General features: G+C 39.5%; 2 protein-coding genes across 2 annotated transcripts; both read left to right on the top strand.

Annotated features, from left to right (window-relative positions):
* Positions 1-14,314: 14,314 nt before the first annotated feature.
* On the top strand, positions 14,315-26,321 carry LOC149007360 (arginine/serine-rich-like splicing factor). The gene is made up of 2 exons (XM_089165599.1): positions 14,315-14,677; positions 25,743-26,321. Exons 1-2 carry the CDS (start codon positions 14,435-14,437, stop codon positions 25,926-25,928), a joined length of 429 nt encoding a protein of 142 aa, XP_089021725.1. The 5' UTR covers positions 14,315-14,434; the 3' UTR covers positions 25,929-26,321.
* Positions 26,322-50,169: 23,848 nt separating this feature from the next.
* LOC149007359 (uncharacterized) lies at positions 50,170-56,744 on the top strand. The gene is made up of 6 exons (XM_089166022.1): positions 50,170-50,418; positions 50,506-50,638; positions 53,019-53,122; positions 54,028-54,172; positions 54,272-54,412; positions 54,688-56,744. Exons 1-6 carry the CDS (start codon positions 50,378-50,380, stop codon positions 56,632-56,634), a joined length of 2,511 nt encoding a protein of 836 aa, XP_089022148.1. The 5' UTR covers positions 50,170-50,377; the 3' UTR covers positions 56,635-56,744.
* Positions 56,745-72,089: the final 15,345 nt, after the last annotated feature.

Below are 72,089 nucleotides of genomic sequence, written 5' to 3'. Positions count from 1 at the left end.
AAACCCAGCCTAGTGCCCCATTCCCCCGGTGTATTTGTGGAACCTTGGATATTGTAATTAACTTGTCTTTGAATTATTCCGGTGATATTCGGATATGTAACTAACTTGATTTACTTCTTTTCCGCGCTCGAGAGGGTGACTACCACACCTCTCACCCTTTATGATTTTGATCACACTTTATTATTATCTATATTCCGCACTCGATTTAGTTACCTTATCTTATTCATGATACTTGGTATTATCTGTTTTACCATTGATTATTCGTTCATGATTGTGTTACCGTGTATGTGGGAGGCATGGACCTCGGATCATTGACCTGTGTGGATCACATCCCGGGTATTCCAAATGGGGTACCGGCTGGGTGGATGTGACAAAAAGTCCCCGAGAGAAGCCAGAAACAAAAGCAGCCTGTTCACGATCGAGATTGGGCCAGAAAGCCATGTTCGACTTGGAGAAGGCAATCCCTTGATCAAGACGAGTATACTCCACTGAATGCTCCTCGCTCGGAGATATTGATGCAGATCAAGAATCAGGATATTTTGAAATGGCCGTCCAAGATAGTAACAAAAACAGGAGAAAAGAATATGGAGAGATACTGCCGTTTTCATAAAGATTATGGGCACTACACTAATGACTGTAGACACCTTAAGGCAGATATCGAAAGATTAATTAATCAGGGGCATCTCTCAAATTTTGTGAAAGTTTGGGAGGATGAGAAGAGAATGACCAATGAAAAAAGGGATCGTTCGGCAAGCAGGGAGCGTCAGGTCGAAGCCCCAAAGACTAAAAAAGGGAAGGAATTGGTGGGACCTAGCAGATCCCCAATTGTCACTATATTTGGAGGCCACGGACCTGAGTCCCTGCGAAAGCTGAAAGCTAAATCAAAATTCGTGGGATCAGGAGAATCCCAAAAAAGAAAGAAAGTGGAAGAAATTTCTATCACTTTCGGTGAAGAAGACGAGTGAGGCGTGTGCATGCCTCATGACGATGCAATTGTTATCAAAGTAGGGATCGGGGGAAGGGAGATACACAAGGTCCTAGTCGACACGAGATCTTCTTTCTTATGAAGCTTTTCATAAGCTGAATGTCGAGGAAGGGATGAAGCCATCTTCAACACACCTCTATGGATTTGCTAGTTCATCTGCCATTGCCGATGGATCAATTCAGTTGGATCTTTCAGTAGGAAATTTCCCAAAGGAATCTACCATCCGGGGTAAATTTTCTAGTAGTTCGGGACCTTTCTGCTTACAACATGATCCTCGGTAGGCCTTCGTTGACAAAGCTAGGCGCCATAGTCTCACCAAAACATATGAAGATAAAGTTTTCCACCGACACTGGAATCGGGCAAGTAGTTTTAGATCAAAAGCTATCTCGACAGTGTTATATGGCTTATCTCAAAGAAAAGGTAGGACTAGAAAAAGCCACGGCATTACCGATCGAGATAAGGGATGATCGAGACGAAGACAACATGCAGAGGCCTGAACCCGTGGAAAATTATAATGAATTTGCTTGCACCTAGGAGATGAGACAAAGTCCACTTATATTGGATTCGAACAATCAAAATCTATCAAAGAATAATTGAAAACTTTCCTTCAGAAAAACATAGATGTGTTTGCTTGATCAGCAAACGATATGCCAGGAATTGATCGAGCCATGGCCGAACACAGGCTATGGATTAATTCAGATGTCAAGCTCGTAATCCAGAGAAGACGAAATTTCTCGATTGAAAAACACAAGGCTATCAGATGAGAGGTAGAGAAACTGAAAAAGTCTGGTTTTATTAAAACTATCAAATGTCCAACATGGTTGGCCAATGTTGTAATGGTAAAGAAGTCGAAAGGAAAGTGGAGGATGTGTACACATTACACAGACCTCAACAAAGCATGCCCGAAGGACTGTTATCCTTTACCACATATAGATCTTCTGATCGATGCGACTGCTGGTTACTAAACGTTAAGTTTTAGGGACGCTTATTCCGGGTACAATCAAATCCTGATGAATTAGGAAGATGAGAAATTCACAGCTTTCAAGACCAATTGGGAGAGTTATTTTTACAAAGTTATGTTGTTCGGCTTAAAGAATGCAGGAGCTACACATTAGAGAGCAGTAAACAAGATTTTTAGTGATCTGATTGGCAAAAACATGGAGCCATACGTAGATGATATGCTAATAAAAAGTCTCCGGAGGACAGGACATATCATAGATCTTAAGGAAGTATTTTCCGTTTTAAGGAAAGACCAAGATGAGCTGAATCCGGAGAAGTGTGCCTTCGGGGTATCTTTGGGAAAATTCCTGGGGTTTATGGTTTCACAAGGGGAATCGAGGCAAACCCTGTCATGATTCAAGCTTTGATCAACATGGATCCCCCAATGACTGTTAGAGATGTACAATGTCTGACTGGACAGATAGCAGCTCTGACCCAATTCATCTCACAGTCGGGAGAGAAGTGCTTACCTTTCTTCAAAGCCCTGAAGGATTTAAGGGGAAGTAAAGAGGCATGATGGACGGATGAATGTCAGAAGGCTTTCGAGGAGTTGAAAAGAAGGCTCGGGCAACCACCACTACTTTCTCGGCCTGAGAAGGGCGAAACATCACAGTCGGCCGTGAGTGCTGTCCTCATTCGGGAAAAAGAAAGGAAATAATGGCCCATTTACTATGTTAGCCATGTACTTCTAAATCCCAAGACAAGATATTCAATGATCGAGAAACAAGCGCTAGCACTTATGATATCAGCCTGAAAGCTAAGACCGTATTTCCAGGCTCATCCGATCGAGGTGCTAACCAATTTCCCTTTAAAAAAGGTTCTATTTAAACCTGATTTATAGGGAAGAATGGTTGCATGGTCGGTCGAGCTAAGGGAATTCCAGGTGGATTTCAAGCCCGAACAGCTATAAAAGCACAGGCCCTGGCCGATTTTATAGTGGAGTCTGTAACCCCGATCGAGGAAGAAGGAGAACCTACCCTGCCAAGTATGTGGCACATATATGTTGATAGTTTTAGCAATAAAACTGGTTCGGGAGTGGGCGTTTTGTTAAAAAGTCCAGGAGATCTTCTGATCTGATATGCTTTGAGATTCGGGTTCGGGGCAAGTAATAACGAGGCAAAATATGAGGCTTTCATCGCAGGGCTTCGGCTCGCTAAAGCTTTGGCAGTAGCTGAAGCAACAATATACAATGATTCCCAACTTATCGTCAACCAAGTAGAAGGAGAATACAGAATAAAAGAGCCTCGCTTACAGAAGTATCAAGACCTGATCCGAACTATAAGGAAGCAATTCAAAGATATAAGGGTATGTCAAATACCCCGAAAGGAGAACTCTGTAGGAGATGAACTCTCAAGGTTAGCAAATGCTAGAGAAAAAACCTTAGAACCATCTGTATACATTGAGGAATTAAGTTTCCCGAGCGCAAAGGTCGACCTCGTTTTGTATATAGAAAGCAAAAAATGCTGGATGGATCCCATCATTGAGTATATATGGAATGACAAACTCCCCAAAGATTTAAAGGAAGCCAGATCAATAAGAGTTCGTGCGGCAAGATTTACTATCCAACACGGGAGTCTATATCGAAAGTCCTTTGCGGGACCCTTACTTAGGTGCGTTGGTCCAAAAGGAGCTCAAACCACATTGGCTGAAGTTCATGAAGGTATTTGCGGTGCACACATGGGTGGACGAGCCATAGCGCATAAAATCCTTCGGCTTGGGTTATATTGGCCCAAATTACAAGAAGATTCCATGAAGTATGTTCGGTCTTGCAACCAGTGCCAGATACATTCGACCGTGCCAAAATAGCTAGCCACAATTCTGAATAGAGTTGATGAGAAAATTTCCAAAAGCAACGAGGAGAAAGGAATACTTGATCGTAGAGATCGATTATTCCACTAAATGGGTAGAGGCAGCTCCTCTGGCATCAATCATAGAAAAACAAATGGAAAAATTTGTGCTGGAGTCAATCATCCATAGATTTGGGATTCCAAAAATACTAGTGACCGATCATGGAACTCAGTTCGATAACCCTCAATTCAAGATCTTCTACAACACTTATATGATGGACCACCGAATGTCATTAGTAGCATATCCTCAAAGTAATGGTCAAGTGGAAGTGACGAACCGAACGTTGTTAGACGGAATCAAGAAACTACTTGAAGACAATAAAGCCTTGTGGACGGAGGAATTACAAAATGTCCTATGGGCATACCAAACCACCGTCCGAACTCCCACTGGAGAAACTCCATTCAGATTAACATATGGTTTGGAGGTGCTAGCACCGGTCAAGGTAATGGCGGGAACTATTTGGGAATGAATCGAACAAGCAAATGAAAAAGGTTTGTTAGATAGCCTTGAATTATTGGAAGAAATTCGTGCAAGAGCAATAGCTCGAAATCAACAATATCATCGAAAGATAGTTGCTCACTACAATGCTCGAGTAAAACACTAGCAGTTCCGTGTAGGAGATTTGGTTCTAAGGAACACTCTTGCTTCGGATCCACGTCATTGGAGGAAGCTGGACCCAACATGGGAAGGGTCGTATATGGTTATAAAGCAAGTAGGTTCAAGAGCTTACAAGCTAAAGGATTTGGCGTCCAACCACCAATTAGACCGATCGTGGAATGCAAAGCATTTGAAGAAATATTTCTCTTGAAGTTATGCCAACTTTTTCCTTGAAGTTATTACCAATCTTGATCTAGTTGATCTACAATTACTCAATGCAAATACTGGCTTTTACTACCGAATCTTTTGACTGGGGGCCCCTCTATAGCAAAGCACATTTTGAATCAAAAGGCTTCGGGTAGCACCGTATGAGACCTTCGAACATCCCGAAATATTCTCAGGAACTTTTGGGTAAAGGCATCGGGTAGCACTGAGTGGGACCTTCGAAAGCCTAGAAAAAAATTCTAAAAAACTTTTTCAGGTCTAAGGCATCGGGTAAAACCGAGTGGGACCTTCGAAAGCCTCAATGAAAATTCTAAAGTCAAGGGCATCGGACTAATTCCGAACGGAACCTTAAAAGCCTAGGAAGTTCAAACACTTTCTAAGGTAAAGGCATCAGGTAGCATCGAGTGGGACCTTCAAACGCCTAGAAAGAATTCTAAGGAACTCTCAAGGTCAAAGGCATCGGGTAAAACCGAGTGAGACCTTCAAAAACCATGAAAGTGGGTGAAGAATTTTTTGGGGGTTAGGTATGTTGGATGTACACCAAGTGTAACCATCGAACTCTTAGAAAAAAATTCTTCAGAATTCTCGTGGATCTAAGGCTTCGGATAAAACCGAACGCCACCTTTAAGCGCTTGTTAATAAGGACGAATTAGATATGGTTCAGTTCGATCAAGTTATTCCCCGAAGGATGAACGTGTTACAATCACAATGATTAATACAAAAATTTTCTTTGTATTCATTTAAAGGCTAGTAGGTGCCATCCATTACAACGTTTGGGATATACTGAGTATTCTAACATTTTGGACAAGGAATATTTCCATAGAAAAAACTACATTCGGGCGAAGATATAATATTTTGGACTAGGAACATTTCTCTAAAAAGAACAAGAGCTTGACCAACGACTGGGAGGAACATCCCGAATCCCTCATCTAGCTTTTCCAGGATCCTTCCCCTCTATCTGTTGAAAAGACTCCATCTTTAGTCGTTGAGGTAAGAAGGAAAAGAAAATCGACGAGGAATCTTAGAGTTGGTCTCCCGCAGTCTGTTGGATCATTGTGGAAGAAGGATTGACGCCATCGGGATTGACATTTGGAGCGTCCTCTTCTTCCTTGTTTTCTGCAATCTCTTCTATAGTTGGAGCTACAGGAGGAGAGTCGTTGAGATACATCGTAATATCCGGATCAAGAGTAGGCAGGTCTTCAACATCTTCGGCCCAATCGGGAGGAGGAAGCTGTAATTTCGAGAAGACTTCGAGATGATAAAGGAATTGATGAGGAGCCGTATCAAAATTCGGGTTTCTCCTCAAAATAGATTCGAACACCTCATTCTGACCATCCTGATAGGTCTGGTCATTCAAAATGTCCAACAACTTATTAAAAGGCTTATTGCCTAAATACTTAAGGATACAAGCCTTCTGGGTTTTGGCAGGGATATAATCGAGATCGGGAGGAACTATTTGCTTCCGTAGCTCCTCAACTTTTGCTTTGGAATCATTCAGTTTTCCAGAAAGTCTCACTACCCTTCGCTCAAAACCACGGATGCGTCCATCGACAACATCAAGATCTTGGGACAAACGTTCCATCTCAATGTTTCTTACCTTGACCTCCTCCCAAAGTAGGTCCCGAAGACGTGCAATCTCCCGATCCTTAGCTGAAGATTCTGCCCGAAGCTTGGAAAGATCAGAATGCATCCTCCCAATCCTGTATGCTGCCTCCACCTGTTTGTGGAAGTTATCCACAATACTCCTACAATGAGAGATTCATTCGGGAATCATAAATATATAAAAAGAAAGAAGAAAGTGATTTAAGTATTGAAGACTTACATCACTAGTGACTTCATGAAGGCATCGTTAGGAACAGAATCGAAAGCTTTGCTTTCGGCCGACGTTTGGGCAAGAGTGCACCATTCCAACGCTCTGTCAAAATTGCCCGTCACATGATCAAACCTTTTCAACTTCCACGAAGGTTTGTAAATTTCTTTAGCAGATTGTGAGGGCCTCTTTGGTGTAGAACAGGCGGGGATTTTAGTGGGAGGTTGTTTTGAGGACACTGCAACAAAGAAACAGTATTAGCCAATTTAAAATCAGGAAGAGACAAACAGGCGTAAAGATACCTAAATTCTAAAGAACTCAAGAAAGGCTAAGGCAATCCAAAACCCTATCTACAAAAATCAGGAAAATAGAAGTTCAAAAGCATGAAGGCTAACTCCTTCAACAATGTCTCCTTCAAGATTCTAGACGGTGAAGCAGAAGACTTAAAGAGATTCTTCTAAAAAAGCGTTCATATTTCCAATATCAAAGGAAGACGTCTGCAAAGATGAATGGTGGTGATTGAGCGACTTTTCAAAATTCGAAACAAGGGTTTAAACTTGTCACATCCATACACATGGTGATTACGATGCCGGTTACGAAGACGGCTACCTTGGGTAATGAACCATTAGTTGAAATATTTAAAGCTAGGTGACGGTTGCATTTCCCAATGAAGATTATGGTGCTCAAGGAAGGACAAAAGCTATGATCGGGATCAACCGCAAAATTGATGCGAATTTCCCGATCGCGGAGCAGGGTTACATTGATGCAGGTTTCCCGATCACCAAAGCCTATATTTTTTGAATGGGGGACCATATGAAGAAATAAAGGGTGCAAATTCAAAAGACTTTGGCTTGGACCAATCGAGTCTCAAAAAGGTACGCCCGAACGGGAATCTTAGAAATCTACGGTTAAGGCAAGTACAACAAGCAACATCAAGAACAAAGAAGATTGTCATTTAGATCAAAGACTCAAAAAGGAGGGTCTACCCTTACAAAAAAGAAAAAAGAAAAAAAAAAAAGAGAGGCATCTACAAATCCGTAGAAGAGTGAGGAACTTGGTCAGTGGTAGCTTCAAGAGTCTGTTCTTCAAGGTTTTGGACATGGGGTTGAGCATTTTCTAGCACAACTTCTTGTTCAACAGGCATTGGAGGCTCGTCATCCAAATACTCGTTAATGATCGGGCTGGTCGGATTAGCAGGCGGCAAATTGTTCTTCTCAGCAACCCAACTGGGAGTGGGCTGCTGCATCTCCTCAAAAGTTTCCTCATAAATTATGTCCCTATGCTCTTTGATCGGAAAGGAAGGATCGGCGGTCAGAATACTCTTCCGTACGTCATTGACGCCCGCCCTATAAGCAACCAAATTGTATAGGTTGAGCAACTCACAGAACGGAACGTTGTTCAAGTATCTCTAGACACAGGCTTTCCGAACCTTCGGCTTCAAATCTTCGGGACCCTGAGGAGAAGCAGCAGCTTCTAGCTTCTCTTCCAACTCTTCCTTCTCCCCAATGAGATTTTCAATTTTGGACTCGGAGACCATGGCATTGCTTTTCAGCTCTCCTAGCTCCTTTCTCATATCCTCCATTTGGGCCTTGGCAACGACCAGTTCCCCCACCAAAGTGCGAAGTCGGTCTCTCTCCTCCTCCAGTTGGGAAATTTTCCGTAGCATTTTTTCCGCAATATCATCACTATGCTTAGCTTTTGCTCGAACACAGCCAACCCTCATATTTGCCTCCATTTCACGATGGAAACTCTCAATAAGAACCCTGTATCAGCTATACGAAGATAAGTCAGCAAACTACAGGAGGTTCGGCCAAAAGGAAAAGAATCAGGACATACCTAATGTTAGAGTTCACCAGCTCATCGTTGGACATCTTGCTCAAGGCTTTCCGATTGGATGGAGTTCGAGCATTAATGGCCCAGTCAATGAAAGCGTCGGTATCCAAAAGAACCGGGCCCGAAGATTCACTTTCCATTTGGGAACATAGATTTCCCCTTGATCAACTTTGCTCCTCTTAGAGGCAGCATCATCGGTCAGCTCCCTTCTCCTCTTTACAAGAACAGTATCATCATGGGTGGACTCTTTCTACCACTACTAGCTCTTTCCCTTTGGCAGCATGATCCTGCCTTGTCCTTAGAAGCCCCTTTGGGGGAGTTACCCCTTTCAAGACAACAACGGATGAAGCCCCCTTCAAGGAAGGAACCCCCTCAGGAACATCTTTTCTCCCCTTTCGGGGAACTCTCCTCGCGGCCAAACTCTTTTGAACCATCGATCTGACAGCATTACGGTTAAACTTGGGAGGCATTGCAAGTCAACAAAAGATCAAGGTCATTATAAGGACGATAAGTACATGTACAAATAAAAAGAAATTAAAGCTTTCGGGCGCTCACCATGGCTCAAACCCCAGTAGCGCAGAACAGCTTCGTACTCCATAGCATATCCATGGATTTCTGAGCTCCAGGAGATGGCCTTGATGGTCCGAACCGCTTCATTACCGCGGTTGGAAAGAAAGGAAGGACGATTTATTTGGGTAAAGGAATCCCGAGTGCTCCATCTCATCGGGAATTCAAGAGTGGATTCGGGAACCATACAGAAAACAAACTTTTCCCACCATCCTTTGGTATTAGAAGGGTAGGTACCTTCGGCGAGGATTCCCCCTTGCCAGTTCAAGTCGCTCTTCGGGCGCTTGGAAAGGAATACCTACCCGGAAGGATTCGACTTACTTAGGGTATAAAAATGACAAAAAACACTCAGGGAAGGGGTTAACCCTAGCTCATGACAAAGCCCCAGGTAACCAATTATATGCCTCCAGCTGTTCGGGAGGAGCATACCAGGGCAAAAACTCTAGTGGTTGAGAATTTCGGCAATTACGAGAGAAAAGAAAGGAAGTCGAACCCTGCTCTTGAAAGAATGAAGGTAAAGAGAGAACTCCCCCGGAGGATTGGAGTTGACCCTTTCATCTGAGTTCGGGGCACGAAGAACACATGAACGTGGAATTGAATATTTGGAATAACTATTTTCGAGGTGTGCTGAACGAACCTCAGAAATGATGTCTAAGGGACTGATGGAAGTTCTTTTCGATGGACAGGAACTCTCTGCTGTCGTCTTCTTAGGAGCTTTCCTCTTCTTTGAGGAAGACCTTTTTGAGATAAGGGCGTTGCTAGGTGGGTCTCTAGGGTTGGCCGAGGCAGATTGCAACTAGTGTTCAGTCACCCTATGGGTCCCGATCACCGGAGAATTCAACAGAAGCCGTAGGAGTTCCCTTTTCGGCATATTCCTCACCCTCTACCAAATGGTCTACAAAATCGCTCTCCTCTGAAGTCTTACCACTACCCATTTTTTGACAGAAGGGGATGGACAAAATAACAGAGAATAAACTATGCGAATGCAAAAAAGAGAACAAAAAGATGTGACAAAAGAAAGGGAAGTAAAACTTACTTGTGATCTTGAGGAAATTAGAAGGACAGGACTTGAATCGCACAGGTTGAAATTGTAGACTTGCAAGAATGCAAGTTGGAGAACTTAATGGCAAAGGTTTTTTGACACAGGAAAGCAGAGAAGTGAAAAGAGGAAATGAGGCGTGAGGAACCTTTTATAGATTCAAAATACGAATGAACAAGCGAGATTGAATTCAATCGACGGATAGGGGCACGCACCGATTCGAGGGAAAAGATAGAACGATTGGCAAAACATCAATGGTTTGTAATCATTGATGGGTCAAAAACCTTCGCCATGATGATAAAAACTTAAGACATGATGGTTTAAACGACAGGATGTGATGTTTGCACCTCCCTGACAGCCACTTGGCACACACACACAAGCAATGAAGCGTCAGAGTGGCTCAACGACACCTCGCTGGAAAGAGATGTCAGGAGCATTAAATACAAAGATATCTTGTATTCACTCATGATAGGTGAAGATACCAAACCAAACCAAGCATTCCACGATGTTGCTCGAACGCTTGGCCTGTGGGGCAAATGACATGAGGAAAATTGCACCGAACCCATTGGATTGGATTCACAATCTTCATCCTGGTTAGACCATAACCAGGTCCCACCAAAACCTAATTTAAATAATCATAAGGGCGTTGCACTTCAGTTACCAGTTCGATACGACCTCCCTAACTTTACTGAAGATGAAGTTGATTTGTAAGAGGTGAGGGAATTGTGCTGAGATTGGTAACTACTTGCGTCCCCGAATATCTAAGGAGAAACCCTATGTTCGGACGGCCACCGAAAGAGACCGAGAACTTACTCAACGATTGAGAATTGAAGGTAAAGTCTAAACCAATGACACACTACCTCTCAGGTATCTAAATCGTTTCCTAATTAAGTATTCATTCTTAGGCTCTGCAATTAGCCAGAGCCTTCGTGATACAATCCAGTTATTGACTTAAGCTTCGGAGGTGGCCTCCCGAGCCCCACGGTCGGACCACGTCTAACTCTTTTTTTGCAGGCCATAACCAAGAGAATCGGAGGCTTAACGTTTTTTGGACGCATCAGGCACATTCCCACAAATATTGCCTTTTTGAACCATTCAGTTCCTGAACAAACAAAAGAACCACCTATAGTGGTTAGAGTTAACAAATACATACTAGAAGCTTTTGGCAAACGTGCAATCTCTAAAAATATGCAAAGTATGTTCAATGTGAGTCATGCATAAACTACATTATCATTGTCTTGGATCTGTAAATATTTCTTTCTCTCGATAGTATTAGGCAATTCTTGGAGGCAAACCAAATAAAACTACTACATCTGCTGGGAAGATTTAGATTCCAAACCTTCTCCCAATTTTTTCTCCAAACCCATCCATCAATGGTACCTGTTTTCTCAATGCCACACCTTTATAGGCAATTGAAAGAATAATATTTGGGGTAGGCTTCCATTTCATGAGATCCTACCCTTAGTAGGAGAGGGTAGAGGCTGAGCTCTAATTCTTTCACTTACCCTTGGTAGAACGAATTCTTCAAAATTATGTGAACATCTATTGCCATCCTCACTGAGATAGTAGCTCACTTTACAATCAAGCATGTGAAGTGGAAATGGTTTTTGATGCATCCAAAAATTGTTTAGCCTTCAGATTCTTGCAAAACAGACGTCAAACGTGGGCTAACTGTCAGCCCATGCGGTTGCGTAGCCACCTCCGAAGGTTAAATAAGCAATTGGAACACCACAAAACTTTGGCTTGATGCAGAGCTTTAATTGAATGAATTAATGGAGGGAAACGATTCAATTACCTTCCCTGTGTGCAATCATTTAGTTTATATAGATTTTACCTGTTATTATGGACCTTTAGATGCATTCACCTTCCTCCCTAATGGTTGTTCTATCCTAGGGTTTCCCCCCTCTTTTGGACTTAGTAGTAGTTACCTTTGGTGGCACGATCATGTATCTCGAATTTGATGGGAGCACGTTTCTTCCTATAACTGTCGGGTTTCTTCGTGCTTACGCTACTCACTAGTTCGACCCTTGAACCGGTCCCGACCAACATCCTTAACCCGACTGTGGCTGAACTTGGTTTGATGTAAATTTTTCCTTATTATGAGCCCTTCCAGTCAGGCGATTGGGATGAAACAACCGATGGCTTGGAAGGTATGGGTTAGTAAAGCGGTTAAAAGCCCAACCTCCCTAGGGGAGGTCTTGGGTTCGCATCCATTCGGCGGCATTAATTATATAAAAGCTCCCTTGAGGATGTAATCGTGGTGCACGTAAGGTGGCCCGAATGAACCTCATAAAAAAAAATTATTAAATGTGGCTAGGTAGGAGAATTTAAATGGAAGAATTTATAGGAAATAATTCAAATTTACCACATATTGACATTAAATTAGGGTAAGCATCAAAGTTGGGCTCAAAATGACAAAAAATACTCCTGAAATGGTAGTCGAAATCTGGCTGATTTCATCAGTTCGGCGAACTGTAGCTATTTTTTTGGGTACAAAGGCGCTTTTTATATATAGGGATAGGGATATTACATATGGGGATAGGAGTTGAACCCATGACCTCTCCACTGAGAAGTCAGGTTCCTAACCATCTTACTACGGATTTTGCTTGGAAGTGCTCCGAGGCTTCCTAAAACAGTGAACGTCCAAGATTTAAAGTTAAGAGTTAGATTAAATCTATACTGTTTATTATTAACATGTGCATTAAATATTAACTTAAGTCACAATAAACCGTTTTTGCTTCAAACGAAACGAACCATATGGGTTTCAACTGGACCAAACCAACATTAGTTTTCATTCAAGGGTGGTACGACCTTAGCCGGTGGTGGTGGAACTTATCCGGCAATGTCGCCGTGTCGGGACCAAGCGGTGATGGTGTTGGTGGGACTGGAAAATCCGGTACACCTGCAAGATTTAAAAAATTCAAGACCTCTTTTCAACCAAAACAAACCCCAAATCATTTTTTCGCTAGAAGCAACAGGAGGAGAAGAAGAACATGGTTTTTTTTTCTCTAAAACAAAAGCAACAGCAAAAAAAGAAGATGAAGAAGAACATGGTTTTTTTTTTTCCTATAAGCAGAAGCAGCAGTAGAAGAAGAATAACAGGAGAAACCCACAACACAACACAAAAATATTGCACTCTTTTTAGAAGGGAAAAAAAATAAAAAAAGAGGAGATCCATAGAAAATCCAGTTCAGAAAAACTCCAAATGGCCATGAGATCATAAATTATCATATCCTAAAGAAAACGATGGGAAAAAAGTTTGATTGCTAATTGAAATCCAACTCACCCACTTCGTCAAAGGATAATAGATTTCAAAGACATCAAATAGAAAATTTCCCACTTGAAAATTTTAACCCAAATCGATCCCACTTATTTTCTGTGGATCCCAGTGTAGAACTGCAATAGCAACAAGAACACCTCATACCCAACAGATTTCACAGGAATCACCTGAGAATTCCCACCTCTCAGTGAAGAAGACAGCGATGCCGAGTTCATCCTTGAACCGGCCGGATCAAGCCCTGCCTAAGCTGACCTTGCATCAGGAAAACTCTTAGTTCTACCAAAATCAAATGCTATTAGTTCTACATGATCTTCGCCAACAGACTAATTAAATGTAAACAAATTACTGTTGCAGCAGAAATGCCTCTGGTTTCATTAGAATCAAGGGCATATGAGTTCCTGATCCTTCCTTCATAAAAGAGTTTGAGATATTATCTCAAGCTTTCCCTTGAAAACCAAAAGAAGACAAGATCCGGTCATCTTTATCATTTAAACCCATAACTGGTAAGCCTACAGGTAGATGCTCCGGTATTTTGAGAACATCGAGTGAAGGAGCTTCAATCTGAAGGAGATTTGTTGACCCACTATTCTCATCTTTCCCTCAAGCTGTTAGCATACCCTTGACCACATGTCCAAGAGTACTAAAAGGGTGAGTCAATTTCTTATTCACATTTCCAAGAGGCTCTTCAAGGATTCCTCTAAGCTCGTGAGGGATGATGTCAGGGGAAAGTTTGGCGGTGGAGGCAGAATTTCAGGCGCTTTGGTGCTTGAATGAAAACTAACTTTGGTTTGGTCCAGTTGAACCCATATGGTTCGTTTTGTTTGAAGTAAAAACAGTTTATTGTCACTGAAGTTAGTGTTTAATGCACATGTAAATAATAAACAGTATAGATTTAATCTAACTCTTAACTTTAAATCTTGGATGTTCACTGCTTGGAACAGTGCCACGTAAGCATTGCTCCCAAGCAAAATCCTCCTACTACTCCTCCATTTCACGGTAAATCGGTAATTCGGAGGCCGTGGTGCAAGTGCTTCACCTCAGCGAGGGCATCTTCGTAATTGCAAATGCAGATACGGCCATGCGGGTAATCTATCAGCTAGATGAGAAGGCGGTTGGTGATTGTTTGGGATTCGAGGGGTTTAGAAAAGGCTGCTGCTGTGCTGGAAGAAGAGAACGCAGCAGTTCCTCCTGAGGGATTGAGAGGCAGCGGTAGGTAGAGAACCAGAGAGAAGGAGGGAGAGAGTGGAGCGTATGGCATCGTTGTGTCTTTCGGTGCCTATTGCTTCAAATTCGAGAGCAGTTTCTTCATCGGGGAAATCGATGTCGTCGGTGAATTGTTGCGTCGTCTCGCCGATGCTAGGTGGACGCAGTCTTGTTTCTATGCCATTGTTGGTGTCTAAAAGGAGAGTTATGAGCTCTAATAGGAACCAGGTTGTATGCATGGCTCCCGAAGAAGAGAAGATGACCCGCCGTTCCCCTCTCGATTTCCCCATCGTGAGTTATCCCCCTAGTTCTCCTGTTTGTTGCTCATTGTTGTTTAAGGTTTAGTTTTTTTTTTTTTTTTTTTTTCTTCCTTTCTGTTTTGATCAATTCAGCGGATATAAGTGAACGAATATATATTCGGTTGCCCCATGAAGTTGCTAAGAATTTTAATGTGGTTGACTAAATGTTGCGGTAGCATAAGTTTCATTTTAACGCTGCAGACAGTGTAGTTGATTTATGTCATTTGGATCCAAATAGGACAGTAAAGCAGTAACTCGAGCTTAATTCTTCCCTTTTTACCTTGATTGTATGCTCTCTGCTCGAAATCAAGATAAAACCCTATGTATTGAATGCTCATTAAGACTAATGAGACCACAAAAAATTAGGAAGTGCTGTGGGGGAAATTCGTCCTAACAAAAAAGCAAAAACAAAATATTTGCGTGCTGCTGCGTGGTTTGGCACCACGGGGCAATCTCATGGAATTAGTTTACTAATTAGGGAGAAATTACAATGTTCACACTTCACTTGTGGACCCACTCAACACAAGAATTCTTACTCGACAGTATTATCCTTACCACTCTACCCACAATGATAAAAACAAAAATACCAGAAGATGATATACTAAGGAATTCCTTCTACTGATAACGCACCCCACTTAGAAAATACACTCAATATAGAACCCATTCTCTAACACCCACTCCTTTACAGTCAAATATATTGAGTGTTTTGTAATGTTTTGAAGGCAAAACTCAACCTCTATTTATAGGTGAAGGAAGTGAGGTTTTACACTTTTTTATACAAGATGAATAGTGTTTCTAATTAATGTTATCCATTTCCTTGGTTCCCCTCTCCTGCTTCACCTATGAATAGAGATTGAGTTTTGCCTTCAAAGCATCACAAAACACTATGTAATTTGAGTGTAAGGGTGTGAAGGGTGTCAGAGGAGGGGTTCTCTATTGAGTGCATTTTCTAAGTGGGTTGGGTTATCACTAGTAGGGTTTCTTTGGCGTATTGCCTTTTGGTATTTTTCCTATCATTGTGGGTAGAGTTGTGAGGGTAATATTGTCAGAGTGAGATTCTTTTTGATTAGGTCCCACATACAGTGTGAGTGAGGTGTGTGGCATTGTAATTTTTGTTTGATTAGTGAATTGGTTCCTTGAGATTACCCTGTGGACGTTGCAACCATGTCGAACCATGTAAATATTGTCTTTGCTTTGTTGTTATTTTCGTTTTCTGTCTTCATTACTATATTAGTTTCATCCATATCGATCAGTGCAAGACAAATTTCCACGACCTAAGTGCTTTTTTTTTTTTTGTGGGGGGGGGGGGAGGGGTTAAATTCCTGGTTGCCTGCTGTCTTAGAATGAACTCTTTTTCTGTTTCTGTTTTTTCATTTTTGTGGATACAGACTGTTGGCAGTATCTAGATGCCTGTTCCACTATGAACAACCCAAAAATTAGAATTTGGCCATATGGAGATCCCTGTTCTTGTTGCACCATTTTATTAGCCCATCTTCCACTGGCTGCCAGAAATAAACCATTAAAGTACTTTCTGATATGGATTTTTTTTTTTTTGGGGGAATGAAAGCTATGGAATCTAATATTTGCATGGTTTGGATGCTTGGTTGTCCTAAGGGAAGAAAAGAAGATGGGTATTACATAGTTGTTAGAGAATGGAATTTCGTAACTGGGAGTTTGCCGGGCATCTCTCCCAATAGACAGTTTTAGAGGACTCGATACTTACCTTTGTCATTTATTAGCAAATAAATAGGGGTGGCTGTATAGTTGTTACACATACCACTCCTACTTGATTACAACCATTACTTCAATGACTCCTTCCTTATCTAAATAACTAAATCACAAAAACTGATAACTGATGCAGCCCTGGATTGAAGAGGATCAATTAGGGGCGGGAAATTTAAAATCTTAATTTGGAAGGATAGGTTTTAAAGATTAGCATTTTGGGGTATTTGGTTGGGTCATATAAAAACATGGTTATAGTGTTTGGATAGTTTTGGAGAGATTTAGAGTAATGAGGTGTATAGATGGATGGGTATAATCTTGAGATATAGGATGAAAGGTTATTGGGTTGGAGTGGAACTTGGAGAAAGCTCAGGTAATGGTATATAGGGATGATCTTGGGACCATTCTAATGGTTAGATTGGTGTAGATTTAAGTTTGAACCATGGGTTTTTTTGGCAAGTACGAAAATCAAGAAGGATGGTTATAAGTTTGGATTTTGGATGATTAGAAGAAGAGTATGATAGGTGTGGTCTATAGGGTGGATTTGTATTAGATTCTAATGGTTAGTTTGAGATGGAAATAGGTTTTAATGGCTAGCGTTTAAGGAAAACAAAAATTTATATAAAGGAAAAAAAATAAGAAGAAACTTAGGGTTGGAAAAATTTTATAGGACCGTTGTTTGACCAACTGATGTATGGTGTAGAGTGTTGTGTTGTTAAAAAAGAATCATATAGATAAACCCAGTGTAGAAGAAATGAGGATGCTAAGATGGATGAGTGACAAAACTAGGGAGGATAAGATAAGGAATGATCATATTAGAGTGGGTTTGGGAGTTGCTCCCATAAGTGATAAGCTTCGAGAAAGTCGTTTGAGGTAGCATGGCCATGTTCAACGGAACCTATAAATGCCCCTGTACAAAGAAGTGATATAATCCAGATTGAAGGGACTAGAAGAGCTACAGGCAGACCTAAGATAACCTTAAGAGAAGTGGTGAGAACTGGTTGGAAGGCAAAGAATCCATGTAGCTGACCCCATTTAGTTGGGACAAGGCTTATTGTTGTTGTTGTTAGGGTTGGGAAAATTAGATGCATAGAAGATTAAATAAAGAAGAATTGGGTTTGGAATAATTCAACTAGACTACTTTTATGGAAGGAAGCTCAAAGCATCAGCATTTTTCATGATTAGATTCTCCTACACCCACTTGACATACATGTGAAACCCTATCCCTAGTTTTGTCTTAACCAAATTTACCAATTCCATATTCTGGTTACTGGCTTCTGTGGATTCCTTCCAGTCTAGAACTACGTCAATAAAGCTTTGGTTTCAAGTTTCAACCACTTCAGTATTTAGTTTCTGCTATCTCATCTGAAATACATTGGTATGTGTTCATTGGGTGGATCCAGGACATCTCTGGCCCAATGTCATTGCTTTTTGAATGTGTCATTGCCTTCTGGGTTATTAAAGTTAGATGAGAGTATCACCATATCATAGTGATGATTCATTAATGCAAGGAGGTTTATCTGACTTTAGTTGTTGACATTATCTGGAACTTCTAGGGAGGTGGGGGTGGGGGAGAAGTATTAGACGGCTGGTTTGAGGAACCACAATCTAGTCCCATTTAAACCAAAGTATGATATATTATGGTTATGAATTGCTATATATGGGAAAACATGGAAGGCTCCTAAGAACTGTAAGTGAATGTTGGGAGGAATAAGATGGAAGTAAGAAACAACAATTTATTTGAGGATCAAACATGGATAATTTACTGTAGATATAGGGTTATCACTTACTGCAGTAGAAATAGAGTTTATCAGAAAGGTGTTGGTTAGATGATGATGACAAGGGAGAATCAGAAGGAAAAGATAGACAGGAAAGAATATCATCTTTGCTTCACATCATCTTGAATTTATTCCCCTTTGCGTTGCACCACCTTGGTTTACTACTCTTTGCTTTACACCATCTTGGATTCATCCCGAGAATTGTATATTCTTCCTACCCTGAAAAGGAAAGAGAAAAGAAAAAAACAACTTATTTGTACTCTTAACTTAATTTGGACAATTCTCAAAGAGCTGACGGGCAAATTCCTAGGCAGTTCATTCATTGAGCCGTCTCTAATCCCCCCCCTTTTTTTTCTCTTCTCATTTCAAATCTATTTTGATTCCTGGCTTGGATAGGCTTTCATACTTTCATTTGTTCTTCTCAATTTCTTATGTTTCCTCTCCATATACAGTATATTTAAACCCAAAATGGAACCAAGGTAGGAAAATAACTCCGTAATAATTACTTTTGCAGCATCAATACTCTCGGTCGTTACTTCTCCAACAATAAACCCTTTAGAACATTAGTGAATAACATTTCTGGCCCAAAATAAAAATGCAATGTAGTTGGGGGGGGGGGGGAAAGAAGGTACACATTGAAGATGGGTTGGTTGGATTTGAAAAATCTGTGTGTCAACAAAGTTATCAGTTAATGGTTGATGGGCCTGTTGAATGTTTTCTGGTGTTGAAAGAGGCCTTTAACAATTGGCCCATAATGTTAGTTATTCAGCAGATGTGCTATGCTCTGGACTGCATAAGTTGAGGAAGAACCTTGCGTAAGTTCTTCATCCCTTCCCATTTATCATTTGTAGGAGACCGTGCCTTGGCTCAAGGGTTGGTGGACCACAATTGTAGCCAGGTTTTGACATGTTGGACCAAGTCACCGTGTTGGTGGCTGGCGACACCACCGACACGGCAACATATCGCCGCATATCCTATCAATTAATGAAAACGAGTTAAAAACTTAAAATATTTGAAATATCACTCTTTACGAATTTGATGGGACATCTTTACTCAACATTTTCTACCCATTAAATATTTAAAAATAAAAAACTGATAGTCACACGTGAACACAACAAACAAAATGCCCTTTATCTTGGTTTTCTCTCTCTCTCTCTCTCTCTCTCTCTCTCTCTCTCTCGTTCTTGGTTTGCCGGTGGTGATGAAGGTTCTCGGGTTTTCTTTATCTCTCTCTCTCTCTCGTTCTTTGTTTGCCGGTGGTGATGAAGGTTCTTGGGTTTTCTTTATCTCTCTCTCGTTCTTTGTTTGTCGATGGTGATGGAAGGTTTTCGGTCGACTTCGCAGAACATCGGAGCTAGGTTTCTCTGCAATCGCTGAGGCCACCAATGGTCTGAATACCATTCTCCCAGAGATTCCGATGGTCTCGGCACCCACACAGCCTCCATCGCCGCCGGCAAGTACATCTCCCTGCCTCCACTCTGGGATACCGGATACACAAGTGGCATCGCCGCTGGAATGGCCCCTAAGGCTCGCCCACCATCTCTGTTGGTCTGTTTTTGTCTCAGCTTCCGCCGGAGTCGATGAAACTTCGACGGAATGTCGCCCAATTGGCGATATATGCCGATAAGTCGGCGACTTAATGTAAAATCGGTGTCGTTGGGGGGTTTCGTGTCGCCCCCCAGCAACATGGCGAAAAATCGCCCTGTGTCGGCGATAAATCAACGACACAAGGTACCATGATTGTAGCCCCGAGGTCAAGTCATCGAAACAACCTCTCAGCAAAAATTGGTGGGAGTAAGACTACGTAGGAAACCCCCCCCCCCCCCCCACTTTGCTTGTGCGGAAGCCTTTGGCACGGGGTCGCCCCCTATAGAAGAAACAACTAAAAACAGATTCAAAACTGAATAAAAAACCAGAATATGATTGCTGCTATCTATTGAGATGAAAGTAGTCTTTAAATAGACTTACAATGACTAATAACTGAAAATAAAAGACGTGGGCATTCAAAACAGAAAACTAAGCTAGAAAATAGTTAAGCAACTGAATTTGAGAGAAAAATAGGAATGTTAACGTGAGAGTTTTCTTCCAATGGCACTCTTCCAACAAACCTATTTACAAGGGCTTCAACAACTTCAAACGGCTCTACTTGACTAGGTTAGTATCCTATTTTGTTGGAGCACTTCTCAACACTCCCCCTTGCTCCAAAATCACACACACCCAACAAAGACCTCAGATATTCGTGTTTATTTCTCGACAAAGGTTTTGTCAAAATATCATCTGCTTGTTCTTCAGTGTTGCAATACTTAAGAACTATCTTTCCTTCAGCAACAAGTTCTCTAATAAAATGCACCCTTATATCCACATGCTTAGTTCTACCATGATACACAGGATTTTTTGACATGACTATTGTTGATTGATTGTCACAATAATTTTTTGTTGCCTCGTTTTGCTTCTGACCAAGCTCTTCTAGCACTCTTCTCAACCAAACACCTTGACACGCTGCTTCAGTTGTTGCCATATATTCTGCCTCTGATGAGGATAATGCAATAGTTGCTTGTTTCTTTGAGCTCCATGAGAATACTCCTGAACCAAGCTGAAAACGTGACCTGAGGTGCTTCTTCTATCTTCTAAGCAACCAGCCCAGTCACTATCTGTATATCCAACCAGCTCACATTGCTTCAAGTGTTCTTACCAAAGTCCAAATTCAAGTGTACCTGCCACATAACGTAGAATACATTTTGCAACTCCAAAATGATGCTTTGAAGGAGAATGCATGAACTTGGAAATTAAACTCATTGAATAGGAAATATCAGGTCTAGTGTGAGTTAAATAAATTAATCCACCTACTAGACTCCTGAAGTGATGTTCATTTGCTGGTCTTGTGCCATCTTCTAGTTGCAATTTCTCATTCATATTCATTGGCATGTATGCTTCCTTACATCCCAACATATGGAACCTCTTCAACAAATTCGTAGCATACTTCTTTTGTGAGATGAAGATGCCCCCCCTTTCACCTGCTTCACTTCTATTCCAAGAAAATAATGCAACGATCCTAAATCCGACATTTCAAACTCATTCTTCATACTTGCTCTAAACTTATCAACCAAAATTGATAATGAGCTTATATATATCATATCATCTACATAGATGCTAACAAATAGAGCATCATTACCTTCCCTTTTGATGTACAATGTGGGTTCGCTTTTGCTCCTTTCAAAACCATTCTTGATGAAGTAGGAGTCTATCTTTCCATACCAAGCTCTTGGGGCTTGTTTTAATCCATAAAGTGCCTTCTTTAACTTGTATACCTTCATTTCTTCATTTTGAATTTCAAATCCTGTAGGTTGTGTTACATAGACCTCCTCCTCTAAGTCACCATTAAGAAAGGCTGATTTAACATCAAATTGATAAACTAACCAACCCAATTGTGCAGCAAGGGCTAAGAGAGTTTTTACAGTTTCAAAGGGAGCAACTGGTGAGAATGTATCTCCGTAGTCCATGCCTTGCTGTTGAGAATACCCCTTTGCCACCAGTTGAGCTTTGTGTTTTGAATGCTTCCATTTGCATTGTACTTGGTTCTGAACACCCACTTCAAGCCAATTGCTTTCTTATTTTTAGGCAATTCAACTAGCTCCCATGTGTCATTTTTTCTAATTGCATTTAATTCTTCCTCCATAGCTTGCTTCCATTCTGCTTTTCTGATTGCTTCTTCAAAGGAATTCGGTTCTGCTACATACAACGCTTGTGTAGATGCAGAGATGTCCTACAAGGATTTGTAGCCTCGTGGTCCTTCTTCGTTAGTTGAGCTTGATGGCTCTGAAGGTGATTTGCTTGTTGAAGGCGTAGTGGGTGGTGTTGAGACATTCGAACTACCAAGTGACGGAATTTGTGGTTGACTATCAACTTGGTCTTGCTCCTCATCTACTGTGTTGTCATGTTCTTCCAACATGGTTGTTTCTTGAAGGCGAATCATTCCTTTAGTGTCTTCATACCACGTCCAACGACCTTCTTCATTAAATATGACATTTCTATTGATGATGATCTTCCCACTCTCAGGATTGAATAGATACTATAACCAACAAATACACACTTTATGGCTTTGTCATCAAGTTTGCTACGAATCTGAGAGTTGATTAAAGTATAAGCAACACTTCCAAAAATCTTTAAGTGGCTTACCTGGTCTTCTACCTGTCCATAATTCATAAGGAGTTTGATTTGGAACACTTCTTGTTGGAAGAACAAGACAACACAGTAGATGAAGAGCAAGACCAAGTTGATAGTCAACCACAAACTCCGTCACTTGGTAGTTCGAATGTCTCAACACCACCCACTACGCCTTCAACAAGCAAATCACCTTTAGAGTCATCAAGCTCAATTGACGAAGAAGGACCACGAGGCTACAAGATCCTTGCTGGCATTAATGCATCTACACAAGCGTTTTATGTAGCATAACCGAATTCCTTTGAAGAAGCAATCAGAAAAGCAAAATGGAAGCAAGCTATGGAGGAAGAATTAAATGCAATTAGAAAGAATGACACATGGGAGCTAGTTGAATTGCCTGAAAATAAGAAAGCAATTGGCTTGAAGTGGGTGTTCAGAACCAAGTACAATGTAGATGGAAGCATTCAAAAGCACAAAGTGCGATTGGTGGCAAAGGGGTATTCTCAACAGCAAGGCATAGACTACGAAGATACATTCTCACCGGTTGCTCGCTTTGAAACTGTAAGAACTCTCTTAGCCCTTGCTGCACAATTGGGTTGGTTAGTTTATCAAACTAAATTTGATGTTAAATCAGCCTTTCTTAATGGTGAGTTAGAGGAGGAGGTCTATGTAACACAACCTATAGTATTTGAAATTCAAAATAAAGGAATGAAGGTATACAAGTTAAAGAAGGCACTTTATGGATTAAAACAAGCCCCAAGAGCTTTGAAAGGAGCAAAAGTGAACCCGCATTGTACATCAAAAGGGAAGGTAATGATGCTCTATTTGTTAGCTTCTATGTAGACGATATGATATATATGAGCTCATTATCAGTTTTGGTCGATAAGTTTAGAGCAAGTATGAAGAATGAGTTTGAAATGTCAGATTTAGGATTGTTGCATTATTTTCTTGGAATAGAAGTGAAGCAGGTGAAAGGGGGCATCTTCATCTCACAAAAGAAGTATGCTACGGATTTGTTGAAGAGGTTCCATATGTTGGGATGTAAGGAAGCATACACGCCAACGAATATGAATGAGAAATTCCAACTAGAAGATGGCACAGGACCAACAAATGAACATCACTTCAGGAGTCTAGTAGGTGGATTAGTTTATTTAACTCACACTAGACCTGATATTTCCTATTCATTGAGTTTAATTTCCAGGTTCATGCATTCTCCTTCAAAGCATCATTTTGGAGCTGCAAAACGTATTCTACATTATGTGGCAGGTACACTTGATTTTGGACTTTGGTATGAACACTTGAAGCAATGTGAGCTGGTTGGATATACAGATAGGGACTGGGCTGGTTGCTTAGAAGATAGAAGAAGCACCTCAGGTCACGTTTTCAGCCTTGGTTCAGGAGTAGTCTGATGGAGCTCAAAGAAACAAGCAACTGTTGCATTATCCTCATCAAAGGCAGAATATATGGCAGCAATTGCAGCAGTGTGTCAAGGTGTTTGGTTGAGAAGAGTGCTAGAAGAGCTTGGTCAGAAGCAAAACGAGGCAACAAAAATCAATTGTGACAATCAATCAGCAATAGCCATGTCAAAAAATCCCATGTATCATGGTAGAACTAAGCATGTGGATATAAGGGTGCATTTTATTAGAGAACTTGTTGCTGAAGGAAAGATAGTTCTTAAGTATTGCAACACTGAAGAACAAGCAGCTGATATTTTGACAAAACCTTTGCCAAGAAATAAACACGAATATCTGAGGTCTTTGTTGGGTGTGTGTGATTTTGGAGCAAGGGGAAGTGTTGAGAAGTGCTCCAACAAAATAGGATACTAACATGGTCAAGTAGAGCCGTTTGAAGTTGTTGAAGCCCTTGCAAATAGGTTTGTTGGAAGAGTGCCGTTGGAAGAAAACTCTCACATTAACATTCCTATTTTTCTCTCAAATTCAGTTGCTTACCTATTTTCTAGCTTAGTTTTTATTTTCAGTTATTAGTCATTGTAAGTCTATTTAAAGACTACTTTCAACTCGATAGATAGCGGCAATCGTATTCTGGTTTTTGATTCAGTTTTGAATCTGTTTTTAATTGTTTCTTCTATTTCAATATTCGCCCTTTATTTTCATTGATGCTGGTTTTGAAGGGGTCAACACCAGACACTGGTTTTGAAGAAGTGAACACCAGAAGGGTTTTTAAGATTAGTGTTTAGCTTATTTTGGGCAAGCATTCAACCTGAGATTAAAAGCCCGAATGCTTTGAAGAAATAGACCAAAGAAGGTGCTCAATATTCATAATGTAAGTTCTCACCCAGATATCTGGGAGTTCAAATTTTTAAAGGGTGGGTCAGCACCTGAGCTGATCATGATGCTATTGGTAGGTAAAATTCAAAGGACTGACGGGGTGGAACCGTTCTAAGCCTGACCCTAACATTGTTCTTCATGCAGTTTCTAGATGATCAATTGAGATGGATATTCATCCTCATACAATAACTTCTGCATATCAGTCTGATTTTAAGTTCTTTATTTCTATGATCCTGTTATTGAACCCTTCTACCTTTAAATTTCCCAATTCTAGTTCTCCCTGGGACCACTAATCTAGTCCTAAAAACATCTGCTTGGGTTTTTTACGTTTTGGTGGATGGATCTATTCTTGTGAAGTTGAAATAGCTGCAGGACTTGTACGTATTAGCAATGACTGAAGCAAAATTGCATTGGTTTCGGAGGGTTTCAAGTATGCCCAAACTGGGAATTTCCTCCATGAAGTCTGGTGTGGAAGTCATATGGCTTGTAAACTATTTTCATCATCCAGAAAAAGTAATTTGGAACTGGATATCTTTCGCTCTGCTTAGTCAGAAATTTGATCTCTTTAAAAACACTTATCTTTTTTGTTAATAGATAGATCTTGCAAAATCAGGAGTTGGTTTGACACATCACATCTACTTCCTTAGTTTGGACATCTTGAGTTATTTTTATACCCAGGACAACGTATGCACTTCTTAATTATAGTTATACGTCTTTTCCACGATAGAAAGATTAGATGGATAAAAGTTATGTTTATAAATATAATCTAGATGTAACCATGTGATTGTGACTGGCAACTAAAATCTAAGAGTAAATGATTGAAATGTTTTTGTCTATTCAATAATTAACTTGGGTACATCTGGCCATCACATATCAGTACAAAAACGGTTATTTAGAGGTAGATTCATAGTAAGTGCTCTTTGAGAGCCTTTTAGCTACTTTTTTCTTTTTTTAGTCTTTTCTTGCTTCTGAGGGAAGGTCAAATAGGTATATTTTGTAGAATAGTAATGTAGATCATGCTTCCCTGGTGGCAAATGTGTTAATAATTTGTATCTATTAAATTAGTTTTCTGTACTTTGGACTCTAACTCTCTTTCCATGTCATGCAGGAGTGGGAGAGGCCAAAGCCTGGGCGTAGACCTGATATATTCCCCCAATTCAGTCCAATGAAAACACCACTGCCACCTCCATCGCCTGCAGATCCTCCAGAAGAAGATGAGGAAGAGGAAGAAAAGAAAGAGGAAGAAGAGGAGGATCCTGAGAAAGAAGATCCTGGTAATCCAGAACAACAATAGTTAATCTGAGTGGTCAGGTTGGGATCTTCTTCACCATCACTTGGTCAATGGCATCTGCAAAGGGTAATAGTGGTGCTGAATACGAGAGGATATCATTTTTGGTGTCTCAAGGCTAAATATGTTAGAGGCTATAGGTTGCTGCTGTGTTGAGCTCAGTTTTTTCCTCTCCAAAAACGAGGTGATCAACTTGTTTGGTTGTTTTGTTCTTTAGTAGCTGTGCTTTAGAAATTAATTATGATGAATCTGAAGTATGATGAAATACATATACTTGTCAGCTACTTCATGTATTAACCGCATGGAGGTCTGCCGGCCTGGAGATTAACTCTTGTATCTGTCAGTATATTGCATTTCTGTTGGTGTAATTTTGAATATCTTCTACCCCTTCTTCAATAACTATCCTGACCATCAACTAATAATACCTTCGATCTTTTTTTTGTCGTTGAAGAATTTGCTTAAGACTCCCGAAGATCCAAATATTTCCTACACTGCTTAAAACTTTCTGGAGAAACATGGTAAGAGCCAGTTTTTCGACTTTACCTGTGATCTTTGAGTAGCTTAAGCTTAATGGTTGGATTTGATGTTTCCTTGTTCAAGCCTGGCCATTTTGATATCTGATGTGAAACACTGACACTGTCACAGACTATTATTTGATCAAAACCCTGGGGACAAAGCCTTCCCTTCCTGAGTTTATGAAATATGTTTCCTGGGATTCTCTTCTTCCAAGTGTGTCATTTGACATGAATGGTGGTAGTGTTGCAAGTATTTATAGCCATGGTGTTATCAGGACTCTCATTTCAAGTTTCTATAGCCCAAATCACCAGATGAGCAAGAACCCCTCATTATTGAGAATTCAATTTCACCGATTCTTCAAATAATAAGTTGCCTGAATGCATATTCTGGTCAATATCTCAATTCAAATTTGGCTGTAAACCATATATGAAAAAGACCAGTTGCTCAGATAAACTCTCAACTGTTTCTAGCATTGGATTGGAACTTTAGGCTGCGTTTGTTTACAAATGTGGGGTGAGAAAAAACATGTGGGCCCCGTGTATAGTGGGGTGAAAGAGAAGGAAAGGAAGGCTGCGTTTGTTTGCTGGAATAAAAGTGGGGTTGGAAAATTCTTAAAAAAAGTGTAGATTTGTTATTTTCCCCTTATATCCTAAAATTGTAGATTATTTGGTTGTTTTGGGTGGAAAAGTGAGAGACAAGCTTTCTTGAATCAAGGAAACTTGTTTGGTGATATGGCAGCCTAACTTTCCCACTTCAAGTTATTTTAAAACCCACAAATTTAGTGGGGTTTTGTGAAAAAGATTGGAAAAGTAAAAAGTGGGACCTACCACCATCACTTTTCCACAAAACCATTTCCTTTCCTTCTCCCTCACCCCACTACACATGGGGTTCATTTTTTTTTCCCATCCCACCTTTGCAAATAAACGCAGCCGAAAGGAAAGGCTGCGTTTGTTTGCAAAGGTGGGGTGGGAAAAAAAAACATGTAGGTCCCATGTGTAGTGGGGTGAGGGAGAAGGAAAGGAAAGGAAAGGGTTTTGTGGAAAAGTGATAGGAGTGGGTCCCACTTTTTACTTTTCCACAACTTTCCCACAAAGTCCCACCAAATATGTGGGGTTTTAAAATGACATGGGGTGGGAAAGTTGGGCTGCCACATCAGCAGACAAATTTCTTTGATTCAAGGAAACTTGTCTCCCACTTTCCCATCCCAAGCAACCAAACAATTTATCATTTTGGGATTTAAAGGAAAAGTAAGAAATCTACACTTTTTTCAAGAATTTTCACCCCTTTTTTCCCACCCCACGTTTATTCCAGCAAACAAACGCAGCCAAAGGGTTTGGTGGAAAAGCATTAGTGGTGGATCTCACTTTTTACTTTTTCAAAATTTTTCACAAAATTCCATCAAATTTGTGGAGTTTTAAATAGTCTTGGGGTGGGAAAGTTAAACTGCTACCTCACTAGATAAGTTTCTTTGATTCAAGAAAGCTTGTCTCTCAATTTTCTATCCCAAGCAATCAAACAATATACATTTTTAGAAAAAAATTGATTTTTTCAAGAATTTTTTCACCCCACTTTTATTCCAGCAAACACCCTTTAAGGTTTTCAGGTCTTGCATTTCCAACTGCAACGCCATCAAAATTTATGAAAATTCACATTGTTTGGTTGCCATTCATTCCCCAAAACAGATTATCACTATCGTGTAGGAGAGATGTCAGAAGCCATGGTTGGTCTGGATCAGACTGCAAGAAAGTGAAATGGGGATGGGGAAAGCCCCCTAACCTATACTTGCCAGTGACACTGTTTATAGGGTTTTTATTTTTAGTTTTTTAAGAACTTCCTTTCGCTTTGTGAGAGAGATGGGTGTAAACCACTTGCGCCCACAATTTTTACTCCACCAGATAAATGTATGAAAATTACAGTTACTTTCCTGTTGGTTCTCACAATTACACGATTTTCCTGGTTTTGTTTGTTCCAACATAAAATCTTGCATGGGAAAGTCTTGATGATGGCAAACTTTACATGGTTGCTCCTATTTGTTGACACTCATTTCTTTTCTTCTACTGAAAGCCCTGATTGAAGGAAAGAATATCTTATCATTGGATACCTCTCAGGTTGGTTCAACAGTATCTCTAAGTAAACAGGTCACAGTTCAAATTTCTTCAAGGCCGCGACTTGTCCTTATTTATAAATAACCAACAACAAAAAAATTGTCTTGTTCAACTAAAAAGGGTTGGTTATAAGAATACAAGACCTAAATTATACATATCATTTCTCAATCCTCTTGAGGTTATTTTAAGTCTATCGTTAGCTCTTCTAATTTCTTGAATTTGGATTAATCATATTTTCGATGATTAAATAAATGAAAATGATTATTTCTGTCTATCTAAATTAAAACAAAATTAAATGTATTTCAATAAAATGATGAAATTAGATGGACTGATAATTAGAGTTTATCAGGAAAATTTAAGAAAACCAGTGGGCCGCTCATTGGGTGGGGTTTTATAAGGAAAAGCCCCATGATGTGGTCTGATCCACAGATTTAACTGGTCCAACCAAATGCTCTGGGCGGAGCCCACAGTTTGACTTCTCCTGAAATCTGGTAGAAATTTTAAAAATTAGCTCTCTCAGTCTCTGGAGTCGCGCCTCACTGACCCTTCTTTTCTTTCTCTCCTTGTGCTGGTAGATACATGTATATGTCTATGACTTTCTTGCTTTGGAAGGGTAGGTTAGAACCTCAGCTCTAAGACTTTCAGGTATAAAATTTCGATCTAAAACCCAGAAGTCATCACCACCAAATACCCAACTCTCATCTCTTACTTCTGACACTACTTTACACAACAAACATGTCAAGAAAATAACTTGTTTCTTCTTCATTATAATTTTCATCATCAGTCATGGTACATTCTCACTTTCTCCCCTTTCTCTCTGCTTCTGTTACTCTGTGAAGATCAAATTCAATATCTAACTTTGTTTTACGTTTTTGTTGTTTGCAGTCTCTGGTTCCTGTTATATTCCGTTCACTGATGAGACTATTCTCATCTTTGCTTGATCGGCCTGTGGCTTCTGTTACTACATTACTCTACTACAGTGGTCTCTTACCTCGTGACTTGAACTTGGAGCGATTGGTTCAGAGGGATCTACTTCATCAAGAGAACTACCTCTTCCATTTTCTCATCAACATGTTGAGATGCGTTTGGTAGTAAAGCTTCTAATTTGTGAGACTTAGATTTATGGGTTCTGGGGATTTTGTTTTCTTGATTCCTCAAACCCAAGATGAAGAAACCAGGAGAGTTGCATTTGGATTTTTTTTTTTGTAGTGTTTAAGAAATGAGTGTCTTTGTAGTTTTGGATTAATTCTGATAGATGTTATTGATGATTCCTACTCACTTGTATTGATTGACAAACTATGGAGTGTGAAAAACTGGAAATCAAGGTTGCAATTCCCAATCTGGAAGAGGAAATGTTTGTTTTGGAAGCATGGTGCTTTGTCAAAGCTATGATGGTAAATCATAATTTCATTTTTGGGGGGATGTGAGAGTCCAATGTGCATATTTTGGAGCTCTGATGAGGAGTCCGGATCAGCGACCTCGACGGGGAGCACAAAAACCAGTGGGGCCCAACGGTGAAAAACACTTTTTGGAAGAAATAAAAAAAATTTTTTTTTTCACCAGTGGGACCCACTGATTTTTGTGGTCAGGAAGCCATGGGGGAGTTGTGCTCCCCCGACGGAGAGATGATCCGGACTCTCTGATGAGAGGGAAATTCCAGATTAGATCATTAATTCATTTTCCTAATTGTGGTTCAATATTTGTTGATTACAGTTTTGTACATAGCCATGTAACTCCCAAAGGATTAGTTAAGTTGCATATAAGCTGGTCTAGATAAATTTCAGTTCACCAAAAACTCGAGAAAAAAAATCATGTCCATCCCATAGTTGAAAATATGATTCCGCATCACACTCTCCCCATTCACTAAAGGTAGACTAATCAAAACCTCAAATATTTCTGAGATTGTGCTTTGATGAAGACCAATGTTGTCCCAGGGCCTATTTCAGGGTCTCTAGTGCTCTTTGATTTTGGTAGAAAATATTACCAAGTGTTTTTGTTTTGAGGAACCAAAAGCAATTTCAAGTGTTTTTGGAGTAGAAACACTTCTATAAGCATTTGGTAGAACTTGCTTTTGGAAGCATAAATAATATCAACAGGTGTTCTATTGCAATAAATGTAGGTAGAGAAGGTGAAGAATACGGACCCTTTAAATATAAATGACATTTACAAGGAAATTGATGGTCCATTTGCTTGTCAGATATAAACTTGATAATGGTCATGTGTCTAAAATGAGCCTATCGTTTCTTCCTCCCGGACTAACTTGGTCTGACATTTTCCTAATGGGTTGGGCTTGCCTGTCTTCTTGTTAGCCTTTGGCTGCCATTGGAAAAATAACAAGCCCAAGAAATTTGAGGTTGGATCTTCATTTTTTTCTTCTTTTCTTCCCCCTTTTCCTTCTTTGATAGATTGGGCTTGGCTTGGTAATGTTAACTAACTTTACTACCCAAAGTTCCACCACAAAGCTCAATTCAAAATATCAAAGGCTAAAATTCGTTTTTATCATTGTCGAGTCGCGAAATTGTCGGTTTGAACATTGTAAGCCTCATTTAGGCGGGAAAAAAAAAAAAAAATCCTCTGTTGTGCACAACAATGCAAATAGATGCCAAACAATAAGCTGAAATTTAAAGCATGATTTTAAATTTAAAAAGTCCAAAATAGGCTTGTAATTTTTTGATTTTTCAACCTATTATTTGGTGTCTATTTGCACTGTAGTGCACAACAAATGAAGTTTTTTCCATTTAGCACTCATTAGTCTTGCAGAAGCTCGCTTGTTGGACTTTTAGTGAGAAAATATCAAGATTAACTTTTTTTTGGTAAACAAGAGTTGAGATAACTTGGAAAGGAATCTATTGATCCAACATAGCCCGATAAATCAATTTTGACCATACAAAGGGAAGGAAAGATCCAATGACATAAGCGAAGCCAACATACAAACAAGGTAGTATAAATAACGTAAGCCTTGAAACACAAGTAACACATTCTAATACACAACACAACTTCATTTCAAATGGATCTTCTCGCTCATTCGCAATTTTCTAAGATTCTCTGTAACTCTAGTTTTTCTTTGCCAAATTCCACATTGACTTGATTGTTGAAGGCGGATCATCGATCACATCAATCAGCCTACAACTAACGATCTGTGTTTGAGTGATCCTAGGAATTAGAAGATCCAGTTAGTTTGATCAATCAAGTGTTGGACTAGCTGAATTGACTTCAAATGGAGAACTGGAAAATGAAGCTATAGTGAAAAAAAACATGTTTATTTTTTGGTAACTTTTATAGATACAAACAATTGTTTTGATTGGTTTTGTATAGTTTTCTAAATTAAAATCAAGAATTATTCTTGACCAATTATATAACTTTCCCAAAATTTAAAGTCCATTCAAATGAAAATCACTTTTTGATCTGCCAAAACAAACTCTTTTTGGTAATTGAAGCAGTGGAATCCATTCACTATTAACTCTTTACGCATCATCTCTGTTGGGATGGAATCATGAAAGTGTATGGAGATTATTTAAGGTTTGTTTGTTTCCGATTTCCTTAAAAAAGCAAAACACAAACCTGCACGGAGCCAACAAGGAGGGACAACTTCAAATTCAATTTACAAAATTTGGAACAAAAGCTATGTTATCATCGTCATCATCTTTCTTTACTTTCATGATCACTTCCCAAACAGATTCTTTGATTCCATATATTTAAAAAAGATACATAAATGCTTCTAAAGGTGATGTCTTGAATCAGTGTTTACCGTTAGGTTGGATTAGGGTTGAGGTCATCATCAACCACAATTTGGTCTTTCATTTATTAGTACCTTGATTCAATGGTGATTTTTCAAATTTTTTTTGGTGAACAATTTTTCACTTTAAGTCTTTCGTTATTGGAAGGGTTTCCTTCTTTGATTATTGCTAGAGTTAATTTTTCTTTAATAGGTAAAATACGAAAAATTACAAGGTTACATTCTGAAATACCCAACAACCTTATCGCTCCTCTTGAATGAGATTTTCAAGTTGGTCCTGCAACTCTGCAAGGCTCGAGGATCAAGCAAAATCTCAAAAGTCATAGTTGGTAACCCAACCAAATATTCTGCACAACGGTTAGTCTCCCTAACCCCATGATAAAAGGTATTATCCACAAATTGATTCTTCGACTCAAGAGTTTTTTCTAACAAGCTGAGGATCTTCCATGAAGCACGGAAGATACCCAACAGGGGTGGAACCAATATTCAACATTGGGGGAGCGTAGAATGAAAGTTCATATAACCTTCCCGTTGAGGAAGCACTAATATTTTTTCTCAACACACATTGTGTGGGCCCCAGGATAAGACCCATTGAGCATCCCATTTCTAAGAAATAGACCCACTTATATTTTGTAGGGCCCACAAATATTTAAAAAATATAAGTAAATTATTGATAATGATATTTTTTTGACAAAATATAGGTAAATTGAAGTAATAATATTAAAAAAAAATTAATACACATGACTTCAATTCTAAAAAGTTAGATGTAAATCAAAATTTTCTTTAGTTGGAGATGCAAACTAATTTTATTTTTTTAAGTAAGAAATGTAAACCAATAATAGTTAATTAACTTACTAACTATAAACATTTTATTCACAATATAAAATCAAAATAATAATAATAAAAAAAAAAAGAAACACATAATATAAAATCTAATAAAAAGAATAACAAAAAAGAAAAAAAGAAAAAGAAAAAGAGAAATGATAAATAAATTGAAAAAGAGAAAGAGTACCTAATTGTAGAGAATATATATTTTTTAAATTTTCTTTTTTTTTTTTTGGAAACAAATAAACCGGGGTTTAGCAACCCTGAAAAAGAAAACTACTCAAGCATGCAACTCTTATCCGCCAATAGGATCTCCTCTAATTCTTGGGGTGGATTCAGAAAGAATCACAAAGGTTCCTCTAAAGAAGTCGGTCTCTTCGTGATCCAGTCAGCAGCGTAGTCGGTCTCTTCGTGATCCGGTCTAATCTCAAATTTTCCTTAACCTACACTTACACAAAGGGAAGAGAATAAATACGAAGAAAGAAAGGGAAGAAAATAAATAGGAAAAAAAGAATAAAGAGAAAAGAGGAGATTTGAAATAAAAGATAATAAATAGGGATTGATGAGTTAATTTCTAGTCATGAATGACATTTTGAATTTTGACAAAAAAAAAGAGAGAGTTAGTTTCTAGTCATGAATGACATTTTGAATACCTAATAAGAATTTTTTTTTTTCAAAACCTTCCTTAAAACCACAAAAAATAAATAGGAATTGAGGAGTTAATTTTCAATTAGGAATGACATTTATATCCATTATTTTACCTTTAAATTTTTTCTTAATATTTGGGGGGTTCTCAATATTTGGGGGGGGGGGGGGGGGGAATAGTGATATTTCATGTCGGAAGAGAAAAAATGTAAAAATTAAGAGAATTCATTTAATTTATTTAAAAATATGGGAACCACGGCCCCACTGTGGTTCCACCCTTGGTACCCAAGATAACACAAAAAGCCACCTGCGAATCAGACTAAACAACAACCCTGTTGTATCCAATGACCCTACCCTCTTCAAACCACAAAGAATAGCATGCATCTCTACCTATAAAATGTTAATGACATAGAGCCCATGAAAACAAGCAAAAATAAAACCACCCCAACAATGTGTAGCAATGGTACCGTAACCACCATTGTTGTCATGAATGGACCCATATTAATTAATCAAGATCCAACCCTCAGGAGGGGGATGCCAATGGTGAACCGTCGGCCATTTAACTGAGAATGAAACATCAATACTCCACGAACTAAATAATTGTTTGTTCCAAGGAGTATCAGGGACAACCTTCTTCAATTGAGAAAAAAAACGAAGCCTGAGTGAGATGTGTTATGTATCGAAACACCTCCATAGGCTGCCAACGTTTATCACTGAAATTATGCAATTCCTTTCCCACCAAACTTCATATATCTTTAAATTTAAGGAGAACCTACATACATCGGCAAGAGTGCCATTGCCCTTCTTTTTTATTTTTGAATGCATAAAAAAAAAAAAAAAAATGCATAAAATTACGGCCAAACAAGTGGCAATTAGGGTGAACTCGTAGTTTTTTTTTTTTTTTTGGTGGGGTGGGTGGGGGGGGGGGGGTTAGAAGAGTTGTTGGTTGTTACCAACTGGTCAACCCTATGATATGTGTTAAGTTTTTTAAAACTGTGACCTCTAACTCTACACGTAGCTCGACTCTTATCAAAACACTCCACCTAATCCAAATGTAACCCTAATTAGGACTATCTTTAGCTGATAGCGACTTAGACTTTTTTTCTTTCTTTTAGTAATACATACTGACTCCACTAGATGACAAAAAATTTGGGATAAAAACCTTGTTAGGCTTAGAAAGGATTTGGACTGCCAAGGCCAACTTACACATTTGCACCCTTGGACCCAATCCAATCGGATCAAGGTGAATTAGGGTAGGCTTAGTTAGATAACTTAGATTAGTCTAAACTTATGGGTGTAAACAGACCGATTCGGATCGGAGAGTAGTGATACTATATCCACATCCTATTATATTTGGATGGATTTGGATAATATTCTATCGATTTTTGGATGGATTCAGTCGGATTTGGATGATAATCGGATAATTATTTTCTTAATTAGAATCTTCTAAATGGGCATGATTACAGATCAAATACAAGTTTTTAACTATTTATTTACATTTTTATCATTTTTATTTATGAGGCTAGGTTTGAAATTTAAGAATTTAGCAACTTTGATAGCTATTTTAGTAGAAAATCTAGAAAAATAGTCACATATCATAGGTTAAAGTTATAAAAATAAGAAAAATAAATATAAATAAATAACTTAATCGGATAATTTTATCGGACGGATAATAATCGTAAAAAAGGGGCATACCATATCCGCATCCTATTAGTAATCGGACGGATTCGGATACCGCTAAACAGATGTGAATGCAAATTTGAAAGCGGACTTTGGTTATCCATTTATACCCCTAACTAAACCTAATATGGTTTTCACAAAAAAAATATATAAATAAAAAAAAATTGGAGATTTCAACCCTTGAGTCATGATTAGAGATTAGTATATCGGCTTGGATTGAACTAAAAGATGCCTTGATTGGACTAAGGTTTGAAGGAATCCATTCTGAGGTTACTCTATTGTATTCTTATTATAAACTTCTTAAAACCAAATGAATTCAAGACAATTGGATTCCAACTAAAAAGATTATCCCACATAAAATTCCATTTCAGGTGATCATACTTTATTTTTTCAGCTGTCAAGATTGTTTGTTGATCACTTCTGAGGGTTGGACAGCTAGATGAGTTACTGTTCATGATTCTGATTCCTTTGTTTGTATTAAAGACATTGTTAATGTTATTGAGTGGATGATTTTTTTATTTTTTATTTTTGGCTTGGAGAAGGTAATTAATAACTAATCCCCTCAAAGGAAATTCCATTAAAGATTGAGATTTTTATTTAGAAAATTAAGATTCTTTTCTTGGTGTCAAAGACATTGCTAATGTCCTTGAATGGAGAAGGTATAAAAACCAATCCACTCAAATGATGTTCCATTGGAGATTGAGATTTTATTTACAAAATTAACAATTCTACTTTGCATCGAAGACCTAACCCATGCTTTCTTGTCACTTCCATTTCCTTTTAACTTCTTTGAAATTGCTGAGCATTCTCCTGCTCTCTTTTGAAAGTCTTTTACAAAGAAATAGTTTATCTCTGGGGAACGGTGAATACATTTTTCCCACTTTGGAGGATTTAGGTTATGGGTGCTCCAGCTATCACAATTCTATAATGGGTAGGTGATAAAATTTGGACATGAATTAGTTGAATAGATTCTAATCTATTTATAATAAAAACATCTGAATATAACTCAAACTCAATAATCTTTTGAAAGAATCACAATATTTTTTGACTTCTCAAATAATTTACATGTTACACTAATGAGGGTTTGAAGAACAATATTATACACATTATTAGAAAAAAATAATAAAATAATAATCTAATTACTCTTTTGTTAGTTAATTATTTTCATTCAAAACTAAAATTGCATTACTAGATAGAGAGTTATATTCTCTCACACCCTTTAGTGTTTAGATACGACCCTCCTTTTAAAATGTATGGTGGACGTGAGAGAAGTACAATTGAATCTAGAGTCACTTACCATCTCCAATATCCAGTGGTAGGTGAGTAGATAAATAATTTTTTAAGGTGAAGGGAGTTAGGCAAGACTTAGATCAAATATCTTTTGGCGACCATGGACTTATATTGAATTTAGGGGGTGCAAGCTTGAATCTGATGGTCTAGCCTACCTTGAGCATAAATAGAGTTTGGACATTAAATTTTGGACATAAAGGCATTAATGTCAAGATTAGAATATTCTAGTTCTAAATTGAGGTTAGGTTAGATCAGAATTGTATATTTAAGATGGCTTGGCGCAATTAGACGTTGCTATCCTGTGGGATATTTTGGTAAAGGTTGGATAGAAATATGCAATCATGGATTGTTGTATTATATTGTGGTTAGAGTCAGGCTTAAGTGTTTGATTTGGCCAAACTGACGAGGTCAAGATCAGGGTTGTGTTAAGGCATTTATGGTTAAGATTAGAGTTTTTAACGGTAATCCTATTGAAAACCGGATGTTGATATTATGTATAGAGCAAGTTTGAATCCTTTTCTTGGAAGAGCTCTCTTAATGAGTGCCCTTGAAGTAGAATACTACACGGTAACTTAATCTTTTAACTCATTAGATACTCATCGAGAGATTTCTTCATCTAATATTACACGATATCTTGGGATTCTATTATAAACATGATATTTTTAATAAGAGAATAAAGACAAGGAGATGTTGATCCTTTCTTTTTATTTTATTATACAAGAACTGATTCCTTTGACAATTAAAAACAATAATTTAGTCTGAAAAGTTAACTTAGAGAATAATCTCTCTTACTTTAATCTCATGTGGGGTTAGAAGTTGGAACCCTAAAAATGAAAATTCCAGCTCCCTTGTGACCTGGTTGTGTCATTTTTGCATTATTGAATGCTATCACCTACTTAGTTAAGCAATTCATATCTTAATATTTCAGCATCAAATGGTCAAAGCTTTATAAGCAAATTTTTTAATTTTTTGAGTCAGTTAGGTCAGTATTTGGGCCCCAAATCATGGACTTAATGATGCTTGCTCACACGTAGATCGTCAATTGTCTCAATAAAAATCTCAAAATTGGTTATAATATTTTTAACATATAAACTATAATTAACATCAAACTTAGTTTATTTAATTTTTTTTGGTTATTTTATTGTGACAATGCGTTTCAACTAACCTAATTACCTAAGAGGACCATTGCAATCTCTTTTCCTTTTTTTTTCTTCATTAAAATGTTTTCTTAATTTGGAGAGTGTGAATGACAAATTTTTTTACATAGTGAAAGGTGAAATAATTTAGGGTCTGGCACCCTAGAAACATAGTAGTGATTGTCATATGGGTGCAATCATACCTGTTCTGGTTGACCTTTGCATGCACTTGATCACACTCCATAAAGAGCTCTTGCAAATACCATTTTTTTGGCTGTGGATTTTCCAGAGCAAATAGATAGCAGAATGCATCAATAAGCTGGATTTTGGCACAATGGTCGTGTTATAGCCTTGAGGTCAAAGTATCGAAACAATTTATTAGTAAAATTATTTGCTCAACACTGCGTACACAAATTATTCTCTAGACTTTGCTTTTACCCAACTTTAGCATCAGATTCGTCCTATTATTATTACTATTATAATTTTTTTGGGATCAGAGGTTCATCTCGGCTACCTGCATGCACCGTGACTACACCCTCAGTGTAGCTTTTATGTATAATTCAAATATACCATTAGGGATGTTATACCAATTTTGGTCAAGTCTTAGACCCTGGGGCAAAGTTTGAGCTGGGCCCATAGTTGTCGATTCCGGTTCACGAACCCTTGGTGAGAGTGTTGGTGTAATGACGAGGTCCCTAGGTCGGGAGGATCCATTGGTGACAGGCCCTTGGTATAAATGTCTCGAGATGAACCCATCCTTGTGTAGGGAGCTTGGACGAGATTGAGGACTCAACCTCTTATCCCAAGATCAATAGTACGGTTTGTCCTCACTTGCTTGGAGGTTAGACATCCCACACTGTCAGGAGATACATTGACCCTTACCCCAATCTACATGGGGCATCATTCCAGCTAGTTTGTTGGATGGATAAAGTCTTGTGCCTGGTCAATGTCAAGTTCTACGATGAAAATAGTTTCTTCATTCACTGCTTACTTTATAAGTGTAGGGGAGCCCCAATACCCCTTGCCCATTTCATCAATTCTAAGACAAGCTGCATTGCGAAATCTCTTCTTCGAAAAATATCCATGGTTTCATAATGATTTTTTTTTTTAAATCATGAAAATAGTGAGTTAATGGGCCTAGGAGATGAGAGTAGAAGGGAGAAAGTGTGAAGGGATGATTGTTCAAATATAGAACTTCTTTGATTTTATTGTCTCTGTTGGAATTTATTAATTTGATTAATAAATTAAATGCCCAAGGGCAATATTGGAAACTCACTATTAGGGCGGTTACAAAATAGGTTATAAATTTTAGTAACCACCGCATTAGTGAGTAAGTAGCGGAGTAATTCATTCGCACGAGCGAATCTCTGAGAAACGGCGGCTCCATCTCTCTCTCCCTCTCTCTTAGAATCGCAGGCTTAGATTTTCTTCTTTGCTAGTATTTGATCTTCATTCCATTAATCCACGGCATTTGGGTTGTGGATATTATTCCCTTTCTCTGTGATTGAGGAATCTCGCCGGTAAACCTTTGGTGGTGGAACGAGAACGTGGATCTAAACTTCCGCTGTGAATACTTCAAGTAAGGGAAAGCGATTTCAGGTAAGGAATTTTTTCCCCATCAATTAATTGAATTGAATTACTTTTGATGTATTACCAACATTGGTATCAGAGCCATTGGTTCCCACGTTTTTGTTCCTCCCCATTGTTTAATTTTATTGTATGGATCCAATGGGAGGATCAAGGGTTTAATACGAAACCCATGGGAGAATTGATAGGGTTTTTGGAAACCTTTAATTTTGATTCGGATCCGAGTGGGAGGATCCCTGTGAATTCTCCTAATGAAGATTTGCATGAATTGATAATCCATGATGATAATTTTTGTTAATAATTATTGTTGGATTTTTTTCATGTGTTTTTGGATGAATTTTTGTAAGAAAAAAAAAAACGTGATTTTCCGTTTTTTTTGAAAAAAATTTCGTTCAAAGAAAAAAAAATCGTTAAATGGGGAATTGACGTCTGTGTACCAGACGGATGCTGAGAAGGTGAGCCATCTCAGAATCCGTTTGGTCACAGAAGCCAGACGGACTCTCAGATGGTGCGCCATCTCGGAATCCGTTTGGTCACGAAGCGAGACGGACTCTCGGATGGTGCGCCATCTCGGAATCTGTCTGGTCACGAAGCCGAGACGGACTCTCGGACGGTGCGCCGTCTCTCGAATCCGTCTGGTCACGAATGCGTGAGGTCCTGTCCGTCTGGTGAGACGGCAGTCCATCTGGGCTGATGGACTCCAGACGGAGAGCCGTCTTGGAATCTGTCTCAGACGGATTGTCAGACGGTGATCCGTCTCAGAATCCGTCTGAGTTTTTTGTCCAATTTTGAATGTGTTTCTATTTATTGGACATCAATGGCTCACAATCTATGTGATGTTTGAGCATTAAGGGCCTAATGGGGCCTAGTGGGAGCTAATGAGGTAGAAGTGTTCTGTGTGAACCACCTCATAGCTTTAACATGATTGCATGTTTTATTTTAATAAAACTATTTTTTTATTTATGGGTCTATCAATCATGTTTCTTGCAATGAGAATGAAGTTAGTGTATAAGTCTATGTGGGTTTGCATGAGAATTTGATTGAATGTTTTTTAGCATCTCTTTTGGTTTAAGTGCTTATCCCATAGGTTGACTATGCTAGTGTGATTTTTGTTGCATGAGTTGTGTTTTATGCTAGATTTATTGAACTCATTCTTGTATGTAATATCTCTAGAAAAATGGCTGCTACCAAGAGCATTGTTGCTTGACCTCACTAAAGGAGATAAGCTGAATGAGAGGAATTATGACCTCTCGGCACCGAAAGGTGCAATATCTCCTGGAAGAGCGGGGATATGCTAGAAACCATAAACCGGACCATGAACCCACCCGAGGAAGGTACCACCGCACGACATCGCAGGGACCTTGATATATACAATGCTTGGAAGAGGAAAGACCGGGTAGCCAGGATTACAATCCTGAGCTCCATGAGGGATGACCTGATGCTTCGTTATGAGAAGCATAGGACTGCAAAGTCTTTGTGGGAGGCTGTGAAGTTCCAGTATGGAGGGACTTCCACCACAAGAGGCCGCCAGCTCGGACTCACTTTTGACGGTTATAAGATGCGCCAGGGTCACACCATGAGGCAGCATATAACCATCATGTCTAACATGATTAGTGAGTTGAGCGCATGTGGGCGCCGGAAGAGCGATGAGGAGCAAGTCTCCGCAGTCATCAGGTCATTGCCAAAGACTTGGGAGCATATGAAGATCTTCTTGACTCATGCCGATGAGGTCAAGACTTTCGATCAAGCTGCCAAGCACCTTGAGCTTGATGAGGATCGGATGTTGGCCGATACCCCTCAAACCGATGTGTTTCTTTGCTGAAGCTAGCACTAGTAAGAGTGCGGGCTTCAAGCACAAGAGAGAGAAAGCTCAACCTCAGCGGTCCAAGCAAAGTAACCAGGGTGGGAACAAAAACAAGAGTGGGCCCAAGCGTTCAAGGGGGACTAGTGCTTTGGCAAGAAGAAATCAGCTTTGATTTGCTTCAAGTGCCGAAAGCCTGGTCATTTTGCTCGTGATTGCACCGAGCAAGAGGTATGTCTTGTGTGTTATACCTCATCTTGTTATGTAACAAGTTCTACTATGCTTGCTGAACTAAATCCTTTGTGGATTGTTGATTCGAGTGCGACAGAACACATAACAAGGGAACGCTCGAGCTTCGTGGAATACCGTCGTATTCCAAGAGGAAGCAAAAGGATAACGATGGGGAACAGCTCAAGCGTGGAGGTTCATGGCATAGGCACATGCAAATTAGTTTTGCGAGGTGGCCGGACGTTGTTACTCCATGATGTCTTGTATGCTCAGGACATTCGGCGAAATCTTGTTTCTGTTATTTATCTTTTAAGACATGGTTTTAGAATTGTATTTGAAAACAATTCTTTGGTTTTGTATCTGGGTGATACGGTTTATGGTTATGGTTTTCTTGATAATGGTTTCATTGTATTGGATACAATTGATTATTCATTTAATTCTAGTAATGCTTTTGTTTGCCAAAATACTTGTGTGTATTGATTCTAATTTGTGGCATGCTAGACTAGGACATATTGGCTTAGATAGGATGAACAGGTTGGCAAGAGAAGGTCTCTTAGGCCAAGGTTCACTATCCGATTTGCCAACTTTGTGAGTCATGTCTAGCGGGAAAAGCAACTAGAAAACCATTTAAAAAGGCTTTGAGAGCCTCTCTTCCTTTAGAACTTATCCATTTAGATGTGTGTGGACCCATGAATGTGCATACTAGAAAAGGACAGTCTTATTTCATCACATTCATAGATGACTATACAAGGTATGGTCACATTTATCTAATTTCTCATAAGTCAGAAGCTCTGGAATGTTTTAAGAAATTCATGAGCTTGGTTGAGAATCAGTTAGATAAAAGGATTAAAACTCTTAGAACGGATAGAGGAAGAGAGTATCTCTCCGATATGTTCAAAGGGTTATGTGATGAAAAGGGGATATCTAGACAACTTACTATTCCAAGGACTCCACAGCAAAATGGGGTTGCTGAGAGGAGGAATAGAACCTTGCTAGACATGGTGAGATCCATGATGGCGCGAGCAAATCTACCCATCTCTTATTGGGGAGATGCTTTGCTGATCTGCGGCCTATATCCTCAATAGAGTTCCAACCAAATCGGTTCCTTCCACACCATATGAGTTGTGGACCGGAAGGAAGCCAGATTTGAGTTACTTGCGCGCATGGGGATGTGCAGCATATGTTCACTCTACTTCTCACCAATATGGAAAGCTTGGACCCCAGAGGAAGAAAGTGTATCTTTGTGAGATATTCTGAACCCTCAAAGGGCCATGTCTTCATTGGACTAGATGAGAATGAGAGGAGAACGGAACTTGAGTCTAGGGATGCAACATTCTTGGAGAATGATTTTCCATCTCTTTCAGGAGTTAACAAAGAATCATCGGAATTCTTTGAGATACAAGATAGTAGTCTTGTCGCTCCAGGGATTCGGATTCGGATAATGAACACTGGGGTTCATCCGGAAGATCCTAGTGGGAGTGGGAGTGCAGATGTGATAGCTACCTTAGACGGTGAGCAATCTGACATGCACTTGCGCCGTAGTGGGCGCCGGCTAGTTCCTCGTCGACGTTTCGACATAGAGGATGAAGCCTACATGGTAACTCCTGAAGAGATCGACTGTGAGATGATTTCAGTCGATGAGCATGAACCAAAGAGCGTGAAGGAAGCTCTTACGGGGTCAAGCTCAAAGGAATGGTTAAAAGCAATAAAGGAAGAGTTGGAGTCGATGAAAGTTAATCATGTCTGGGACTTGGTTGACTTGCCGCCAGGCCGAAAGGCGATTGGGAACAAGTGGGTTCTCAAGATCAAAAGAAAGGCGGATGGATCTATTGAGAGATTCAAGGCTCGTTTAGTGGCTAAGGGCTACACCCAACGAGAGGGAGTTGATTATGAGGAAACTTTTTCCCCTGTGGTTAGGTTTGCCTCAATTCGCCTCATACTAGCCATTGTTGCTCAGTTGGACTTGGAGCTTTATCAGATGGATATAAAAACTGCTTTTCTCAATGGAGAACTTGAGGAAGAGATCTATATGGATCAACCTCAAGGCTTTGAAGCACATGGATTTGAGCGCAAAGTATGCAAGCTTAAGAAGTCCATATATGGCTTAAAGCAAGCATCTAGACAGTGGAATGTGCGCTTCCACCAAGCTATGATGGAAAATGGTTTTTCCATGCTTGAGGAAGACCACCGTGTTTACACCAAGAGATCTCGATAATAATTATGTTATTCGACACCGCACGTAGATGACATACTTATGGCTAGCAATAGCAAGGAGCTATTGGAAACCATTCAGAAATGGTTGTCCTCCGTATTTGATATGAAGGACATGGGTGAAGCAAGCTATGTGCTTGGTGTCAAGATTGTCAGAAATAGGCAAAAGAGATTACTGGGTTTATCTCAAGAGACCTATATTGACAATGTCTTGACGAGATACCAAATGCACAACTGCAAACCAATTGATACTCCAGTGGAGAAGGGTTTGCATTTGAGCCTTGATATGGGTCCTAAGACTCAGAGGAGAAAACCAAGATGGAAAGAGTTCCATATTCCAGTGCAGTGGGTAGCCTTATGTACGCTATGATATGTACTAGGCCGGATATTTGTTATGCAGTGGGTTTGGTTAGTCGGTACCAATCAAACCCAGGCATAGAGCACTGGAAAGCAGTCAAGAGGATATTGAGATATCTCAGAGGAACGAGTAACTACATGTTGTGTTACCAAGGATTGGATTTGCGGTTAGTTGGCTATAGTGATGCCGACTGGGCTGGAGACATCGATGAGCGCAAATCAACCTCTGGATATGCTTTCTTGCTGAATGGCGGGGCCATTTCGTGGTGTAGCAAGAAGCAGGCTTGTATATCCCTCTCGACCATGGAAGCAGAGTATGTGGCATGCTCAGCTGCGGTTCAAGAGGCTGTTTGGTTAAGGAGATTCCTTCGACATACTGGGATTGTGATGACATCCAAAGAGGCTGCCCTTGTCTACTGTGATAGTACGGCAGCTCTTAGCTATGTCAAGGACCCCAAGTATCATGGGAAGACCAAACATATACAATTGAGATATCACTTTGTTAGAGACATTACATCAAGAAAGAAAGTTGTACTTAAGCACATATCTACTAGTTTGATGGTAGCTGACCCTCTTACCAAACCTATAGCCAAGGATGTTTTTATTTCTCATGTAAAATCCTTGGGCTTGCGTAGATTGTGACTTATTTTTTGTACTGAGACTTTCTTATTAATGAGTAATATGAGTTCATTCCAGCATTTATTCTTATTCACTTTCTGTGTGATTGTGTTTCTTCTAGCATAAAACAACATATGTCAATAGGCAAGAGAATGACTCACTCACACGAGCATTCGCCTCTGGCACCTTGGAGGCGAGCAGAGATGAGACGGATTATGAATGACTTTGTGTAGGTCAATTCATAATCATGATGTCGCCTTGATTTGGAATCAAGATGAGTTTCTCTATTGTGAAGAGAATCGACATGAATGTTCCCACTATTCATGTTGCCTATAGGAGCAGTGCGAGTACTTTATGTGGCGCTAGGGTGGCGACAATAAAGTAACTCGGGTTAGGCGCAAGGGGTTGCGACTGGACTAAGACCTGTATGGTGTTGAGAAGGACATACGTTCTATTGTATATAGAATGCTCCACCATAGCACATATATCATACTATGTGTGCTTAGCGATCATTGGAAATGAGAGGATGGATCCCTGCTCCTCTCATTGTGTGAGTCCTGGACCTTATGGTCCATTAGTGTTCTTAGTGACTTTCAACGACATCATGAAACGAAGGGTTGATGTGGCTACTTTGGGGTGTTACCTATGGTCATGATAGATTCGACCTAAAGGGGCACTACCGGGAAAGGAGTCAATCCTGAGTGTAGTGATGGTCTGGGGCGAAAGGAAAGGTTTGATTCAACTGCACCCTAAAAAGTGTTTCTTTGGCGCCAACCGTATGTGTTACAAGTAGTGAACATTTTAAGGACAAGAAGGTGATCTCTCGGAGGGATCGAGATACCTTTAGTCTGGTGAGTTTGAATAAACCTAGGACACTGTGTTATACTAATGCTTATTTGATTTGTTTCTATGAGTGATGTGCCATTCTGGCCTTCTGGGAAGGTTTCTAGTTTGGGGCTCACGCGTGCAGGTATATCATCTGTCGCACAACCCATTTTGCCGGTATGACTTGTGGATATTAGTGTCGGGACACGGGTGGTCTATGTATCTGGGATACATAGTGAAGAGATCAATATATATGTATATCTGGGATATGCATGTGTGTCTGGGACACAAGAGGTCTATGTATCTGGGATACATAGCAGAGAGATTGAATGTGTATATCTGGGATATACAAGTGTGTCTGGGACACATTGAAAGATTAACACTTGCCCTTGTGCAAGTGGGAGCTGTTGGAATTTATTAATTTGATTAATAAATTAAATGCCCAAGGGCAATATTGGAAACTCACTATTAGGGCGGTTACAAAATAGGTTATAAATTTTAGTAACCACCGCATTAGTGAGTAAGTAACGGAGTAATTCATTCGCACGAGCGAATCTCTGAGAAACGGCGGCTCCATCTCTCTCTCCCTCTCTCTTAGAATCGCAGGCTTAGATTTTCTTCTTTGCTAGTATTTGATCTTCATTCCATTAATCCACGGCATTTGGGTTGTGGATATTATTCCCTTTCTCTGTGATTGAGGAATCTCGCCGGTAAACCTTTGGTGGTGGAACGAGAACGTGGATCTAAACTTCCGCTGTGAATACTTCAAGTAAGGGAAAGCGAATTCAGGTAAGGAATTTTTTCCCCATCAATTAATTGAATTGAATTACTTTTGATGTATTACCAACAATCTCTTTATATCATCACTGTGGTAGAAGCACATCTAGACTCTCATAATTCTATATGACATTATGGAACCTAAACAAATAAACAAATAGAGGTCAACGGTTAGATGTATCTTATTATTAATTTGGCATTAAAGATCATTTGCTTTCCTTCATTGTTTAAGTAACTAATCCCTAAACCAATAAAAAACCAATGATTTGATCTATAATACAAAATAAGTCTTCTCTTGAAAAAACATAATTTGTGTTAGATATTGAAATCTTAGAAAAGTACTATAGGATTGCCAGCTCCCATTACATAATAGTACAACAACTCATGCCTTTATACTTCTGCACCAAAGAGTCAAGGCCTACTAGTCACATCTAGTCCTTGTTAAGTCCATTAAAATCATTATTTGAGAATCAGTGGGACTCAAGTCATGGTCTTACACAGCAAAGAAATATCAACTAATAGCTCCAAAATTCAATAAATTAAAATTTTTTTTTCTTTTCCTTTTCAAAACAACCACCAAATCAATTTGAATCCTGGTTAATGACCTATTATGCTTGCACACCATAAGCTCCCTTCTCTTGACTCTCTTCATCATAAGATTTAAGAAAAATAATATTAATCATGTTTCATGTCACATTTATCTTACTATATCTCTAAATGTATTCCAATAATTAGGAAACAAAATTAATTTATTGCTTACTTTTTTTCCTTAGGTTGGGATATGGCTATGAGGCGAAGAAGAGAGACAGGGTTTGATTAATTAACCTTGTTGGTAAGGACAAACATCGTCTTCTAATGCAGGCTACGAGACCTGCTTAATTTTTGAGCCGAAAGACCCATGCCCTATAGATAATTTGGATTTGTCTCCACTTGCATGTATGTAAATGGTAAATTTGAAATCAAAGAGAGATACATTGGATGTTAGTGTATCACAAGCATACTCTTATTGTATAAGATGTTGAGCTGACCTCAAATTAATAGACCTAAGTTTTATGCTGAGTAGGTGGATTCATGGTCTCTTATTCACACATTGTGTAAGTAACCGATCCCTTGGACAATCAAAAACAATGATTTGATTTATAATATAATTCTTTTTCCTAAAAAAACTTAGTTTGAGTTAAAAAAGTGTAGAATTGCATACTACAACAACCCATCTCTATAAGCCACATCTGTCTTACACAGCAAACAAATATAAACTAATAGCTCCAACATCCAATAAATTATTTTTTTTTGACAATAAAATTCAATAAATCAATCACAATAAGATACTATAAAAACTAGGCAATCAAACGTTTTTTTTTCTTCCCCTAATAAACTAGCAAATCAATTCGAATCCTGGTTAATGACCTATCATGCTTGCACACCCTAAGCTCCCTTGTTTTCCTCCTCATCCAGCTCAAGTCTCTTCATCTAAAGATTAAGAAGAATAATATTGATCATGATTCATATTATTCTTATCTTACTATATCTCTAAATGGATTCCAATATTTCTAAATAAGAAACACAATTAATTTGTTGCTTACCTCATGTAACAATAATATATAAATGAGGGAAGGTAAGCTAGTGGGTGTATGGTATGTTAGTATTACATAAGATAATAATGTACGTGATTGATTTTTTCTCTCCTTTGGTTGAGAGTATGACTGTGAGCCGAAGAAGAGAGACAGGGTTTGATTAACTAATCCAGTTGGTATAGGTAAGAACAAATATCATCTTCTAATTGGGGGGGGGGGGGGTATGAGACCTGCTTTTGAGCTGTAAGATCCATGCCCTAAAGATAATCTAGATTTGTCTTCACTGGCACGTATATGAATGGTAAACTTGGACTTAGAGAGAAATACATGGAATATTAACATATGATACATCAAAAGCATACCGTTATTGAATAAGATGTTGAGCCAACCTCAAATTAATGGACCCAAGTTTTAAAATTAGATAGATTCATGCTCTTATTCAAACTAGGAAAAATAATGAAATATGACATAATAGGTAAGAGAGCAAAGGTAGGGAAGACAACCATTAGCATATAGCATTACCATTTATTAACACCCCACTTGCCTTTTCATAAGATATCATAGATTTTGTTATACATGATGTCCTTTTCCTTACAAAACAATATTAATAAAGGTCATATGCTTGTTATATGGGTTTGGTTTCTCTCTTTGGCATTTGCTCTATGTAAGAATCCTAGTCAATGCAATCTCATCTCAATGGACTTAGGTCAACTCATCTTATGTTTCTTGTAGAACTAGTTTTTTTTTTTAGGAGGGGGTGGTTAAGAAATTGAAATTTATTAAGATACGAAAGCCTCCCAAACAAGCATTCTAGAGGAAACAAAGTGCACATTGACAATAAAACTAGGTGTTGTAATCCACCAAGTGCAGCCAACCCAGTCTAGAGCTGCTTGCGGCTAGAAAATCTGATAGGAGATTGTCAAATCTTCTAATAAAACATAAAGAAACAGATACAAAGTGATTGCAATAACAACAAAATCTTGTCCACTAGGTTTGGCTAGTGCCAATCAAGCGAAGATGACGACTCCTATGAAGGGCTCAAATCAATGGAAGACAGTCATCAAAACCTGTAGACATTGAACACCAAGAGTTATCGTTAGGAGAATCAAGAGCCCGACGCCCCAAAAAAACACAACACAACAAGACAACACCACAAAAAAAAACAACCCAAACCCAAACCCACACCCAACACAACACCCCCTCACGGAGTGCCTAAGCTTTAACTACCTGTGCTGGTGAGGCCCTTATTGGTGAGTAATGAGCTGCGAAGGAAACCATATACACCCTTTTGCCCAAGTGATGATTTAGGGTTCCATGTGCCATTTGGAAAGAGCTTGAAGTGATCATGAAGGGTGGGGTGAACAACCATCAGTAGTGGCTAGAGGGGTTTTGCATGTATTGCAGACTTGGATATGGCTTGGAATTCTGACACATTTTTTGTAAATGCAACCAAGAATTGATTGGAGAGATGGGTCACAGTGATCAAATATTTTTAGATTTCAAGGCTTTTAGATTTGCCAAATTGTTTGGGACCATAAGATATCAACATCTGGGCTCAGTGATACACTTTGAATGCTGCAAACAATTAGCCAAATCTAGTCCTGGCAAATCGAGCATCTCTGATGTGCACCTTCGAGGGAATTCTAGTTTAAATTCTGGGTACGATGGGGTTTTAAACGGCACAGTACAACGGTATGGTTAAGCGGTTTTGATACCGTATTGACACCTTACTTGAGATGATAGAATTCCCTAGAGGCTGAGGTGCTTCCTTAGAGCCAAGCTCAAAATAGAATAATAAAGAAATTGGAAACTTAGACAGAAAGCTGTAGAGCAGCCGCCCACAGCAATCGATTTTGGTAACTAGATTACAGTTGGAGTTGGGTAAGGAAAACCTGAAATCCAGCTAATGCTTCTTGTACGGGAAACCTGTCTTTTTTACAACTTCCACAAATACCCTTCAGCTTGACCTGGTGGATCTACCAGAAAAAAGCTTGACCCGGTGTTTCAACCAGAAGAAACGCTTGACTCGGTCGATGAGTGAACGGTGAACGGTGAACGGTGAACCCTTCTCTCTCTCAATTTTGAACCGTTCCGTTATCCACTGCGGGTAAAATCCACGCTAACCTTATCTCTCCAAATGAAATTCCAAAATTGCCCTCATTCGATCTGACCGTTGCTTTTGGTGTTTCTCCTTACTCCATGGAGAAAAAAGAATATAAATGTTGTAAATGAGAGAAAGAGAAGGACACTTTTTACCTTAGTTTGAGCAGCGGAGTAGAAAGGGATTAAATTGGTATTTCGCCTGCGAAAGGATCTACGTACGTGGCAAACGGTACCTTTTATTTTCTTCAGCCGAAGAACTTAGTGGAAAGGCAGACCTGACCTTCTGAATCTGATGCTCTCTCTCTCTCTTCTTGTGGAGCTTCTTTAATGAGGAAACTCGCCATTACTTGATCTGCATTTAAGCGTGCACCTCGGCTTTTGCGTCTGCTTAAGCGATTCGATCGATTTTTTCTTCGATTTTCAACTGTAGGAACGACGAAGATGTTAGACGGATTGCTCGGCCGAAGCTTCACCTCGAAATGGTTAGTTCGAACTCGAGTTCAAACCAGCGCTTCTAGATCTATTTCTGTTCTTCCTTTGCTAATTTCTTTCCTTTTTTTTCTCTGTAGTAAATCGACGATCAAGCTTGTAATTTCGCGAATAGATATAATTCGGCGGAAGAGGAACTCAATGCAGAAGTTTCTTAAGAAAGATATTGCAGATCTGCTTGCGAATGGCCTCGAAATTAATGCCTATGGCAGAGTAACCTCCAATCTTTCTTTCTTACATTTTTGAAAAATTTTGTTTTCTGTATATTTTTCCTTTTCCTTCCCCGAACTTGTATGCGTGGATGCTCTTTAGCTTATAAGAGAATCAATAGCAGTCAAAGATTTTTGTATATTTTTCCCCTTTTTTTTTTTTGGTAAATTGATGCTTATTAGCTAATGAGGGAATAATTTGAATTCGGAATGCATAAATTATGCATGTCAGAGAAACAGAGTATCAGTCTGTGCTAATGTTTGTTTGTTCTTGGTCCCGACATTATTTAAGTTCCTAGCTTCTACTTTTTTTTTTGTTTTTTTGTTTCAAGTTTCTTCTCTTTGAGGCTTTAGATTGAATCGTGAGAAGAAAGGACGTACTGACATGTTGTCTTGTCTCCCTCTCGGAGAAATTACCCTTCATGTTTCGTTGCTGTTCTATATTTAAAAAGAGAAGAAATTGTATATGAATCCTCTTAAAATGCAGTGTTTAGTGTAAGTAGATGGTCCTTCAATTTTCGGACCATATCTTCTTCCTTGGGATCTAGATACACATAAACTTCTTGGTTTTTGTTCATATGCCAGCGCGTGGAGATATTTGGTGTAGCTTGATAGTTCATTTTGTTCACGAAATTCTCACTTTTTCTGAATTTCCATGGGGTCCGGTAGGCAGCTTTGGTTCTTGAATGTTTAGCCTCTTCTTTTCAACTGGTCTTCTGCATGTGTTGCATAGCTTAAATCCTCAAGGTGTTCTGTTGGGAATTAGAAAGAGTAGTTCCTGTATGTGGTCCAAATGCAATGGTGATTGGTGTTTGAAGCTGTAAGACAAAGTGAATATATATTTCTTTTGTAGCAATAAGCCTCTACAAGTTATGCTTGTCCAATAAATGTTTTCATGCATCAGTGAACCTCAAGAGTTAATTTGTTCAGAGCTAATTTGCCAAATCTTTTCCCTTGCTATGTACCTATGTGTTGATTCTCTGGATCCTTGCTTGTTCGTTGACTAGTTGTGAGTGTTGATGTACAATCACTATTTATTATTGGACAATAAGACTTCTGTCACAAATGAACCTGTGGGATAGTGGTGTGATGTATTATCTAAGAACAATGCAGGCTTTAGGGGTTTAAAACTTAGTTTATGAATATGTGTTGACAGTATGTTGCAGTTGTTGAAGTTAATCTTATTGAATTTTTCCAAATCATTGTTCAGCTTATTAACTGCTTTGGACTGATGATTGCCAAGTGCCAACTATTCGATGATATCAAACTAAAATAGGTTCTCCACCCCCCACCCCCCCAACCTTTTTTTTCTTCTTTCTTTTTCTGTGGGGTTAGGTTGTTTTTCCTCATGTTTGAGAGACTGGGTGGCTGGGTTTGACCTGTTTAATTGGGCAGCTTTGTACTATGTTCAGTTGGTACGTATATAAGGATAAATTTGTTGTGTTAGGGACTTTTTGATGTTAAAATATATGTACCAACCTGAACTGAATAATTTTGTTTTTATAATATGTTCCACTCAACATAACTAATTCATATGTAATCTTTTCCTGTGTAAATGTTCATATGTGAGTTGGTGGCAAATTTGGGATTATCAGTATCTTTACGAGGTTAGATATCAGCTCCGTTGTGGGCCCCTAGCTCCAAGTGGTTCTTCAAATACCAAGTTCTGAAGCTAAATCTGCTGAATTTTGAAACTTAAAAGCATGCTTGTGTCATTGACTTCAATGTACCCTCCTCAAAGTTAGTTATAGGAGGCAGTGTGCTTCCCTTACATGTTTTTATTCATCTTCTTCATGCTTATCGTGAGGAATTAATGTTCCATTAATTAGCTGTTTTCTTACTTGTGAATTTTTCCATCTCAGTAGTTCTTTCCAGTTTTCAGCTCATTTAGTAATTGGGCAGTTGATATTAGAGTTGATGATGGGAACGAAATACTTTTCCTTCCTACTTAGGTCCATATTACTTACTGAAGATTTGGTTGTTGAGTACATCATGATAAGCTTCATCTGGCTCAACACAGCGTGCTTTCTCAGCCTCCACTTCTGGTAGGGTGGACGTAAGGTCCACTATATGGAATTGTCTTCATTTATTGTCAGCATCCAATTCCTATGTGGTGCATCTATTTGTTTCTGATGATTAATATGGAATCATTGTGGGCCAGTGGTTGGTCCCTCCAGTTCTGAGTTAATAGATATGGATATGATGGGATGGTTAAACATGTTTATTTTCTCCAATGACATGTATCTATTATATGAAGTCAACTTTATTTTTTTCTTTACTTAGCCTCTCCTAAGTACTTGATCTTTTTCCTTCTTGAAAATGTACCTTCTATCTCTGATGTTTAACTGATCAATTTATTTTCATTTTGCTGGATTGTGAAACAGGCTGAAGGACTTCTTGTTGAACTGAACCTTTCATCCTGCTATGATTTAGTGGAGCAGTTTTGTCGTTATATTTTGAAGCAGATTCCGGTCATGCAAAAACAAAGGTATATCCGTTGGACCTTCCTGGGTAATTTAGCTATTCAGTGCAGTACTCTCTGGAATTATTTGTTGGTCAACTTTCCGGCTTAATTATTGATATTGGAGCATCTAGGATCCTGGGGCCATAGGGCCTCTTGATTGTCTTTTGGACCCTATTCATCACAGAGGTCACCTGTAATCAGGATCTCTTGATTTATTCTTTTATGATTTTCAGTACTTTTGTCACTTGCTGGTTTTAATTTACTTCATGTCCCATTGAGTTCTGATTTTTTTTTTAAAAATGGTTCAGTAATTCAATCAAAGCCGACTTCTGGCTAGTGCAACCTTATACCTATCTCTTCTAAACGAGGCATTGATTCCAAAATTTGCATCCCTGAACCAGTTTTTCTGGTCCTAATATCCTTATGGTTGCATGTCTAAGATCCTTAGTGGCTACGAGGAAAGAAATCACTTATTTTTTTGTTATCATATTGTGTATAATGTTGCTTTATTATCCTACATAATGATCTACTCTTTTGCATAACATGTGTGAAGATATGTGCCACTCATCCATCTTTTTCAAAATGACGGCATGCTTGGTTTAGTATGCCCCTAATCATACATCTGCTATATGCTGGAGCTATGAAACAAGAATAGAATAAGTGACTTTACATAGTCGTGCTGGCACAAAAATGATATTTCTCTTGGTAAAGTCGTTCTGTGGAGGTGGTCAACAGTTTGTATGATTTAAATCTTAAATTTTAAAATTGTGATATAAATAACACTCATGCCCCTGTATTTGTTCAAAATTTGGGACTGACTGGTTCATGTGTGAGACATTGATATAGTTGGAAGCATATCTAGTTGAAAGTGCTGTGAGCAGAATTTATTTTATATTCGTTTAGTTCATGCCCCATTGTTATCTTTACAGGGAATGCCCTGAAGAGTGCAGGGAAGCCATTGCATCTGTAATGTTTGCTGCTGCAAGATTTCCTAATTGCCCTGAATTAATTGAGCTTCGAGAATTATTTTCTGAGCGATATGGAAAATCCTTGGAATCTTTTGTGAATCAAGAGGTACCAAGTCATATTTAGTCTCAAATTCTCAATAGATCCTGCTTTTTTCATGAAAACTCCTCCATTCATAGGCTAAAAGGCCAAATTGTATTATGGTAGTTTGCCGAGAAAATGGCTGCAAAACCACCTACAAAGGAAAAGAAACTTCAGCTGATGCAAGACATTGCAAAAGACAACTCTATAAAGTGGGATTCCAAGGCTTACGAACAAAAGACGTCTAAACCTCCCGCCCCCAAACAGGTAACCTTTCATGCTTATATTTATTTGGGTTTAATATGTAAAACTCTCTCTAAAATGAGATGAAAACACATTAGATAAATAATGAAGGAGTTTGGATGCCCATCTGAAAAGGCAATGCTACATGTCATTTATACATTTCCTGTACCCATTTCCTTCACCTTTTTGAGGCTGGGTAATGGAAGGAAGAATTACTCTTCAAAAATGTGGCATACTTCCATATGTCATTTCAGGGACTTCATGCTAAATTCTGTTGCCACCTTTACAAACCTTTGTAGGACCAATCCAAGAAGCAGGGATCTTTTCATGGTGGTAATGATGGAAACAGGTTACACAAGGAGGATACCGTCCCAGAAGAAAAAACCCACCATCTTTCATCACAAGGAAGGAGGGAACTCAACTATGATGGGTACAAATCTCATAGCCAAATGGAAGATACTGTTCCAAAGAAAGATAACCAAACCATTTTTTCCAATGGAAGACAAGAACTCAGTGATGATTCATCACGAGGAAGGAGGGAACTCACCCATGATGTGTACAAATCTCATAGCCAAAGTGAAGATAATGTTCGAAAGAAAGATAACCAAGCCGTCTTATCCAATGGAAAACTGGAATTTAGTGATGATTCATCACGAGGAAGAAGGGAATTCATCCATGATGGGTACAGATTGCATAGCCACAGGGAAGATACTGTTCCAAAGAAGGATAACCAAGCCATCATATCCAATGGAAGACGGGAATTCTGTAATGATTTGCTACAAGGAAGAAGGGAACTCACCTATGATGAGTACAAATCACATAGTCACAGGACAGACACTGTTCCAAAGAAAGATAACCAAGGCATCTTACCCAGTGGAAGACGGGAATTGAGTGATGATGGGTGCAAACCTCACAATGGCAGAGGAGAGGCTGCTCTCAGAAGAGATCACCAGGATATTCCAACTCGAGAAAGACGAGAGCCGACTGACAATGGATATAGATTGCAGGAAGAAAGAGAAGATTCTATCTCAAAAAGGGTCAGCTATGATGTTTCGTCTCGTGGATGTCAGGAAATCACTGGTGACAAAAACTACCCATACAGCAACAGGGATGGGGATTATCTGTTGAGGAGAGAGCAACAGGATCGTTCATCTCATAGAAGACGGGAAGTTAGTGATGTGGGTTATAAACCAAAACGTGACAACATACATAGTTTGGCTAACAGGGAATGGGAGCACAGTAAAGATGCACGAAAACAATGTGATGGTGGAGAAGACACTTCCCTTGAAGGTTGCAATGGGGGTACCTCTACTCATGGCAGAGGGCTTGTTACTCCCAGTGTTCCAAGAAGACAGCAGGTTAAGATGGATGATATCAACGATCCCATTGCTATTGCTGGTGATAAGCAGTATGCTACAAAGAACAATTCATATTCAAGAAACAAATTTACTGAGGAAAACACAGAAAGCTCGAAGCCTTTCTGTAATAATGTTGTTCCTCCTCCTTATATCAAGCCAAGAGACACGAGGTATGGAGCCAATTCAGAAGCTCAACGGATCAGCTCTGACAATAATGAATTCTCTAGTGATCCTCGCTCAAGCAACAGAGATGTTGTGAGAAAGAAATCAGAGAGGGCAGAGAAAAGATTTGACCAATTTGACTACACTGCGAGGGTGAATGATTATGGGGATGAGAAAGATCGTCGTTGGAACGATTTGGTTGATGATGCAATGCCAGTGCCAAAGCCAAAGCCCAAATCAGTTAGAAGGAGACATCTAAAACCACCACCAGGTCATGATTTTGACCCTGAATGTGAAGAAGATGCAAAGAGAAATCCAAGTGTGAGCAAAGAAGGTGGAAGGAGGGGTCTCCAAACCTTATTTGATGGTGACTATGATTCAAAGTATGAAGAGGAAAAGATAGACAAACTTTTGCTACATTACAGTAAAAAGCCATCAACCTATGAACCTGGCAGGATTAGCAAGGGATCAAGAGCTCCTCATCCACATGACACTGCAGCTGATGCTAGCCAACGTCGACATCACAGAAGCAGAGATGAAGCACACATGGGTCATGCTCCTGCACGAGCTATTTCTCTTCCCCCAGAACCAACAGCCCCTGAGTTGCCCAGGGCCCCTGCTCGTGCCAGTTCCTTTCAGCCTGATGGACAAGCTGGTCATGTCCATCCTAAGCTGCCAGACTGCGATAATTTGGCAGCTCGTGTTGCGGCCCTTAGAGGGATGTAGAGGGTTCATGCTACTGTTATGAATTGGGATTAGTGTGCTGAAGATTTTCTATTTCATTGATGCCTTCTTGTAATTACACTTTTGGGGGGGGGGGGGGGTAAAAATCTGATTTGTGTCTCAGTATTTTTTTATATTTTTTTATGGGTAAAGCGAAAATTACGTACAGCACTCTTGGAATACAACAGGAACTTATAGTTGCTGTTGTACCTCTGATACAATCTCGTATCTGAAGCTTGGAGAAGAAGAAGAAGAAGAGTTAGGGAGGGTTGAGAACAGAATTTTGAAGACGGGGGTTTGGGGAGAAGAAGAAGCCAAAAGAGAGGGAGAGAGTTAAAGAGGTTGAGAAATAATTCTTCATTCCTTCAAACTGCCTTAGCTCATTACATTTATACGTCTTCCTCTTAAAGCCATTCTACCCCTACTGTTCCTAAACTATGAATCCCTTACAATTTACCCACCTATGACCCAAACCCTGGTCATAGAACAGACTCATAACAACCTCCCACAGAAAACACCAGAGAAAACACGACTCAATTCAAGACTACATAGCAGAGCAGGCCAAGGTGCATTAGAAAACAAAACATTTACTAGTCTCTGAGTCTCTGGGCTTAAGTCCAGCAAAACCGTTACTAGTAGTAAGGCCGGCCTCATGGATCAGCTTTGGAAACCCCATGAAAAACCCCATTCGCTACTATTGCTTCTTGTAAAGTTTCGAACTCTTCCTTGGCCACCTGTACATGTACACAACGTCCATGTTGGATTAAAAAAAACCCCCCCCCCCCCCCCCCGGGGGCCCCCCCCCCCCCGTAAAGTGGTTAGAAGGTCCAACCTGTAACTCTGGCGTCAACTGAGATTGCTCAGGAGTTACAGCAGTAGGACTGGCATCTCACCCACCCAAAAAGATATATTCAGGGATGGCCATTAATTGCCACTATCAAAAAGGTTCTGGCTTGAGGATGTAATCATGGTGTGACCAAGAAATAGGTGTTTTCGTTGGCCCGATATTCTCTCACTTTTTCAAAAAGTCAGTCTCTCTCTGAACGAACATCTTTATAAATAAACTCTGCGGATCATAACCTAAGTAAGAGCCTCACGATTTCAACGATGGCTTCCTCAATCGCTCGCAGATTCACTTCTAAGCTTCTCAAACCCTGTCAATCGTCTTTCATTTCTTCTTTCCCCGCTTATTTCATCTCCCATGGCCCTAAGACCTGCACTTCTGGTCAATCCCGATTGATGAGTGTTCGCTTTTAGATTCCACTCCCACCTGATTAGAGAAACCCATAAACCATGATCTCAATTTCTTCAGATTTTACTCAAGTTCTGCATCTAAGTTCAACCCATCTCTCATTTGCAGGAAATCCTCACAAGCCCTAATACTAAATTGTTATTATAGGAGAAACCCATAAATCCTGGGCTCAGACTTTTTGTTGGAAATAAGACGTGGGCAGCAAGTATAAGACTATAGAATTCATGAAATAGAACTTACCTGGTTTGGTGAAACAGTCTTTTGTAGAAGTTGAATAAGAAATTGATAACACCACTATGCTATATATGTTGCAGAAAGATAATAAGAGCAACAAGAATTTGAACAGGATGAGTTGGAGCACATAGAATAATATTTTTCCTTAATGTATTTGAACGAACGCCTCCTATAATGCAGATTGAGTTTGACATTGGCATCCTCACCTTCAAGATACAATAACTCCTTAGTCCCAATAGTATGCACTCCAAAGAAATCTACTTGCAAAGAACGTCTGAAGATAGTACTCACAAACCCATCGACAAAACACACACTTCAACATAAAACAAGAGACTAATATTGATTCTTAAAATTGTTAGTCATAGGGATCAACTCCTCTCTTTATATAGAAGAGGAAGATTTACCGACAAAGGGTTATCTCTTTCATTCCCCAAGCATATTCCTCTCCAGACCTTTGTCTTTGGATGCTTTTAGTCTTGTTGAAAAAAAAAAAAAAAATGTTACGCCAAGGGGTTTTCCAAGACCCAAGGCCAGATTTCCCTTAAGTCTTGTTTGTTAGCCATTCAAACAAGGCTTTCCATAGAATACCAATTGGCTATTTAGGTATCTAATAGGGAATAACATCACCTCTAACATTTCATCATAAACAAATAACATATTTTGAATCTCATGATATAAAATAATTTTAAAATTCCAACATTTTTCTCTACCCCTTCCGATGATACGAACTCAAAGAAAACCGAGTACCCAAGTCAGAATTCTGATTTCAAGCACCAAGAAATCGAAGGCCCTATGGTAAATTGGTGGGTTTGATTTTGTAATTAAATTAGTAAACTTTAAACCCTTAGAATGTGACAAATGAACATTAATATTTACAAAGTAAACCCCAACATTTGATTCTCAACCTTTTGATATTCTTTTGATTATGTGGCATGATCATTGCCGTTGGTAGCTAGTAGCAGCTGCTACAAATAAAAATCCAACAAACAATCAGCTACATCAAACAAAAGCTTCCAAAAAATGCAAGGGGGAGAGGAAAGAAAAGGAGGAAGGTGGAAGCACTTCCTTTGCTGTTTGAGTTGCCAAACAATCTACCACAGAATTGCCTCCCGGAAGAGAGTGAGACCAAGAGATTGAAGAGAAGCTTAATGCTGTTGAATGAATGTCTTCAATTAGAGTCCAAATTTTCCATGGAGAAAGATTTGAAGATGTACTTTGAATCAAATACTTCAACCTTTTTAACAAAAGAGCAAATAACATGGACACCCCAAAATGGAGGCTTTAATACTGACACCCTACTTTTATGTTTGAAAAACACACGTCCTATTCCATTAGAATAGTTAGTTGTACAATCATAAAGACCATTATACCCTTATGTATAATAGAGTGAAAAGACTTCATCTACCCTTCTCTATTAGGCTTAGACTTATTCTCCATTATGCCCTAAGCTACATTAAAGAACTTCCCTCTTGTTCCTTTGGTATATTAACCTAATGCTTCATGCTACAGTCTCTCTCTCTCAAACTAATGTGAAATCAATCATAGTTGAAGAGAACAGAAGTGCCATTTTCACCCCAACAGCTTTATTTTTCAATTTTTTTCCCTTTCAAATCTTTAATGCTGAGAGCGAAGATCAAAGACTTGAAAATAGAGGAGATTGGTCTTGTAGAATAAAAAGAGAAAATGTTTCACAAATGCGAACGGTCATTTGATAGTTCGACACTTTGTATTTCGTCCACTTAGTTATCTTGTGTCGACCATTTGGATTTGTAAATATGATTGGCGATATTTTTTTAGCTTTGTTCCTATGCTTTGAGTGTTGAGTACTTCTCAGATCCAATTGTAGGTGCTCAAAAAAATTAGTTGTAGAAAATTTGTAACTCTAGGACCAAGTGAGTTTTTCTTCTTCTTCTTCCATGATTCTTTGTTTCAAGCTTTCACTTCTATTTGTAGACTAGTTTTGTTTTGCTATTCCTCAAATTTTGGCTTGGATATCTAGCTTTCATTGAATATAAAAAATCTTTAATGTTGGTTTGAAGTGTTTGTTTCTAATGGAAATACTGTGTGAAGGGTATTTGATGAAGACTAGTGAAGGGTAGGGTGAATACGATTATGTTGGCCCCCCCCCGGATTTCGATAAGGGTATTTTTGGGAATTTCTGGGGGCCCCTGTCCCCACCCGCCGGGAAGGGAAGGGAGCCGCAGGCGGTGGGGACCGGTCGTGGGATCCATTCTAGCGCGCTAGGATCGGTATGCAATAGTTGCTTTGTGGCAGGCAAGGTCAACTTCATAGTATAGCAAAAGCAAATAACTAGTTCAAATAAACAATGCTCTAACGGTCTTCAATAATAGATTGGACCAATGTGTCCAATGAAAATGCAACTTTTGGATACCTATGTTTTTCAAATATAAAGTGAGTGTCATTGCTTTAAGGCCTCCATTTTGGGGGTGATAGAGCAATTTGCTCTTAACATAATCATTTCTAGCCTTCCATATAATAAAAGGACACAAAAATGACTGGAAAAAACAAACTCATCAAAAGCCTTTTTCCACCTCAATTAAATACATCAAGAAATGCAAATGTTTGAGAAGGAGTTAGTCTTGCAAAATTCTCTTCTGAAACCTTGCAAAATTAGAGAATTATGCTTTCTTCATACTTTTTCATCATCCATATCCTTTCCATCAAGTCTCTTGGTACATAGTATTACGGCTGAATCATAGCACAATAACAGTCTATAGCTTACAGACAAAGGATTTGGATAAATACCTCTTCCTCAATCAATTCCGATTCCTCCATGAGAATGTGTTTCCTCCTTTGAGAGTGTTAATTCCAGATATCACAGGACCTATAATTCCCCTCCACCCACTATGAATCTCTTTTTTATCCCATCCATCTCTTTGCAACCTACAAGAAAATCCCTAATTCTTTCCTAAAACCTTCATTCATCCCATCCACCTTCCTTTTTGACCCTACAAGCAGCTTTGTAGAAGACCCAATTACCTATACAAATGGCTTGCTCATCTTGCCATGCTCACCCCATACGACCGATTGCCAAAATCATTATAGTATATGAGTATGAGCGGGAGAACCCCATAACCTTCACCCCGGAGAATATTCTGGTTGGATGGGTAATGGAAGGAAAAAGATATTAAGTCCACGTTTTACAGACATACTCATAAAATGATGGAATCCCATAGCGAAGGTAGAGGTCATCCCTCAAGCTAAACACACCTATCTCTTCTACTTTCACCATCCTCTGGGCTACGAGGACGTTATGGAAGCGCCCATGGACTATCGCCAACAATCTATTGATCTTAGAAAATGGAATTCATAAGGAGAATGGAGTTTTGATACAATACATATATGGATTTAGCTACATGAGCTTCTCTAAGATATGGCTTCATTATAGAGGGCAATGCAGATTGCAAGTATGATTGGGCAACCATAGAAAACAATGTTAATTAGTGGCGTGGTGTTTGGTGAACATATTCGCTACATGCGTGTATGCATCTCCATGAATATCTAGCAAAAGCTCCAAACTCACATCAATGTTCAACGTAAGAATGACAAAATCTCTGTGGTGAAAATTAGGTGTGAACGTTTGCCTATTTACTATATTTTTGTGGAGCGATTGGCCATGAAAATAATAGGTGTGAACAACTATTTGAGGATGAAGAAAACCATAGAATCTCCCATGGTTGTGACCAATTTGGTGTGTGTGAAGAATTCCCTACAACTCGATTCGGAGCAGAAATCATAGGCAACCCTCCTCCAACTCGTTTGGTGGAAGCTGCTCAGGTTCTCCTTCAGACTACCGGAGTTGGAGAAGATGATGGAAAAAGACAAGGTCTGGTCCTATCTGCCACGAGTACACCACGACAAGTACCTATGCCTGGCAACCCTACTCCATCACCAGGCCCTCAGTGTATGGATCATACTTTAACCCAACAATATGTCCTGTCATTCCTGAATCAAATCAATCTCTCACTCCCATATCCGACAATCGTATCATCACCCCCACCTCTATTCAACCAACACCTATCATCCCAAACCTTCTTCCTTATCCTATCAACCCTCAATTCCCATACTACCCACCTTTTGTCCCTACTTTTTGGCCACGACACCTACTTCACACCCTCATCACATGTAAAACCCTAATCCATAGTTTCCCTTTCCATTACACTCCATATCCCAACACCATACTCCATCTTTTCCTAACGGCCAACAAGGATTACCTTTTACTAAACTACCTTTTCCACCTCCAACCTCAATATACAGACTAGAGGTTAATAATAACTTGCTACAGATTCTTCCCCAACTATCAGGAGTTAGTTTAACCCACTAACACTTTTCCACACCAACATTTGGTTAAGGAGAACCCACCTAACTTGGTTGCATTCAAACCTAATCCTGGGGGACCTTTCAATTGTAAAAGGGCTAAGCTTAAAAGGCTGAGAGCCCTCTTACTAGAACCCACTCAACTAGAACCGATGGTGGCCCAACCTGCATCTATTTGGACTGAAGCCTCTACAACCAATAGTGATGACCAACCCATGCCTTCCCCCTCCTCCCCAATGGAGTATGACTCAAACCTGTCTTTTTTAATGTAAAGGCTCATGGCACACAAACTGTTGCAGTTCCACGGGCTGCAATTAAAATAGAAAGTTGGAATACATGAAGGGGGGGGGGGGGAGCACTTCTAGTGATGGGATATTTAAACAAGTTGGTGAAGAAGAGTCAGCCATACATACTGTTTTTCATAGAAACCAGAAATTCTAAGAAGAGAATGAAGAAGATAGGAAAGAGTATTAGAATGGAAAATTCATTTCATGTCTCTTCAATTGGTCTTGCAGGGGGACTTTCAATCTTCTAAAAACAACATGTTACCATAGAGGTTATTTCAATAGACCTAAGAATCATCGATTCTAGAATCTCATTAGTATCTGACCCATTCTTCTACACCACCTTTGTATATGGAGATCGTGTGAAATTACAAAGGCAAGTAATATGGTAGGGGTGTCAATTACAACCTGGACTGTTAAAACTGGATCGAACCACCCCGTTATAGCCCGAACTGAACCTTAACGGGCTGTGTTTGGGCTAAGAAGCCCTAGCTCAAATGGTTTCCAACTGGTTCGGGCCAACCCGTGTGCGGCCCTCTAGCCCTTGGCCTGTTAGTATAGATTAAGTTAAAGAAACCCCAGCCAGTAGCCCCTAATAACCTAATTTCATTGTTTTAGTGTTTGTGTTTTAGTTCAGGGCTTATCACTTCCTCTATTTCATGAAATCAAGGGCAACTCCAGCAAGCAAGCAGCGGTGATGATGATCTTACAAAGCTTAGTGATTGAAAACAGAGCATAAAAGGAAGGGAAAGAGAAAAACAAAAAGAGAGAATCACTGTACCAACTAGAAAAGCTCTTTGTTTTCACATTGATTGATCCTTTTTGTGTCTATACTATTGTTGGGTCTTGTCTGCAATTTGCAACTTGCTTTTGAATCTTTTATCAGTGGGTAGTAGTAGGAGCCATTGATACTGAAATACTGGAGGAAGAAACAACGAACGATATAGGCAAAGCATATAATGAAATAGTAACAAATTTATGGACTTTTTCCTTATTTGCCTATCGAATCACTTTTGGTTTTGATCATGACCCTTGTTTGTTTGTGTTCTTGGTGGGACTTGGGAAGAGATGCTAGCCATTTAAAGTAGAAAAAAACCACTAGCAATCGAAATAGCTCCACCTTTTCATTTTCATTCCCCCCCCCCCTCTATGAGAGTTTTTATTGAGTTGAGATTCTATAGGTTTCATCTCCTCTTTTTTGGTTTATGGGGGTTATTGGTTAGTCGTGGAGCATTGCCAGAAGACACTTTGGAGGTTTTAGTGAGCAGAGATTCTATAGGTTTCATTTCTAGTTACTGGGTGTTATTGGGTTAATCGTGGAAGATTGCTAGAAGACAATTTTTCCATTACTAACTTCTCCAATACATGACGACTTTTCTGTAATTCCCAATGGTTGCAGGTGAGTTCAATACTTATTTCTTTCGTTTGGAAAAGATTACAAAAAAATATCTAATCTTTTCTTTGTTTTGAATCTTCAGTTTTATAGGGGAAAGATTGGTTCCAAGGAGAATCGGGTTAAAGGAAGTGATGCTTAGGAAGAGATCAAGATCAGTGATACCAAAGCAGTCTCTCTTGATCGAGTCCAAACCATTAGTCAACCCAAACCCAAACTACACCATATTGAAACCGGCTCAAAATTGTTATTTTCCTAATGTGTTGTATTTGGGTTGGGTGTTTCTTAGTCCAAAACCATTAAGCCCAACCTGAAACTGATCCAAACCGCACCATCACATCCCTATAGTATGGGATAGAATTGAAGACATTGGAAGAGATCAAGTGAGGGAATGGCTCTACATTAGTGATTTCAATGCCCACTTGGGATGGAACGAAAAATGTGGAGGCAAACAAGGGTTATCCTTGGATGAATTGAATTTTAGAAGCATGATGAATAGTGGCTTGCTGGACTTGGGTTTTAAGGGTTCTCCTTAGACATGGACTAACAAGAGGAAAGAGAGAGATACAATCAGGGTTAGGTTCGATCGAGCAATGTGTAATGCAAGATGGAGAACAACATTTCCATAAGCAACTAGGTGTGAGGAACTTACCAAAGAAGTATGGAGTAAGATAGGAGAAGGGTCGACAACAGATCAGCTTAATCATAACATGAAGGAATCACATGTCTGATTTACATAATGGAACAAGAATGTTTTTGGTAAAATTTAGACGAAAATACAACAACTGGTTGGGGGAGTTGGAGGCTTTACAACCTAAAGGTTTTGTTGGGAAATGTCATGTGAGCATTGCCTCATCAGCCTCCATTAGTTTTGATGATAACAAACACAAATTACTAATGTCTACATTAAACTGTGATTGTCCAACGCATTACTAAAGCAAGTGGACCAAATCCAACTCATTGGACCAAACTCCCCGGATGCTCAAGCCCAAGTCAGGATCAAGTAAACTTTGACAAGGAACCAAGGTTAAGATGAATGTCAAGATCAAAGCACAAGACGATGTGAAAATCAAGTCAAATTCAAGACTTAGATAAATTAGGGACTAGGACACCTCCACATGCACTTATATGTACTCGCATTAAATTATATGCATATCATGACCTAGGACATATTAGGAGAGTGTATGAGGCTTAGGGTTGGCTAGAATTACCAAAAAACCCAATCAAGTCCCCTGTTTTGCACTTCGTGCTGTAGACGGATGTTCGTTTGAGCCAGACGGTTGTCCGTATGGTCACAGAGAGCTAGATTGAAATCCGTCTGGCTACAACAAGCCAGACAGATGTCCGTCTAGTCCTGACTTAAGCCCAACGGTTAATTTTGAGATATATCTCTGCTTGATCCAGACGGATGTCTGTCTAGATTGAAATTTCAGAAAAATTTCTATCCGTTGGGAGGTTGGGCCAAGCAATTAAATGCTATCTTTATAAGCCCAACCAACCCCTTTTGAGAGTCTCTACCTTGCCTATTGAATATTTAGTATCTCACAATTCTCAAAGCTCTCAAATTGGTGAACAAGCCTTGATCATTTGCCTTCCAACTTCACTCAACTTCGAAGGACATTCCAAAGTTGTCAAACAAGCTCATTGGAGTAAAGCTTGAAATGATTGAAGGTTATTGGCACTCCACTAGTGGTGCATCTCTTCCATTGAGCATTCATTTCGTTGCATCACACTCACACACAGGGGGGGGGGGCCCACCCCCTGGGTGGGAAAAATTTCCAATTAACCCACCTGTTTTGTTGGTCCCTTCCTGGCGTGGTTGGGTGGGGGGGGGGGTGGGGGCTGCCCCCCCTCTTTACGCACATTGTATGGGGGGGCCGGCGCCCCTCAGCAAAAAAAATAAAGGGGGGGCGCCCCCCGCCCCGTATAAAAAAAATTGGGTTGTTTCCCCCCCCTCTATTATAAAAAAAAAAAAAAACTAACCATACAGGGGGGGGGGGGGGGGGGGGCCGCCCGCCCCGCGCCACACCACCCCCGGTTAACCGCCCGACAACCCGCGGATGTGAACCGTCACAGGATCCATGGTTTTAGTCTATCAATAATAATAAATACAAATACAGATAATCAAGAGCAAGAAAAGTGCAATAATTAATAAAAAGGTTACAGGAGTCCAAATACTCCAATAAATATCCAAGAAATGATCAAAGGAAAGAATCAAGAATCAAATGTAATATCGAGTTCAGCGGAAGCAAAAAGAATAACTAAATAATCTTCATCTTCAGGAGGCTTCATGCTCTGCAAGTCCATGTACCACTGTCTGTGCCACATCAGCTTCAAACGAGAAGGCTCTTTTATACGAATCATTTCCAACTTCCGACGTTGTGCAACCATCTGTACAGTTTATATAATACATACAATGAAAGGAATGAGTTCCAACGAACTCAGTAAGGAACAAGCAATTCTCATATATATATGTCAATACAATCCACGAATGCACATATGAAATGATATGGATGATATGCAGAAATATGAATGCTACTAAGATCTAACTATGCAAGTCTCTATAAGCTGACATGCTTTAAGATATACACCAGCCCTCCTTTGGGTAAGTCTCATCACTCTGATCCGGCAAGGACTGGTTACCTCTGTAGGGATCCTGGGCAAAGGGGTAAGTCCACACCTGGCTCTCAAAACCGTGGCTGGGGGTTAAGTCAACACTCTCTCACCACGACCATTGGCAATGAGTACTGGCGCATGTCGGGGTTTCTAATCCAATGCAAGGTCATAATGGTAACATACTATATGAAGTCCAGATACTTCCCCTATGGCACCAACCAACTCGGTTCAGTATCCTTCGCAACCTAGGAGTGTGAATCCTCACGGACCGGGCTACCTCCGTTGGACTCCACTCCTTAACCCTATGGTCATCCACATATTATTGGGGCGGATGCTCTCATGACTCCTCGCGACACCCGGTCCGCTCCTTGGACGTCCATGAGCCCAACCCTAACATATGCAACCCTACCATTACATGACCAACAGTGGACCACTGAGTCTCCGCACGGACTGGTTACCGCTGTTGGATGAAACATAGTCACGTCACCATTGTCACGGGTCACCCGGCTTCAATTCCCCTGCCGAAAGGGTAATAGCATGTGGGGTACCTAGCCATGCAATTCTAGACTCCCTAAGTATGTCATCAAGTAATCATGATAGTGCTTGGAGACATCAGCAGGCATGTGTCCCATTCCACAAGCCTTCGATATCCCAAGCCAAGATATCCCAATGGAATACCCCTTCCATCACAATCACACTACAACACTCTTTATCATACCATGAACAGTTGTGCAATATCATGAAAGATGAAGTACATCAAGGAATACCACAAACAGCAAGTGTACAATAAGATTCACATACTTTATACAATTACAGCAAGTTACATGATCAAAGAATAGTAAATAGAACAACAGAATCATCATGTATATGTAATTGCATATAAATAAGAATGCATGTCCTTACCTGTAATTTAGTAAAACTCCTCTAACTTGAATTCCAGAAACTATTATAAGACTTCTACTTGAAACAGAGAACACCTATATAGAGGTTTACAAGAATATATAAGTCACATAAACCAAATTGAATCAAAACCGAAATCTATTTGGTCACTGTTTACCAGCCAGTCGCTTGTGCCGGTCGCTTAGGTTAAGCGACCGCCACTAGTGACCGCCCCAAAAACAGTGAGCTTCAATTCGAAACTCAGGCTTCTGATTACTCGATTTCAATCCGGTTTTCGAGTAATCTCATCCTAAGTCTCGAATTAAACACTCCCTAAGCCAAAAGGGTAAGAGAAAACAATCCCCTATCATCAGTGGATTATCCCTAACCCTCTCCTTTATTGGATTTTCCATCTCATAGAAGCAGGGTTCTGTTTATGGTTATTCCATCTCACGCAGATAAAAAAAAGGGTAAAGAATAACCAAGGGGTAATCACAGTGACGAGGAAAAAGGGTAAAATCAAACTAACGGAGATAAGAGAGTAGAGAACGAAGGGTTAGCTCAATACCTCACACCAGAAAGCCAGAGAAGAAGAGAACTGATCCTCCAAACCACTGTCAGTACTCCAGAGACTCTTTCGGATCTTCCCCGCAGCCGTCTTAACTCCCAAATAAGAAATAACGAATAAATTAATCGTTAATGAGACGGAGGTTGCCTTTTATAGAAGTCTCGGGGGCAAAATAATGGGGCAAAATCCCCGAAACAGACCGGGCGGTCGCTTGGGCCGGTCGCTTAGGTTAAGCGACCGCCACTAGTAACCGCCCCCATGAAATTTGCCATACAAGGGTGCTTTGCTCATGGGGTTGAAGACCAAGTACAACCAAACCCAAATGAAGACATGGGGGAGATCATAGTCCGAAAAATCAATCATAATAGGTTTGTAACAAAGAGGTTAGGGTTTCATCATAACATATGGCTCATGAAAAGGTTATGATCACGGAAAGAGAGGGAATGATTGTTATCAAGAAAATAACAAGAAATCATAGGAAATCTAGTTAGGTTAATAGAAACATTACCCATGAGGTTTCCCTCACATGGAAGGTTACAAGAGGTTTCAGAAAGATCATTCAAGGGTTAGGGTTAAGGTTTTAAGAATCTATTAGCTAGGGTTAAGATCATGATGATGATCATAGATCTCAAAGAATAGAATGAGATCATGGAATAGATGGTTGCAAGAATGCATCATCTTCTTCCTGATCTCAAACAAGAACAAGAACGAAGAAAGAATAATTAGAAATCCTAATTAGGTTAAACATGGATCATGAAGAAAATATAGTGATCAAGTTTAGGTTAACACAAATATCACCCAAGGGAAAGAGAAACAAAGAATCAAGATTCACCCATGGGAAAGAGAAACAAAGAATGCACAATCTGAAAAAGTGTTGGGAAGTTTCCAACAAATAAAAGAACAATAGGGTTTCATATATGGTTACCTCTCATAAGAGTTGGTTACCTCTCATGAGAGTTACCCATAATTAATTCTCACAAAAACAACCCAAGATAGATAAAGGAATATCTCATTAGTATTTCAAAATAAAGAATGGAATTAGGAAGGGTCTACTAATGAGAGAAAACAAGGTTCTCAATTAAAGTGAAGGGAAACAAATTCAAATCATACAATTAGGGATTTACTAACAAGAATCCGTGTATCCCACTAAAAGACTAAGGAGAATAAAGATTCACCCTTAGGGCAAGGAATTTACAATCAAGAAAGGTTTTGGGGAGGGTCCAATGAATTAATAGAAAATAAAAGGGTTGCCAATTGTTCCAAAGAAAAACAAGGATCAACTCCTCAATCATGAGGACACAAGGGAAGGTCATGGTAATAATATGAGACCTTCCCCACAATAATAAAGATAGGTAGGAAATTAGGGAAAGTATCATTAAGAGCTTTGGTGGAATCAAATTCAAGGATCATCGCCATATGGCTTCAAGATCATAGAGTGAATTGGGGGATTCACTCTAGGGCTAAAAGAATTAAAGAAGAGGTCATTACAGTAGTGTAATACCCTTCTCATGATCAGAAAATCGAAGTAGAGAAGAAAGAATGAATTAAAGAAGAAGCGAATTGAATACCAACATTTTAGAAGAGAAACCGATGAAGAAATCGGAACGGATGCTTGGGGATCTTTCTTGGCTTCGAAGGAGAGGATCTAGGGATCTTCCCACGTTCTCCCAAGGACTAGAAACATAGTGGGAGTGAAACACATGGAGTTCCCCCTTTTAAATAGCACAAAGAGTTCAAGAGTTACTAGGGTTTCACCAAACCGCACCATGTTGGTTGATTGGTTGCCAAAGAGGAAGTTCAAAGGTCGATCCCACACTATCTAGAGGTTTAGAAACATGGTGGGAATAGTTTACCACGAAATTAAAAGAAATAAAGCTTTTGAAAACCTTCAAAACAGATATTTACCAAAATGCCACTGCCTGGACAGCTTGTTCAAAAATAGGGATTTAATGGGCTAAACTTCAATATTTTTGGATGGGCTTCTTTCAACACATCATACTACTTACCTAATATGGAGGGAAGTCTTCAAACTAGGTCCAACTAAGCTTTAGGTCCACCAACCAAGTTCTTCTTCACAAATAAATAGTTCAACACCAAATCAAGTAAGGTTTCCATAAGGAAACACCATCATCAATATCCATGGGTTTTGGGTCAAACACCATATCTTCTACTGAGATGGCCCACAAAGACATCTTCCTAAGATTTTCAAAGATAGTAAAACCGAAATTACGGTCAAACTTCGAAGTCAACATTAAACAAAACCCGACTTCACCCAAAACAGCGGGGGGGGGGGGGGGGAAGGGGGGGGGGGGGGGCGGGGGGGAGAAAACAGAAGAGGAGAAAAAAAAAAAAAATTGGTGGGGTGGGATGACAACACAAAAAAAAAAAAAAAAAAAAAAAAAAAAATTTTTTATTTAAAAAAAAACAAAAAAAAAGGGGAGGCCCCCTAGTTGCCACCCCCCCCCCCCCCCTGGTGTTTTTTTTTTTTTTTTGGTGGGGGAGAAAGGAAAGAAATGTTGGGTGGGGTGTGGGGGGGGGAGAGGGGGGGGGGGGGGAGGGAAAAAAAAAAAAAGAAAAAAAGGGGGGGGGGGGGGGGAAGAGGGAATTGTTCCTTCTTTCTTCGTGGCCACGGGGGGAAGGGGGGAAAAAAAAAAAAAAAAGGAAGGAGGGGGGGGGGGGGGGCATGGACTACAGACCCGAAGGAAATTGTTGAAACCCTTACGTCCCACTTTGAAGAAGCTTTTCTGTCTGAGCCTAGTGATCAACCTTCCCTTGACCTACTTTCGACAATTTCACCATGTGTGTCTAAGGATATGAATGCTCTCTTGTGTAAACCACCAACCATGGAGGACGTTTCTCTATGGGCCCCCTCAAGGCCCTTGGGCTCGATGGCCACCCACCAATTTTCTTTCAAAAACTTTGGAATTGTATTAACACTAACTTGAGAAAGTTTGTTAATGAAGTGTTTACTACATGTTATATGGACCTTGAAGTAAACTGCTTTTACATCTGTTTGATTCCAAAGATTGCTTGTCCAGATGTACCTGACAAGTTTCGGCCAAAAAGTCTCGGAGGGGTGGCAGTGAGGGTGGTATCTAAAATTATGGCACGTAGACTCGAACCTTTGTTGCAAGAGATGATTAGTCTACACCAATCAACTTTTTGGGAAATGCCATGTCAACATTTGCCACATCAGCTTCCATTAATTTTGATGATGACAAACATAATCTACTAATATCTTCATTAAGATGTGTCTTATCCAGCTCATCACTAAAGTGGATCTCAATGTAATGTGACTGGACCAAAAACTTACTGGATACTCAAAGCTCAAGTCAAGTCAAGCTATCTTGGACTAAGAACCAAAGTCAAGATGAGTATTTAAGACCGTTGCACAAGATCAAGTCGAAGATCAAGACATAGGTTGAATTAGGGCTTAAGACACTCTCGCATACACGCATATGTAAATTCATGTATAATATGTAATTCATGTCACTAGACTGACCTAGGACATTTAGTAAGGTGTATGAGGCTTAGGGTTGACCAAAAAGTCCAATAACCCAAGCCAAGTCCAAGCCCCAATGTTATTTAGCAAATCTGCACCAGACGGTCGACCGTCTAGTTTGCTGATGTTGTTTTTAATCACAGTAGGCCAAATAGAACTTCCGTCTGGGCAGATGGAATTTGTCTGGGCTACTTAAGCCAGATGGACGACCGTCTGGCCCTGGCTTAAATTAAACGGCTAGTTTTTTTTAGACGACAACCATCTGGAGTAAAATTTCACTGAAATTTTATATTTGTTGGGAGGTTGGGCCAAACAATTGTGAGACTTCTTTATAAGCCCAACCACCCCCATTTGAGGGGTTTAATCTTGCCAACAAAGCTATTACTACCTCT

The sequence above is a fragment of the Hakea prostrata genome, chromosome 8 (genome assembly GCF_041222555.1).
Source record: "Hakea prostrata isolate BN-2017 chromosome 8, UWA_Hpros_2, whole genome shotgun sequence".
NCBI lineage: Eukaryota > Viridiplantae > Streptophyta > Magnoliopsida > Proteales > Proteaceae > Hakea > Hakea prostrata.
This window is presented reverse-complemented; position numbering and strand designations above follow the sequence as displayed.

Excerpts from the sequence above, each read along its gene's own strand:
- LOC149007360 (XM_089165599.1), top strand. The coding sequence starts at position 14,435 with ATGGCATCGTTGTGTCTTTCGGTGCCTATTGCTTCAAATTCGAGAGCA. Across the intron at positions 14,678-25,742 it reads CCCCTCTCGATTTCCCCATC|GAGTGGGAGAGGCCAAAGCC; the intron begins GTGAGTTATCCC and ends CATGTCATGCAG.
- LOC149007359 (XM_089166022.1), top strand. The coding sequence starts at position 50,378 with ATGTTAGACGGATTGCTCGGCCGAAGCTTCACCTCGAAATG. Across the intron at positions 50,639-53,018 it reads AAATTAATGCCTATGGCAGA|GCTGAAGGACTTCTTGTTGA; the intron begins GTAACCTCCAAT and ends ATTGTGAAACAG. Across the intron at positions 53,123-54,027 it reads CCGGTCATGCAAAAACAAAG|GGAATGCCCTGAAGAGTGCA; the intron begins GTATATCCGTTG and ends TTATCTTTACAG.